This window comes from Lepus europaeus, chromosome 23 (assembly GCF_033115175.1).
Source record: "Lepus europaeus isolate LE1 chromosome 23, mLepTim1.pri, whole genome shotgun sequence".
NCBI lineage: Eukaryota > Metazoa > Chordata > Mammalia > Lagomorpha > Leporidae > Lepus > Lepus europaeus.
This window is the reverse complement of record NC_084849.1, coordinates 28,038,618-28,108,740: the sequence shown is the minus strand read 5'-3', so window position 1 is coordinate 28,108,740 and position 70,123 is coordinate 28,038,618. Positions and strand designations below refer to the sequence as shown.

Here is a 70,123-nt window from a genome sequence, read left to right as displayed (position 1 = left end):
TTGCTACGGGGTTGTCTCCTCGTTGGTGCCCGGGGCAATGAATTATACTCAACATTTTGGGCAGGAACAGGGCCTGTAGAAGATCTAGGATTTCCTGCTTATTTTTAATGTCCTTGCCTGCTGAGGTTAAGAGGCCCCTTAGCCAGTATATCTCCCCATGTACATGGGCAGTGGCGAAAGCATACCGACTGTCTGTGTAAATGTTGACCTTTTTGTCTTGTGCCAGTTTTAAAGCTTGAGTTAAGGCTATGAGCTCGGCTTTTTGAGCAGAAGTTCCAGGCTTTAAGGCACTTGACCAGATAACAGTTTTTCCATCCACCACCGCTGCCCCAGCCCTCCGCTCACCGTTCTGTAGAAAGCTGCTCCCATCCGTGAACCAGGTCATTTCGGCATCCGGCAGAGGCTGGTCGGTTAGGTCTTTTCGGGTGCCGTGGGCCTCAGCCAGGATTTGGTGACAGTTATGGATTACCTGGGCCTGGGGCCCCAGTTCCGGGAGCAGGGTGGCCGGGTTTAAAGAGGTGGCAGTCCCAAACCGGACCCGCTCTGAGTTTAATAACATAGTCTGGTAATGAGTTATCCGAGCATTTGAGAGCCACCGATCTGGTGGCTGGCGGATAACTGTCTCCACAGCATGAGGTGCCACTATGGTGAGAGGTTGGCCTAGAGTCAATTTGTTCGAGTCTTTTACCAGAACTGCCACGGCCGCTATCATGCGGAGGCACGGAGGCCAGCCGGCCGCTACATTGTCTAGCTTTTTTGAAAAGTATGCCACCGGCTTTTTCCAGGGTCCAAGCATTTGTGTTAGCACTCCCTTCGCCACTCCCTTGTTCTCATCCACGTATAATGTGAAGGGCTTGGTCATATCAGGGAGGCTCAGGGCTGGGGCTGACAATAGGGCCTTTTTTATGTTGTCAAACGCCCGCTGTTGCTCTTCTCTCCATTGAAAGGGAGCATTGGACTTCGTGAGGGGGTACAATGGGGCTGCCAGCTCCGCAAACCCAGGAATCCAAAGGCGGCAGAATCCCGCACTCCCGAGGAATTCCCGCATCTTTCTGGCATCGGTGGGGGGTGGAATTAGAGCAACCACCCTTTTTCGGCTCTCTGTCAGCCACCGTTGCCCTCCTTCTAAGAGGTAGCCTAGGTAGGCCACCTGTTTCTGACATATTTGGGCCTTTTTTGCGGAGGCTCGATAGCCCAATTCCCCCAGTCTCTGTAGCAGGGCCCCGGTACCTTTTAGGCAGTCCTGCTCAGTTTCAGCAGCAAGGAGGAGGTCGTCCACATATTGCAGGAGGACCAGGTCCGGATGGTTGACTCGGAAGTCGGCCAAATCTAGGTGCAGAGCTTCGTCAAACAAGGTAGGCGAGTTTTTAAATCCTTGGGGCAACCTTGTCCAGGTGAGTTGTCCTGAAAACCCGGTCTCTGGGTCTTTCCACTCAAAAGCAAAGATGGATTGGCTCTGAGGGCTCAGTCTTAAACAAAAGAATGCATCTTTTAGATCTAACACAGTGTACCATACGTGGGTCGGAGGCAAGGTACTTAGCAGATTGTAGGGGTTGGGCACTGTGGGATGCATATCCTCCGTTCTCCTGTTAACCTCCCGCAAGTCCTGTACCGGGCGGTAGTCACCCATACCAGGCTTCTTTACTGGTAGTAGGGGGGTGTTCCAAGGTGAACGACAAGGTTTTAAAATGCCTAGGTGTAACAGTCTCTGGATATGTGGCCGGATACCTTCCTTAGCTTCCTTGCCCATCGGATATTGACGAACTGACACGGGAATGGCCGTGGGCTTCAGATCTATGATCAAGGGAGGCCGGTTGACGGCCAGCCCTATTCCCGCAGTCTCTGCCCAGGCCTGAGGAAAATCTGTGAGCCACTTGGGGTCCAGGGGAGCCATGGTGGACGAGGGCCTCTCGAATAATCGGTGTTCGTCCTCCAAGCGTAGTGTTAATACCTGGAGGGGCCGCCCTCCTGAGTCTGTGATGGTAGCTCCTTATTTGGGCTCCTACCTTCGAGAGTAGGTCCCTGCCCAGGAGGGGGTAGGGGCAGTCTGGCACTAGTAAGAACGAGTGTGTCACAAGTCCTGTACTTAACTGGACCTCTCGATTGGTTGTCCAGCGATATAACTTCCCTCCAGTTGCCCCCTGAACCCAGGAAGTCTTGGAGCTTAAAGGCCCTTTTTCTGAAGTCAGTACCGAGTGCTGGGCTCCCGTGTCAATCAGGAAGGTTACCGGTCTGCCCCCCACTTCAAGGGTTATCCTGGGCTCAGGGGGGGGCTCCTGGCCCTGACTCACCTAGTCGTCTTCTTCCAGGGACAGGATTGGAACTGGTCTCCTCTTTGGTCCCTGTGTTTTCTTCGGGCAGTCTTTGACCCAGTGTCCTCTTTCTTTACAATAGGCACATTGATCTCTTTCCACCCGAGGCTTTCGTTTGTCTCCCAAGTCCCTATTCTGTCCTGGTCTACTCCTTTCTGTATCCTGCACTACGGTGGCCAAAATTCTACTAAGCTCTCGATTACGTCTTTTGTCTCTTTTGTCTTCCCTTTCCTCCTGCTCCTCTCGGGTCTCCCTTTTGTTGTAAATCTTTTCTGCCTCCTTCATTAAATCTTGTATAGTATACCCCTGAAGCCCCTCTAGCCGCTGCAATTTATTGCGGATGTCCGGCGCTGACTGTCCTATAAAGGACATGATTACATCTCCCTGCCGGTTCTCTGCCAGGGGGTCAAACGGGGTGTACATACGGTAGGCTTCCATTAATCTTTCTAGGAAGCCTGCCGGCGTTTCCTCAGCCCCCTGTACTACTGCACGTACCTTGGCCAAATTGGTGGGGCGCTTTCCAGCCCCTCTGAGACCCGCAAGGAGAATCTGGCGGTAAAGACGAAGTCGCTCCCTACCAGCAACGGTGGTGTAGTCCCTATCAGGACGGGTTGAGGGAAACGCCTCCTCGATTTCGTTTGGCAGTAGGGTCGGTCGGCCATCTGCTCCAGGGACGTTTTTCCGTGCCTCAAGGTAAACACGCTGCTTTTCCTCAGTAGTGAGGAGGGTCTGCAGAAGCTGCTGACAATCATCCCAGGTGGGCTGATGAGTCAATAAAATTGAATCGACCAGCCCAGTCAGAGCCTGGGGGTCCTGAGAGAAAGAGGGGTTATGGGTTTTCCAATTGTAAAGATTGGAAGCAGAAAATGGCCAGTACTGCATCTGGCCAGCCACCGAGCGAAGAGGAAAAGCCTGCGAATTCCAGACGCTTCCCGAGCCCCCTGCCTGCCCCCGACGGAGGCGCAGGCGGCTGGAGGGCGGGGGAGGCGCTGAGACTTCTTCCCCTGCCCTCGTGGAATCGGGGGATGGTGCAGAAGGTTGCACATCCCACTCTGGTTGTTGTGGGGGTTCCTGCGGGGGAGCAGGCTGGCTGGGAAGATAGGGTGGGGGAGAGTCAAAGAGCAGAAAGTCCTGATCAGCCGGAAGAACCGGTGGCTTGTCAGGTTTTGGATCTCGAATCTCCTTCAGAGGGTATAGGGAGGAGGTTGGCACAACCGGGATAGGAGGAGGGGGTATCGGGGTCCGTATGGGCTCCGTCGGGAAGGAGAAGGGTTCTATCCAGGGAGGGGGGTTACGTGAAAGATCCTCCCACGTGGTAATGTAGGGCACCTGATCAGGGTGTCCATCGGATCCTGGCTGAAAGACTCGCGCCTTAATCTGTCAAATAATATCGAGGTTAAAAGTGCCGTTCCTTGGCCAGCCGACCTCGAAGGCCGGCCATTCTGAGGAACAGAATTTTGCCCATTGTTTCCTTTTAACCTCCACTGAGAGGTGGTGCGCGCGTTCTCGAACGTCCTTCCAGTGATCTAGAGTGAGACTTAAAGGGGTGGTTATTTGTTGACCCATGCGTGCAAGGATTTCAGCCCAAACAAAAAGAACAGCCAATGCACAGACATATACAATAAGCAAGACAAACCACATGGCTAAGACAAATCGAACGCTATTGCGCTATTTTTGGGAGCGGCTGCCTGACCAGCCCTCCCCGGGAAGGAGGGAGACTTGGTCTCCGACCCACCTCCAGACCACCCCGGGAGCGTGACCCGGGGGAACGGACCGAGGGTTTCCCCTCATAACCCGGAGCGTCCTCCGGGGAACGGACCAGGGGTTGCTGGGCACGCCTGCCTCCCCCACTGGTCCCACAGAGTCAGGTCAGGTACTGGCCAGTCAGAATACTTCAGTCAGAATCCAGTCAGAATACTCAAGACAAAAAACAACAGACAGAAAACACTTAATTATACCTCCAACTGGTCCTGCAGAGAATGGGTCTGAGGGCGACCTCAAGCCCCACGTTGGGCGCCAAAATGTTGGACCTCTCAGTTGTAGAGATGCCCACTTGCTTGAGAGGACGCCCAAAAATCCAGACTCCAGACCAGTTGATGCAAAAAGCATGAGGTATTTATTGTACGTTTGCGCAAACGGGCCCCCACCTAAGGCGGTGAGGAGCCCTGAGCGGCAGTTTCACACAGGTTATATAGGCAACGAATTAGCATATTCCTAATGCGCATGCATAGGATTGGTCAGTTCAGAGGGACCATTAGCATATGGGATGCAGTGGCAACACGGGATTGGCTGGTTCGGAGGGACAATTAGCATATGGGATGCAGTGGCAACACGGGATTGGCTGGTTCGGAGGGACAATTAGCATACCGGAGAGTGCTGAGGGAGAGTGCTGAGGGAACGTGCTGAGGAGAGTGCTGAGGAGAGTGCTGAGGAGAGTGCTGAGGAGAATGCTGAGGAGAGTGCTGAGGAGAGTGCTGAGGGAGAGTGCTGAGGAGAGTGCTGAGGCTCTCTGAAGGGGAGTGGCAGCTCTGCTCTGGGCATGCCTAGAGGTTCTCTGAAGGGGATTGACTTTTCCTTCCCAGAGAACGTCCTGCCCGCTGGACTCTGGGGAACATCTAACCTCTTAAGAAGCCCCTGATATCTGCCCAGGCCTAGTTTCTTGTCCCTCTCCCCCATAAGGGTCCTTCACCCTCACCAGTGAAATCATCTACAAAGTACACTGTTGTATATCTACACATAAATTCATTCAAAAATGAAATAAACTGGCGAACCACCAAAGTCAGGTCACCTTCCCTTGGTATTAGAGGTACCTCTTCCTCCAGAGGACCGTGAGGGAGACTGGAAGGACACAGGGTAACTGCCAGTATACTGACAGCTGTTGCTTAGGAAACACCTGAGGTTTCCTCAATGTGTACACAGGGCCAAGTGGTGGAGATGCCTGCTTCACCAGCCTGGACTGAGTTGTGGGCAGGCTGCTCTCCAGGGTGGAAGGAACCTGGGGAGAGGAAGAGCAGAAGAGAAATGAGAAATGGCTCTGCTTTGGAGCTCGAGACAACCAAAATCAGTACACAGTGTTCAGTGTACAGGAGGCACCGAGCTAATGCTGGGATGGCAGTAGAGTCCCTTCTGTCTTCCTGCTCACATTGAACTCTGACTTCACCACCACTGCCTTTCGGACAAGCCCTGAGACCGTTGGAGTCTCTGAACTCACACGTGCTGCTGGTGCGTGTCTCTTCTGTTGTGTGAGGTTTCACAGTTGGTTAAAAGCAGCCTCACATGGAGGGCTGTCTGGATAATTCCAGGTGAAGGATGTTTATTCACTTAAACTTTGTCATAAAATAACCAGTGGGAGCAGTTTGAAAATATTGATGTCATTTCTTCCTGATAGAGTTGACACTTTCTCTCGGCCTGTCTGTAATCCCAGATCTTGTAAACTGTGGAAGCCACAGTTGAATTTTGCTAGATTCGTTTCTTCATTGATGTGGGGAGTGTGAGGAATAAGTATCATTCTCATGTGAAATCTTTGCTTCCAGTCTTGTGTTTCTACACTGTGTATGGTTCATTGCTCAGTGGCTGTCCATGCGCATGCAGGCTGGGCAAGAGCAGCGTAGTCCATTACAGAGGGGCGGGGGATGGTTTCAGAGCTGATGCTCTAACCCTGCTGTGCAAGAGAGTTGCAAAGGCACCAGGCCGGTAACCAACTTACCGGTCTGTGTTCCGCGAAGACAGAGGTGGGGACAGTGAACACATGTTTTGCAGTGGAGGACATTGACTTTTAGAGAGATGAAGTGACAAGCCAGAGCCACAGCACTCATTAACGATGGATCTGGCACAGCAGTGCAGGGACTTCTCTTGGGATAGAAGTCCCTGCATGCCCGAGATCTCTAGATTATGTGCTGGGCCACCAAACCAAGAGCTCCTCTCACTCTCAAAACGTCTTGACCAGAGGTTTCTGGGGCGGGGGTGGGGGGACAGTGGATGTCACAGCAGAGGTGGTTAGAAGGCTCCAGGTCTTCTTGCAGCCTTTCGTGTCTGCATTTCGGTCTCTGGTGCAAAGCCTGACGCAGTTTACCTCAATGAAGCCCTTAGGAAGGACGAGGGTAAGTCCTAGCTGTTAGACATCTCCCCCCAGCTTCTTCACACTATCAGTGGACTCTCGGTGACCATTCCCGATGATCAGTTGACCAGGGTGAGTGCCCAGTGTCTGTCTGGGTCTCCAACTGTTTCAGATTGCAGAACATTCCAAACCAACTGTCACATGACGGCTCTGCAGAGAATTAGCCTCCCTCCAACTGACCGACCCTGGGTGGACAGTTAATTCCGTTAAACTGATTCATGACCAGAGGGTCTGGTGTTTGGCAGCTTACTGAGTTAGGTCTGTAAACCCCGTCGTATCACTTAATGCTGACCTGAAGGCTGTCATGCAGTCTGGATGAAGATCTGCAAGTGGACACTGGCTGTAGCAGCATTGAGTGTGTCTCTCCCCTACCCATTGCTTCACTGGCACAGTTTTGTTCCTGCAAACAGCTCGTCCCTCCCTAGACTGCAGTGGCAAGATACCAAGTCCAGCTTTTCAGAGAGGGATCCCTGTGGAGCCACAGCCTATGGACTCCACCTAGGTCACCAAATGTCCATTCCACTGACCCCATAGGACTGTCTGTCCTCACCACTCTCATGGGGATCACTCAAAACAGCAAGGGCCCTGCCCTCGTCAACCCTATGGAAATCCCACTATGAAATCTGTCTCTTGGAAGTCTGAGCCAAGACTGACAGTATTGGATTTTGGCCACAACAGTCAGAAGATTTTGGCTGTTAGTTCCCCTTTGTTGTACTATCTTTTGCTGAGTTTGGTGCTGTGATTCTCTTGATCTTGTGTGGATGTGTTTGCTCTGATTCTAGGCTCTGAAATTGCACATACAAAATAGGCATTATTTCTACTTAGAATATTGCGTAGATCCTCAGGAATACAATAGGTATTATTCATTAGTACATGATGGAAAATATATGTATTCTTATTTGCTGGTGCCTTACCTGTTGCTTAGCACACATAGATTAATGTACAGCTTTACTTAATAGAAATGTGTGCATGCCTGTGTACACATAAGTAGGGGTAGATGAGTGGAGTGGGTTGTTATCCAGTGGTTGGATATTTAATGCTATAGGCCAAAGCATTCTTGGAATTTTTATAATAAGTGATGATGGCTCTTGTGTAATTTAATAAAAAAGTATTTAAATTTTATGACTGTAAAAAGATGTGCATAAAGGAAGATAATTCAGAATGGCATACATATATACACACACACCTGTATATAAACATACATAGAGATCATTCAGAATGATAAAGCAGAATAATAGATACACAGAAATATTACACGAATGTTAAATATAATGTTCAGCAAAATATTGTATATAATACATAAAGTTGTCAGATGATGTTAATGCCCAAAACTAAATTGTGTAACTATTGCATAACTCTGGATATATTGGAAATGATAATGTGGGTGAATCTTATGTGGTATGTGAATTATTTCTCCTTTGCATGATTAAAAAATGGCTTGGTAGTCTAGAAGAGAATGGCTTTATTAAAAAAAATTTCCATTAGATTGATTTTAAAAATTACCACAGGGATTTCCAGATCATACCCACCCACTCCCAAGTAGGATTTTTTTTCTGTTTTCCAAAGCCTTGAAATCGGTGAGGTGAAGGTACGAGAAAGCAGGATGACTGTTCTGTGGATGAAGAGGCTGCCGGGGGGCAGAGTTGGGAGAGCTGTTCCTTCCAAATGGGAATCTGCAAGCTGCAGAAAACAAGAGCTGGGTGGGGGCCTGCTCTCTGTGGCGCTGTCGGGAAAGGCCGTCGGAGCCCATGCTCCTCATTTACAGACACAGGAGGGGTCACCTTCTGGCTTCTCACACATCACCGAGCCCCTCCTTTCCTTACGGTCACAAAGCAATGATAGAAAGGAAATTTTCTCCTTTATAACCATCTCAGTAGATAAAATTACCCACAAACATCTTCGGAAACAAAAAAGTTAAAACTCAGTAAAGCTGTTCTTTGCTTAATACTCTCAGTGTCTCAGTTCAGAGTTCAGCCCAAGCAGCTGGAGCGTGAACCCCTCAGTGGGAGGAGGCGGGCAGTGATACCCCCGTGGGCCCACTAGGGCTTCCCAGGCGTGGCCCTCAGCCTCCTGCTCAGGGCTGCTTCCCCTTCTTTGTTCAGCTTGTGCAATAAGCAGAATAACTCACAAACCTTCCTGAGATACTCATGTGATTCCTTGGGGTTATTTGAAAGAAAGAAATGTAAAAGTGTAACCAAATAGGGGACAAAACTCCTTCTGCAGGCCGTGGCTCACTCTTGTCAGTGTGGCACAGATCACTATAGCACATGATCACAGCCACTCCCAAGAGTTAGAAGAACCTTTGAGAGCATGGAGGTAATTATATGAAAATGGACATAGAATTAAACAAAATAGCAAAGAATTAATGCCAGAAAAAATTTTGTATTTAAATGTTTTTCAAATACTCAGTATGTAACAAAAGTTTCTGAATACAGGGAGGAAAAGACTACCAACAATCTTAGGTAGTCACGCTGGAAACATTGAGTAAACTGGGGCTCACATTGTGGAGTAGTGGGAAAAACCGCTGCCTGTGATGCCGGCATCCTGTATGGGTGCTGGTTTGTGTCCTGACTGCTCCACTTCCGATCGAGTTCCCTGCCAATGGCCTGAGAACAGCAGTGGAGGATGGCCCAAGGGGATGGGCGCCTGCCGTCCACGTTAGAGACGTGGAAGAAGCTCCTAGCTTCAGCCTGGCCCAGCCTGGGCCACTGAAGTCATCTGGGGAGTGAACCAGCAGATAGAAGAGCCCCACCCTGCCATCTCTCCCTCTCTCTCTCTAACTCTTTCAAAATAAATAAATAAATCTTTAAAAAAACAAAACCCTGTACCAAGATGGCACTTCTCACCTGCCAGAAGCAAAATTTCAAAGTAACCTAGTATATATTTTATGAAGAAATGAAAGAAAGGAGCTTCAAGCCTCCAATCATAAAGCAAAGACAAAAGAAAGGAAATATTGGTTACCCTGAGTGTATCAGTACATGTGTATTGAAATGTCACACTGCAGCCCATAAATATATACAATTATTTTTAATAAAAATCTCAGATTTCCCATCTAGCCCATATTAGTGTGCTATTGTGTACAAATTGTTGCTAGGGAATCTTGTCAACACACGCACAAGGGATTTGATAATATCTGTTAAAATTGATAGGCATTAATGATCGGGCCTAACAGTCCTGCCCCCAAAAACATCTCCAACAGACAGACTGGCAAATGTGAGAAGACTCATGCACAAAGCTATTTGTTGCAGCATAGAAAACTTAGGACATTTCTCAACTCAAATGTTTACAGAAATCATGTTGGAAATTACAGTAGTAGTGGTAAATAATAAATATTGTTGAAACTATAAATTGAGACATGGTAGCACTCATTTTGAGAGAAATGGATAGCCTTATTGACATTGTTTGAAAACATCACATCAGATGCCATAAATATATACAATTCGTTTGAGTCAATTAAAATTCAAGAAAAATAGCAAACCTGATAATTAGTGAATGCTCAACTTACATTGTTAGAATAAGATGAATGTAAGATAAATGGAGTAAAACAAGTGAGATAACAAATTAACAAAATGCACAATGAGAATAATAGGGAAATGTACTTGTCCACAGTTGGTTTTTTGAGGAAAGCATAACAGGCAAGTTTTTAATGAGCTTTATCAAGAGCAAAGAGGAGTCTCAGTTGTGTACTCTAAGTTGCTAGAAATAGCTACAAGAGTAGCAGAGACAAAAAGTAGATACTGTAAACACATTGATGCAATATGTTGGAAGATGTGTGGAAATGGACAGCAACCTAGAAAATCAGAACTTTCTAAAAGTGATTCAGGAGAAAATGGAAATGTTAAGTTTTCAGTAGCTAATACACAAATGTAATCAGTAGCTCAGAAGTGGCTTTGTCTCCCCCGTAGACACACCTGTGCGTGTGCATGTACATCCCTAATTGTGCCACTAGCCAAATACTAAAATGTCAGTGAGCTGCACATTATTTAAAATATTTCAATAAATAGATCAAGAGGGGTGTTGTGGTTCGGGTAGTAGTTTGTTCACCAAAGGCTGATCCCCAGAGTCTATGTTAGTAGTTAATTAAGGGTGGCATTGGTCTGGTTATGGCTTCCAGGAGGTGGTATTTAAGGCAGTGGGAACTTGCTGTGGGAAGGTGGTTCCCACCAGAGGTTGGTTACATGAGCTGCAGTGGAGCTAGTCCTGTCCCTGTTTCCTGCTAACCAAGTGATCCTCCACACATTTTCCACCACCCTCATCAGATGCCTGAACCAGCAGGACTGCCTGACCCTGAACTGTGACCCACCAAAACTGCAGGCTTCATTAGCTCTTTTCATTTATAAGTTAGCTCATCTCAGGTATTACAGGTTAAACAATGAACAAGTGACGAATACAAGGATAAGGATTAAAACCGAGAGACAATTTAGGTATCAGCAGTGCTGGTATAATCAATCCCAAGGAGTAAAAGACATTGACCCTTTCTCCCGTTGGAAGAAGAGAAACTAAAACAGAGGAGTTAGTCTGCAGCTCAAAACTAACATCCTCAGATGCTAAACCTTGTCAGTGGTTGGGAAACCATTATGTAAACACAGAGCAATGGAAGTGGCTGATAGGGAAACTTTGAGCCACAGACAAGACAATAACAGCAGAGAGAGACAGAGGAGGAGAGTTCCTGCTTGTCAACCTCATCCCCCTCTTGCACACGGAATCAGCTTCTTCCTGTCATTCCTCTTTTGCATCTGAGTTAATTTGCTCCTCTGAGCTTTGCTGAAGGGCCCAGCCCAGGTGATCAGCTGACCGGAGACCACACTGTGCACTGGTGGTGGAGAAGTAGTACCAGTAATGTTAGGTACCTGTTGTATGGTTTTAGAAATGAAACGGCATAAGAGAGTATAGATCATAAAGAACAAATGCATTATACCCACTCTATGGAATATGCTACACATATTTAATGATTTCTGTTTTTAGTTGTTCTGAGTTACTCAAAAATTCAAATATGAGCAAACCCTCTGCCTCTGAATTTAGAATGCTGTGGAAGTGGAGGTGTTTGCTCACTTCCTCTACCCTGGGCTCCCTCATGGCAGACATTATAACTCTGTGATTATTGTATTCAGTTCATCCAGCAGCTACTTTTGTGATTCTGTAGACGCCTAAGCTCTCTTTTGGGATCTCTTCTGTTACGGTAAAATGCGTGAACTACTCATGCACTCCACCAACACATGGTACTCCACGTGTCCCTTCTAGGCTCTCTTCCACCCTCTGTCAGCTCCTATCATTGTCTTAAATTGTATTTGTATGTTTCTGCAAATATAACTAACGTTTCCATCCTTTGTGCGTTTATTCAAGAAACAAGTAAATAATAGCGTTTAGGCTTTTATGATGATGTATAACTTTATTTTCCCATGGATCCAAGACATGCGATTGGACACAGCCAGTGTTATTCTAAGTAAATTGTATAAATGGGCTTTAAAATTGATAAGACGTCGGTATGTTCAAAGCCAGACCTTATTGTAATTGATCTCCTATTTGACCTATGATTTTTTTGTACAGATTTGTTTTACTAGATCTTGTTGTTGGATTACATGTTGACATGCAAAGCTGTTAAACTTCTCAGTTAACAGCATTTCATGTACTAAATGCATGGACTTTGTGAGATTGCGCCTTGTGGTGCTCCTTTAATTGTTGTTGTAACTCAGACCAGGTGCTTTGGATTCCTGCCTGAAGTCTTTCATCCTCAGGTCTCTCTTTTCCTGTAGGGTCAGGTCTGTTGTATTCTTCGCGACTTTCTCTGAAGTTATTAAACAAGACAGATTTATGTGTGGTTTTCAATCCTATTAAAAACCAAAGAATTCGGCACCAGTGTTCTGGCATAATGGGTAAGGCTGCCACCTGCAACGCTGCCATCCCATAAGGGTGTCAGTTTGTGTCCTGGCTGCTCCACTTCTGATTCAACTCCCTGCTGATGGCCTGGGAGAGCAGTAGAAGATAACCCAAGTGCTTAGGCCCCTGCCACCTGAGCCAGATGAAGCTCCTGGGTTTGGCCTGGCCCAGTGCTGGCCATTGCAGCCATCTAGGGTGGGAACCAGTGGAAGGAAGATATCTCCTTCTCTGTCTTTCCCCTTCTCTAACTCTGACTTTCGAATTAAAAAAATGTTTTGAAAGAAGCAGCCTTCCCAGAACTCTAGCACCAGCTTAAGCACCTTTGTCCTCTGCTGCTGCCACTGCTGTCTTGCTCCCTCCTTTCCTGTCTGTCTCCTCACACGTGTACTTACTCGTCTTCCCTCATTCTGCCATGAGATCCCCCCGTCCAGCCCCATCTTAGTGGCGATCACGGGGATAAGGAGAATCACTACCATTTACTGAGCACCAAACACTGGGCACTGTCCTAAGCACTTGCTACATTAATCCTCATAGCAGCTCCAAGAAGTAACGTGAGTGAAATTAAAAAGTCTACCGAAAGTCAAGAAGATGGTGAATGATAGCGCTGGAATTAGAACTCAGTTTATGACTCCTGAACCTGTGCTCAAGACATAAAGCATCTACGCATGTGTTGAATGAATGAATGCATGAATGGTAAAGACCATTAGGAACATGTTTGTTGGCTTGACAGTTAAGACATTGGTATTAATGGTGGAGTATGGTGGAGTCTTTTAAGCCTGATTAGTGAGAGTTTGAGAAGGAAGCAGGAAAACTCCGAGACATGCTGCAGGGTGTCTCTGTCCTTATATCAATAGGATGCTCAAGACCTTGGACTTGAATGTCTTTGCAGGTTATTGTGCCGGGACATGGGCATTTGTGTGAACTTGAGAAAAGCAGCACCATTGATAATCAAGCACTCACCTTGGTCCTCTCTAGTGGCCCACCTTACACCAGGCACCCATTGACCTCTGAGTATCTGGCCCATGCCACGTGTCGTACTGGATACCAGGGAGCAAAGCTGAATAAGGGCCTCCAGACCTGAAGTCACATGGATGGTGACTTCTTGCAGCTATCTGTGCTATAGGCCTTCTGCTGGCTCCAGGTAGCAGCATCCCAGGCCATCTCCAGGTACCTCTGCATGCCCCGCCCTCCCCCGGGTGTCTACAGGCACCAGTGTGTCTGTAGCACAGTCCTACCTGTGTTCATCTCATCTGCAGGTCCTAATCACATGCCCAGCTTGTGACTGCGGGCATCAGTGGGAAAGCACCCAGCATCCTGTGGGCCGCAGAGGTCAGGGATTGATGACGGGGTCTCACTGGCCAGCCGTCTCCTGCGAGTATGATGGATGTGTCAGAAGCCCCTCCCACTTCAAAACAGATGCCTAGGATCAGTTCCTTGTTGAGGCTCACACACACACATGTATCTGTTTCCATCTCAACTACTTGAGAACAAGAAGTATATCAGACTTGGTACCAGTCCCTGGCATGCCAGGAACACATATGTGCTTGGTCATGCTTGGCTTTTGACCAGGTGTCCCTACACTGAGAGGGCTCTCCAGCCAGTCAGCCTCTCTGTGAGGTCTCTCTGGTCTGTACGTCAGTGGGCTTCTGAAACCCGGGAATGCCACCTGCAGTCTCCTCCACAGTGCTCCTAGCCCATGGAACTTTCTGACGTTTTGGGAAACATTAGCACAAAACTGCCTCCCACCATAGGCCGGGTGGGCACTTAGCACTTAGAGAATCTCTGGCACATGCCACATGTTGTCCTGGTCACTGGGAAACAAAGTTGCACCTCAGTAGAGACTGATAGTGTCCAGTACAGTGGGAAGAATGAGGGCGAGACAGAAAAGGAGGGGAAGGAGGAAGAAAGAAAGGGAACCTTGAGTGTTGTTCTGAAGCTCCCCTTTCTTGGATTCCTTTAACCCAGCGTGACTTACCCTGCCAGAAACACAGGAGATGCCTTCCCTCCTCGTTCTCGTCTCCCCGGTTGGCTCCGCACTGTGCAGGTACACACCGGTTCCAGACGTGGAGGTTCCTACAGGCAGGCTGCTCAGCAGGGGAAGAGGACATCGTGCGAGGCTCCTCCGTCCTCAGAAGAGGATTCCCAAGACGGGATGAGCAGAACACAGGCATAAAAGAACCAGGGTCTGTTTGGGAGAGGTGTCCTGGATGAAGCAGTGGCACTTCAGGCCAAGTTTGCCTTCGTCTTGGCTCCTGGAAACCCACCAGGCAGAGTCCTTTCACCTCACAGCTGTCCCTGAGCTGTGCCAGGAGGAGGCAGGCATCTGTGCAGTCCTGAGGTGTGGGTGCAGATGGCTGACTTGTTGGTAGGAACGGAGGCTATCATGGGGTAACAGTTAGAATAACGTTGACTCTGACCATATGCAGTTCCAAGTACTTGCCTTGTTAATTCATGAAAATGATGCTTAAGAAATAGACTCATGAAAATTCAAAAACTGGCCAGAAGTCACAAAGCCAAAGAGTGGCTGAATTAAGATTTGAACTCAGTTTATGACTTGAGAACCTGTGGTCATAATAGCAAACATCTCAGTGTTTGATGAGTGAATGAAGTCCATGGGGAGGCCATTGGAACCGGTTTAATGGATTCAGAGTTAGTGACTTGGCACTATGGTTGTGTGTGCCAATCTCCTGTGATCCTGTTCAGTGTGAGCACAGTTTTCCTATGAACACAAAGGACCATGACACTTCGGTAATACCACACTGCCCTGAGTGAACTTCCTGCCCCTCTAAGCTCTGTGTCAGTGCAATACTCAAGCCCCTGTCTCAGCATCTACACCTTGCTTCCAGGTGTTTCTGGCACATGTGTGAGCTTGAGAAAAACTGTATCACAGTTGACATTCAAAAGCTATCTGTAAGCTCTTGACCCTCTTAGGTCAAGTACTCGTTTAGCTGTTACTGAGTATCTATTCCATGCCAGGTGTTGTGCTGGACTCCAGGGAAGGAAGTTGAGTGAGGGCTTCCAGGAACTGCCAGTCCAGAGAGGCACTGTCCAGTACATTGCCTGCAGGAACTGTTGGAAAATGCTTTGATATGGGCTGTACCAAACAGAATTGGACTTCATGTCCTGAAGACAGTACTTGGGAGTTCGTGGCTGGTTGTCAGAGGAGCGGAGGTACATCCACCTCTGCGTGCAGCCGGGCTGCAGTGGACTCGAGCTGGAGGGGCGCCGAAGCTGGAAAAGCTCAGAAAGCTGCAGCCACGTGTGCAGGGAGGCAGGCCGTGTTGTGTGGAGGAAACCCATTTATTTAGAAATAGCTGCAGGGAAAGCAGCGCCTGGCACGGAGTATGTACAGAAATGTCTCCTCAAGGCGGCACACACTGGGGAAAGGGAACATGCGATAGAGCTGGGTGTGAACCTGAGCCAGACCTAGAGGGCCTTGTCCTGCTCAGATGGAACTTCAGCTCAGAGCTGAGAGGCCGCTGCAGTGTTGGACGTGATCCAGACGGCCCTCGAGCAGAGCTGTGACTAGAAGCAGTGCACGAGAAGGGGTGGCGGGACCTGTGTTTAGGGGAGCGGGGTGCTGGAAGCCTGTCAGATCCATCAAGGCTGGATTGAGAGGCTGGTCCAGGCGCCGTTCAGAGGGTGGAATTCAGTGAGTAGACATGCTGGTCCCTCAGGGGTGGTGGGGTCTTCATGGTGGTAGAAGAAGGGTGACTCCTTGAGTGTGGGCACTGAGCGAGAGAGGACTTTGGGATGACACCGGGCCTGCTCCCTTGAGAGAGTGAATGACTGTGGTCCCTGATGCAGAACCTGGATGTTCTGGAGTGGCAGCGGGTGGGGAAGAGAGTGAGGACTGAGCCTAGCTTTCCAGCTGCCAAGTCTGGGGCTCCTAGGAGTCATCCAGTGGTTACTGGCCTGTGCCTCGGGGGCTCCATGGGGTTCCCAGTTGCATTTAGGGACTTGTAAGGATCTTGGGTTGTGCAGTGGGTAGTCGAGGGTACAGTGAGGCTGAGCGCCACAGGCATGGAGTCGCCAAACCCTTCCAAGGTCTCAGAATGTAGTAAAGGCCTGAAAGTGACCTTTTTACTTAAGAAGAAACAAAAACCTAACTAAAGCAAACATGAAATTCCCTCCAGAATAAATTAATTTAAAATCAGAATTACAAGTGAGGCCAAAATCACAGTTGACCGATATTTATTGCAAATGAATAGGGTGTGGGGCACGGGGGTCCTGGATTTGTGTGCAAAAATCAGTCTTTGTTGGTCTCTGCTGTGTCCCTCTTCTTGCATCTGGCCCTTTTCCCAGATCTTCTGCTGGCCCCAAGCAGCGGCATCCCAGGCCATCTCCATCCAGTGGTGCCCATGATTTGGCTGTTATCTCCATGCCACGGTGTCTACAGATACCAGTATCTCTGTGGCAGGCTTAATTGTGCAGCTGCTCATACACAGTGTCTCTCCAGAGGTACCAGTATCCTGTGAGGGACAGAAGCGGTAATGGGCTGGAATCTGGGGCTCCGAGGGGCCCTCAGGTGGAAGTCAGCCAGTGGTTGCATCTAGGGGCTTATCAGGACATTGGCATGTTCAGCTGGGTAATAGGGGACTGTGTAGCCACGGGTGAGCACCACGGGCATGGTATTGCCAAGCTTCCAGGTCTCAGAGAGTAGTAAAGGCCTGGAATGACTTTTTCCCTTAAACTAAAACCTAACAAAAGCAAACATAAAATTTCCTACAGAATATAATTACTTCTCAAACAAAATTACAAGTGAGGCTGAAGTTCCTGTTAAGCAGTATTTATAGTAAATGAATATGATAGGGTATGTGGAGGGGGTCCCAGATTTGGGGGCAAATGTCAGTTCATTGGTCTCACCATGTCCTTCCTGCATCTGCCAAGTCCCAGATCTGGCTCCAAGCAGCAGCATCCCAAGCCATCTGCATCCAATGATGCATATACCTTCTGCAGTACCTCCTTGCCATGGTGTATTTAGCTCCCTTAAATCGGCAGTTTTTCATGCTGTTTCTCTCCAGTTACCAATGTCCTGTGGAAGACAGAGGAGGTAACAGACTAATAACAGAATCTCATCTGGCCAGCCATCTCCTAAAACATGGACATGGCTGGGTTCAACCTTTGACACACTCGTTAAAACCAGAACGGACAAACAGGACTTACCTGCTTGGTACAGAGGTGATGTTTGTCCTTCATTCTTCTTTATGTGCTCCAGTGCTGCAATTTTTGGTACACACCAACGTAAAACAAAACCACAGATGCGGCATCTCATGCAGGCGAGCCAGCCGATGACCTGTGGGGAAAGTGACATTGTGGTAAGTCCCTGTTAGCACAGAGGAGCAATCCCAAGGTGGGGCTGGAGCAAAACAGGGGAGTAAGATCAGTAGGATCTGATCGTGGGAGAGGCCTCCTGGAGCTGAGTAGAGTGATCCTGGAGGCTGAAAGGTAGCCGTCCTCCTGCCTTCTCGATCCCTCCATACTCACTAGGCCTGGCTACCGGGAACTCAAGAGAATGTTCACAACGGTCCCTGAGCTGTGTCGCTGGGAGGCTGCCATCTCTCCAGGGGGAGACCTGGAGAATCCTCAGGTGTGGGTGAGGATGGCAGGCTTGTTGGCAGGCAGCGGGGGAGGGGGCTTAGAAGGGGGTGGAGCCCCTGGCGGTGGGCAGATAGGGATGAAGAGGGTAGAAAGCGCAGCGAGGAGTGGTTGGTCTGGGTGCTCGGCAAGGATCGGCTTTGCAGGGTTTGTAGGCACGGTTGGCAGGGATGCGAGAAGAGCCCTCTCTGTTTATGGGAGGGAGATGGCTGGGCCGGAGAAAGGTGCAAGGCGGCTGTGCCCCAAGAGTTGTTGCGAGGCCGTCAATGGAAGGAGCAAGCGGAGGCAGGCGGGCCGGACAAGGTTGATGGCGGAGAGGCATGGGCGGTGGGTGAGGCTTCAGGGCGAGCTTTAAAGGAGGCTGAGGCTGGGGAAAAGGCACAGGAGGTGGTTGAGGCTGGCGTTGGCCTAGGCCAATGGGCGGAAGCTTTCTGGTCATTTTCGATTGTTACTGCTCTAAAGTAGAAGCAGTAGATGAGCTAGCCCCCCCCCCCCCCCCCCCCCCCGCCAAGCTCTGGCTTTTATAGCCCACAGCAGGATCCCTCATTAAGGCATCATTCAGTGTCTAACAGATCTCTCCTTCAGTGAGTGGGGTGGGGACACGACCCTGAGGCCATGGTGTCTCAATGGAAAAGTAATCCAACCAAACAGCAAAGAGAAGAATGGTCTGTAATGTGATTGGATGGCTTTGGAAACCACATGACAATGGAGCCTGCCTAGCAACAGACTGTGATTGCATGGTTTTGGAAACTTCCTGGCAACAGACTGTGATTGGTTAGGGCATAAACTGCCCCTTGACCAGATTGGCTGCCTCGGCTATATAAGCTGCTGACCCACTGAAATAAACGAGTCTGGCCTGTTTTCACCCAACTCCCCTGATCTGTGTGGTAACTCCGCGCCTCTTGCCCTCACCATGCTCCTCCTCTCACGTGTTGCTATTTTCTGATTTTGAAAGTAACTGAAATTAGCAGAAGTGGCCTGACCCCATGTACCTAATGAAAATTTCAGTAGGAAGAATGAAATAGCTGAGAAGAAAAGAGTGTGCATTCCTGAGTTGAAATACCATCCCTACACATTTGTTGCATTTCTAAGACTACAGTTATATCCAGATGAAACCCTTCTATATTGGATCCATTAAATTTTTAAAAGAATTACTAAAATTCAACTTTTAAATCCACATGAATGTTAATTCTGTTAGTCTGATTTCTGGATTGTATTATAATGTCTTTTTAAAAGATTTTTTAAATTTATTTGACATTCAGATTTACAGACAGAGAAGTAGAGTTAGACAGAGAGAGACAGAGAGAAATGTCTTCCTGCTGTTGGTTCACTCCCCAGTTGGACACAATGGCTGGAGCTGCGCCAATCTGAAGCCGGTAGCCAGGTGCTTCCTCCTGGTCTCCCATGCAGGTGCAGGGGCCCAAGCACTTGGACCATCCTCCAATGCTTTCCCAGGCCACAGCAAGCTGGACTGGAAGAGGAGCAACCGGGACTAGAACTGGCACCCACATGGGATGCCGGTGCCACAGGTGGAGGATGAACCTAGTGTGCCACGGTGCCAGCCCCTATAATGCTTTTTTAAAAGACCGTTTATTTGAAAGAGTTACATCCTGGGGACAGAGAAAGTAAGGTCTGTCGTCCTCTAGTTCACACCCCAAATGGCCACAATAGCTGAAGCTGAGCTGTTCTGAGGCTGGGACCGAGGAGCTGCTTCTGGCTCTCCCTTGTGGGTGCTGGGACCAAAGCACGTGGGCCATCATCCACTGCTTTCCCAGGCCATTAGCAGGAAGCTGGATTGCAAGTGGAGCAGCCAGGAATCAAACCAGCACCTGGTATATGGGATGCCAGTGCCACAGTGGAGCCTTGACCTCATATGCCTCAAAGCCAGCCCATACATTATATTGCTGTAACAAAATATCTGAGGTTATGAAATGTATACAACAGCTTGGGAGTGCTTTTGGATTCACAGTTTTATGCTGGTTAAGATACCTGTGTCCAGTATTATAATACCGGAGGTTGCTACCCAGTTCCCATCCTGACTGCCGCTCCCTGCCAGTGCAGACCCTGGGAGACAGCAGGGATGACCCAAGGGATTGGGGTCCTGCCACCCATACAGGACACCTGTGCTGAAGTCTGGACTCCAGCCCAGCCCAGCCCAGCCGAGGCCATTGAGGGCTTCTGAGAAGTAAAACTAGCAGCTGCAAGAGTCCTTCCCTTCCCGCCTTCTTCCTTCTCTCGCCCTCCCTCTCCATCCCTCTGACTCTTAAATAAATGCACTTCAAAATTAAAAGAATGGGGGCCGGTGCTGTGGCGCAGCAGGTTAACACCCTGGCCTGAAGCGCCGGCATCCCATATGGGCACCAGTTCCAGTTCTGGCTGCTCCTCTTCCAGTCCAGCTCTCTGCTATGGCCTGGGGAACCAGTGGAAGGTGGCCCAAGTGCTTGGGCCCCTGCACCTGCAAGGGAGACCCAGGAGAAGCTCCTGGCTCTAGATCAGCACAGCTCCAGCTGTTGACGCCATTTAGGGAGTGGACCAGCGGAAGGAAGACCTTTCTCTCAGTCTCTGCCTCTCACTGTCTGTAACACTACGTCTCAAATAGACAAATCTTTTTACAAAAATACTGCTGAATTTAAAAAGAAAGAATGGTAGTGAATCAGACTCCAACATGTTCACCCTGTCAGACTGGCAACTGGGGTTGCCCCTCTCTGTAATTAGAGGTGAGGACAAAGCACTGTCTCCTTAACGCACATGCTGGTCCGCCTAGAGGTCACACGCTGCACTGCTGCCTTCCCGTGAGTCACGGGACGGAGACTCTGGGTGTCTGCCCATGTCCTGAGGATACCCAGCGCTCCCTCACAACTGCTTGGGTGCTCCTGACAGCCGCTTTCCATCCTGACCCGACCCCAACCTCCAGTCACAGCAGAAAGAACCTGGATGGATGCCTGGCCCAACACAGGCCAGTGTCGCCTCTTGGAAACTGGTAACTAAGCCAGAGTTGCTCTTCCTCCCTGCCTTCTGCTGCCTCCTGGCGCATCCCTGGCAGAGACTTGGGAGGTGGGCGTGGCCATCTCCCACTCATCCTGTTGGCCACAGAGAAAGAGGAGAGAGCAGAGACATGGCCAACCTGGAGCCCTCACTCTCCTTGGCTCCCAGGCCCTGGGGAGTCCCCACAGCCTTGCCTTCCACAGGAAAGCCTGTCTGTGCAGGCTGGCTGGGGCCGGTTTCTGCAGGCTGCAGGAGGAACGCCGATACACGGTCTTGACAGAGGAAGGGGCTGCTGGCTGAAATCACCAGAGTCTGGTGGAGAGCAGAGTTAGCGTGGACTCAGCAAGCCAGAGTGAGGGATCAAGCCTGGAGGAAATGTGGAATTCCCTTCTGCAAGGCTGGTTTGGGATCCACAGTGGGCACCTGCATTGCATCGGGTGAAAAGCAAGGCAGTTTTATGTGTTGCCCTGAATTCCATTCACAAGGAAACAACACCTAGTAAGAGTGACCAGACTGGATTATTGATGACAGGGGTGTACTGTGTTCCCAGCCTCTGATGCTATCTGTCTTCAGGGTCTGCAGACCAGCCATTGATCATTCAGGCAATGATGTCATTGATCACCCTTCCTATCCTGGTCTTCAGATGCCAAGTTTGACCTTTAGGTATGGAAAATGTCAGCTTGGTTGGGCAGGGAGTCAGCTGAAGCTGATGTCCCTGCCTCTACTCATACAGAAACCAGGTTTGGAGTCCGAAGAGAAGTGAAGACAACGCAATTCGATTACAGAGGAGCAGACAGACTCCTCACATGGAGGGGCCCCCAGAGCTGGGAGTTAGTGCTGTGGCTGGCGAGGATCATCCTAAGTTTCCACCTCGGCCATTCTCTTTAGACGCCCCAGAGTGTTTCTTCCATACGCATGGCAGTGTCTGCGCTGTGATTTGTTCGCCCGTCTTACCAGGTCGGAGCCCCGCCATGCGTGTGCGTGAGGACAGAAAAGGGGTTGGACTGGCTGATTCCCCATAGCTCAGGCTTCCATTCCAAGCCTTCCTCCTCGTGCCTCCCAGCCCCTTGCCCAAGTTCCTCATTTTCCCCTCCCTGAGGGCCAAGGTTGCTTCCGTCTTTTATCCCTGCCTGGGAGTCTGGCCCTACACGTGGACACAGAGTGAAGCTGTAGGACTGCCCGTGTTAAGATTCCCACCAGACCAGGAGTCGATGTCATCACCATCGTCCTGCTCTTGCACGTGGCTGGAACGTGAAGAGCAGCTTTAGGTGTCCCTACAGATTATCTTGAGATACGTCTTGGGTCACCTGTGGTTTTCTCCAGTCCCACTAGCGGCAGCCCTCACTGTTGAACGTGGTCTCTCATGTGGCAGTGGTGGGACTCCCCCTGGAGCCCTCCCCCGTCTCCCCCAGGTCCCTCTCTCCAAGCCGCACCCCATTTGAGGAGAGGCTGCTGCAGATGAGTGGCTGATTCTGTCCCTCCCTCCCTGGATAAATCATCTTGCATCTGGCCCGCGTCCCAAGCCGTCGGTCTGCTCTGAGCAGCAGCATCCCCAGAGGGGAGGGGCAGACTGGACCGGGCTTTTCAGCTGGTGAGTCTAGGACTCCTAGGAGCCACGCCGTGGTGACTGACGAGTGGTTCCGGGGCTCCATGTGAGGCCCAGGTGCATTTAGGGACTTGCGGTGACCTTGGGATGTGAAGTTGGGTGGGGGAGAAAGCAGAAAGGGCTGACACCCCAGGCACGGAGTCACCAAACTTTCAGGACTCCGACAGGAGCCCAGGCCTGAAAAGGACCTTTTCACTTCAGAGGAAGACACCTTGACTGAAGCAAACATGAAATTCCCTGCAGAATACAAGTATTTCAAAAACAAAGTTACAACCAAGGCTAAAGTTCCTGTTCAGCAGTATTTATTACAAATGAGTATCTGACAGCGTGTGGGGTAGCGGGCCCCAGATGTGTGGGCAGAGGTCGGTTCATTGGTCTCTCCTGTGTCCTTCTGGCATCTGCCCGAGTCCCAGGTCTTCTGTTGGCTCCAAGCAGCAGCATCCCAGGCCGTCTGCACCATGGCTCCCATGCCTTCTGCAGGTACACCCTTGCATGGTGTCTGTAGGTCCCTTAAATCTGCAGCCATTCAGGGCGTGTCTTCACCGCTACTATCCTGTGGGAGACAGAAGGTCCTGATGACCACCTCACCTGACCGGACATCTCGTAAAAATACGGATGTCTGGGTTCAATCATTCATGCTCCCTAAACCCAGGACAGACAGCAGGGCTTACCCTGCTCAGTACAGAGGTGGTGCTTGTCCCTCGTTCTCCCTTATCTGCTCAGTGCTGCACTTTCTCGTACACACCAGCTTAAAACAAAACCACAGATGCGGCATCTCATGCAGGCGAGCCAGCCGATGACCTGTAGGGAAAGTGACATTGTGGTAAGTCCCTGTTAGCACAGAGGAGCAATCCCAAGGTGGGGCTGGAGCAAAACAGGGGAGTAAGATCAGTAGGATCTGATCGTGGGAGAGGCCTCCTGGAGCTGAGTAGAGTGATCCTGGAGGCTGAAAGGTAGCCGTCCTCCTGCCTTCTCGATCCCTCCATACTCACTAGGCCTGGCTACCGGGAACTCAAGAGAATGTTCACAACGGTCCCCGAGCTGTGTCGCTGCGAGGCTGCCATCTCTCCAGGGGGAGACCTGGAGAATCCTCAGGTGTGGGTGAGGATGGCAGGCTTGTTGGCAGGCAGCGGGGGAGGGGGCTTAGAAGGGGGTGGAGCCCCTGGCGGTGGGCGGATAGGGATGAAGAGGGTAGAAAGCGCAGCGAGGAGTGGTTGGTCTGGGTGCCCGGCAAGGATCGGCTTTGCAGGGTTTGTAGGCACGGTTGGCAGGGATGCGAGAAGAGCCCTCTCTGTTTATGGGAGGGAGGTGGCTGGGCCGGAGAAAGGTGCAAGGCGGCTGTGCCCCAAGAGTTGTTGCGAGGCCGTCAATGGAAGGAGCAAGCGGAGGCAGGCGGGCCGGACAAGGTTGATGGCGGAGAGGCGTGGGCGGTGGGTGAGGCTTCAGGGCGAGCTTTAAAGGAGGCTGAGGCTGGGGAAAAGGCACAGGAGGTGGTTGAGGCCAGCGTTGGCCTAGGCCAATGGGCGGAAGCTTTCTGGTCATTTTTCGATCGTTACTGCTCTAAAGCAGAAGCAGTAGCTGAGCTAGGCCCCCCCAGCTCTGGCTTTTATAGCCCACAGCAGGGCCCCTCATTAATGTGTCATCCTTTGTCTGTTATGACATGTTTGTGCCCCTCCCCTTCAGTGCAAGGGGGCGGGGACACATACACCAGGCCATGGTGTCTCCGGGAAAAGTAATCCAGCCAAACAGCAAAGAGAAGAATGGCCTGTGATGCTGGAACCATACTGAATCCATCTTTCTTTCCTTTTCGTAGCTGCTTAGCAAAAGCTACTTCTGGGCTTGTGACCAATTAGAGCGTCTGTTCAGTTCAACAGATAAGTAGTACTTGCCCGGGAATTCCTGAGACTGGGCTTGGGAAAGTCACCTGAAGTTGCCAAGTTGTCCCTCCCTCCCTGGTCAGCAAGCACAGAGGATTGCATTGAGTGTACCAGAATGCAAAGGGGCCGTGTACCAAAGGGCACAATAAGCATAGGTCCTGTGTCTCCCCCAAGTGAGCCGCCTCCTGGTGATGAACACTGGCATCTCTCAGCACGGTCCTTGCCTCCTCTCCGTTGCCGGGCAGTAAGGTTTTAGAGCTGCTTGGTTGTCCAGAATATCCTGTTTTGCCCTCCCCATGATAAGTCCAGCCACCAGCAAGCTGTTCACGCTGCACTGATGCCCGAGATAGAGAAGCCGCCCTTCACCAGCATGGTGCTGTCTCCTCCGGGTTTGCCGTCAGTCACATCCTCCATGGCCTAGTCTCTTCTCTCCCTTGCACCCCTAAAAGCCCCAGACCCCTCTCACAGGGACATGGGCAGTTTCTGAGAAGTGAGTCTGCTTCCTCCTCATCCTCCAGTGGATTAGTAAACTTGCTTTTCCTCCTGTCCTCAGCCCTGTTGTCCTCATTCTGATCTGGCACCATTGACCTGGACCGGGCTTCCCATAACTCTGTCAGTCTGAGCTCGAGGTGGCACAATTTCCCCTCACTAGGCTGACCCTGACCTTAGGTCAGGATACAGTCTAGGATGTGGGTCCTCAGAGAGCAGTTCACGATAGCTAAGACATGGAATCAACCCAGATATCTGTTGAATGAAGATTGGATATAGAACTTATGGGATACGTACATCATGGATTATTACACAGTGGTAATTACAAACAACAACAAACAAACAAAGAAGAAATCTTGTCCTTTACAGCTAAATGGATGAATCTAGAAAACCTCTTACTTCGTGAAATAAGCCAGTCCCAAAGAGACAAATACCATATGTTCTCGCTGTCTTGTGAAAACTAATAGAGCTCCTAAAAGGCAATCGGTAGAAGTGAAGCTGACACTTTGAGAAGCCATGATTTTGACAGCCTTTTCATACTATTTGTTGAACTTTTTATTTAACACAGTTAATCGTATGTGTATAAAGTTAATTAAAAATAGATCTTAGTAAAAAAAATTAGAGTGGAAATAAGAGAGGGATGAGGAAGGGGGTAGTAATGTGGGTGGGAATAATCACCATGTTCCTTAAGTTGTAATCATGAAATATATGAGGCTTGTAAGTGTAAAGCTGTATAGCTCTGCATACATTCCTGTGGACTTATCTTCTAAGGATACAGCTTAAAAACATTGGGGGTCGTCGCTGTGTTGCAGTGGGTAAGCCCCTGACTGCAGTGCCAGCTTCATATATGGGTGCCAGTTCGAGTCCCAGCTGCTCCACTTTGGATCCAGCCCTCTGCTGTGGCCTGGAAAAGCAGTGGAAGATGGCCTAAGTCCTTGGGCTCCGGCATCTGCATGGGAGACCTGGGAGAAGCTCCTGGCTCCTGGCCATCGTTGTGGCCAACTGGGGAGTGAACCACTGGATGGAAGACCTTTCTCTTTCTCTGCCTCTCCTTCTGTCTCTGTATAACTGTGACTTTCAGGTAAATAAATCTTTAAAAAAGTTGTTTTTAAAAACTTGCCATGGGGTGCCAAATCTCCATAAGTGGGGTGGTAAAAAAGCATTGTAAGTGTTAAAGCGATCATATAGATAGGATTCAGTGTTAAAGCAATCATACACATAGGATTTAGTGTTTGATAATAATGATAGGATTAAAAAGGAGTGTACCTCCAACATGGTAAGCAGTCCTACTGCAAGATTTCTAGAATGACAATTGCTTAAAGTAGCACACTGACCTCAAAATCTGCCTTTAAGGCATTCTGGTCTTACTGAAAAGCCCACAAGAGCATTCCAGGCATGGAAAGCCAAGACTCTGTGGCAAATATGCTCTACATGAAGGACTTCAGTGGGTGAGACCCCAGTGAAAAGAAATGGTCATCAAAGAACAATGTACTTTTCTCTGAAGAGAGGAGAAAACTTCTACTTTGCATATGGACTTGTCTAAATATTGAAGGACTTTGTGGATTCAGAAGGCTTCCATAGCCTAGGCAGCTCATGTCAAGAGCCTTGGGAGATCACGGACATCATACGTAAGAGAGTTAATTACGACAGGAGTCACTGTGCACTAACTTCTCATTCAGGAACTCTGTCCTCAAAGTTTTGTATCATGGGAGAGAACAGTAAAACTTGTTCTTGAAGATGTGCTTCATCTTAGTATACTAATGGTGTATTAGCATATTAAGTATGAGGCATATATTCCTAAGTCTTAGAAGTTTTAGAGAAAACTAACTGTCCAGCTCCATTGCCTGTTTCCTTAGGTGCTTCTTCGATTAATGATAAAACTTGTTCTCAAAGAGAAAAAAATCACATCATCACAAAAATTAAAAGAAAGGAAGCAAGAGGAATGGTGGGAGGGAGAAAGGATGGGGTGGGAATTGTCATTATGTACTGTATAGATACATGAAATTTGTTCCATTTATATAAATATATAATTTTAAATAAAAAAAAAAGGAATTGGGAAAATGGAAACAAGTGCCCCAGTCTGTTTTACTTTCTCCATTTTCACACAGACCATTCACATCATCGGTGTCACGGCACAAATATATGGATTCAGATGGAAGACGTTAGGTCCACCTTAACAAAGAGCCTGACACTGAGACCAGAGAGGAGACTGCCTTGGTGAGGCACTGGGTGACAAAGCAGTGGGACTCAAACTTGGGTCAAAAGGGTGGGATGAACAGGCAGTGAGCAGCGCACAGCCCAGAGCAGCGACAGCCCCAGCCCCTCCTCCACAGCAAGGCAGGAACTTGCAGGGCTCCTCAGAGCAGAGCTTCCCTTTGAGGATCTCACAGGGGTTCCTTGGAGTCCTTTGGTTTGTTTTGTGACTCAGCTGGAACCAGGAACATGGAGCCCATGCTGGCAGGACAGCCGCTACTCCTGCAACCAGACTGGTGCTCGTGAGGTCTCGTACACAAAGTGTTATTCTTGCATGAGGGAGAAGTGGGGTTCTACACCATGTTCTTGCAAAACGTGTTTGTTTTCCTGCTGTGAATTCTGATGAGAATTTTTCCATTGTCCCTTTGATGCCCCCCTGTGTGTGGTGGTTAAAAACTGGAAGCAGGCCAATGTATTTCCCTTGTAGTTGTGTTTTCCTGGACCCACCATAGTAGATTAGATGTCATTGTCGTTACATTCTTTCTACATCTTACCCTGTCAGCCCCCGTGTTTTTCCCACGTCTGCCTCATATTATGTAAATTTGACAGGCTCGGGCCATGGAGAAAAGGATCTGTATCCATGCTACTCCTAGAAGATGTTATTGGACTGAGTGGGTGGGACTGTGAGATGGGAGTCACGAGTGGGGTGCTGCTGTGTGCTCTGTGCTGTTCCTGTAGGCATCGGGACCAGTTAGACAATAAAGAGAATGTGGGCAATTCCCCGAGTCTCCAGTGGAACTGAACCTCAGCCGACGCTCTGCCCGCTGCTCTCTCGAGCCCAGGTGAGCACCTGTGCCTCCCTGCCATCCTGTCTTAGTAGTTTGGCCTCCTGGAGCCTAGAAAGTCCAGGGTCAGTGCCAGGATTAGGGTTCAGGTGCAAGCCCTAATCTGGGTCATCACTCATGGGTTGTGTCTCCTCCTCCTCTGTGAGAGCATTATCCCATCATGAGGGCCCCACCCTCAGGACCTGAGCTAAGTCTGATGACCCCTAAAGACCCTCCTCACACTACCATCCCATTGACGGTTAGGTTTGGACGCAGGAACTTGTCTGGGTAGACAAATATGCTGTCCGTGACTTGAGTGTTTTCCTGCATTCAGTCTGAACGTCTCAACAGGAAGAGGGAATGTGGCCTCTCACAACAGTCCTGAATGTCTGAACAGCCCTGCCTGCCAGAAGCGTGCCTGAGTCAGGCCGAAGTTGTCATCTTGGTAAGGCTGAGATCTCATTCTGCATTTGGGGGCTGACACAGGCAGGCTCCTCACATTCTTTAGCAAAGTCCTCCCCTCCCCTTATCTCCCTGTCCTTCTCTTAAAAGTAAGTACTGCTGTGCGTAAATATTGATCGAGTCCCTACTGTGTGCTCGACAAGGTGATTGGCACTGGAGGTGAAGCAGTGGGTGAAATGCATCCCCGCTCTGACAACAGACCTCAGTCGCCCTGATAGTGTGAAGTAGTGGACGTTGGGGGGGATGGAAACAAGCTAGGGAATGCAGATGCTGTGATTCAGAAGGGAAGCTGAGGCAACACCCCAGATGGAAGGACAGCTGGGCAGAGGTCCAAGCAAGTGAAAGAGCTGACCTTTAAGTCCATGGGTGACAAAAGTCTAGGGTAGTGGAGTTCATGGCACAGCAACTTGGGTACAAGCTTAGGTGGCAGTTGATGGACAGGAAGGACTCCAGGGTGGCTTTGTGGAGGGAGAAAGGGCATCACAATAGATGGTGTTGTGAGAATCAGAGGTGAGATTTGCACAGGACCCGTCGCGCTGCCCATTCTCCAAGGAGGGATTTCAGGTGGGCAGTTGTGTGCGTGGACTCCAGGGCAGGGGCAGGGCAGGAAGAGAGAAATACAGAGATGTGTTTATGCCTCGGGCTGACTTCTTGGGCTAGATGGTTTCGTATCCTGATTCTGCTGTTGACTGAGTTACTTGGCCTCACATTGGGCTTAGCAGATCTTAGAAATGAAGAGCTCAGAGCTGACCAAGAGTTTACACAGATGTTCTGAGACATCCGAAGTTCTGCCCTGTGCTGACATTCCTAACTCTGTCCACACCAGGTGTTCCCTCCTTCCCTTCTGCCACAGTTAAGGGCCCCTCCTCGTATTTGTAGTCTGCTTCCCACCCTTCCCTGCCATCAGGGAAGCCTTGCCCCTTGGTTTCATCTGCCACCTTCTGTACTTTGATGCCTCTCTGTGAGTATGAATCGGTGAGTTCCCTCCAACAGCAGCAAGCCTTAGCCTCTGATCTCCACATTGCCTCCACGTGCAGCTCCTGGACTGGAGACCTCCTTTCCACCTCGTGCCCGTGTTGCCACCACTCTCCCAAAGCCTGTGGCTATGCAGGGGCATTGCAGATCTGGTCTTCCGTGGCGCACTTGGGCTCACAGGCCACCCTCTCTTGGAGACCGGGTCTCTGCCGGGGTTCCTGTGCCGCCTGCCGCCTTCACGGCCCCTCCGTCTTTGGATTCTGCACGAGTTGCGCTGAGGCTGCTTCAGCTCCCTGCAGCTTGGTCCTCTCCTGCATCCTGTGGCTGCACATCCAGCAGATGTTTCTGATGGCACTCGGATTCATCTCCAGGGTCTTCCCCTCACCTTAAGTACATCAACTGACAGACATGGGGAAGGTCCCAGCGGCCTCAGCCAGAGACTAGAGCCTTCAGGAGCTGTCCTCTCCTCTTTGTCCAGACCTCCCACTCCTGTGCTGCCCGTGTCTGTGAGGGGCGCTACCGCCAGGCTGTAACTCAGACTTGGGACTCACCCTTGACCCTCTCTGTCTCAGCCGGCCCCAGTCACTAAGCTGTACCCATAGGTCCCACCCCCAAGAGCTGCCATCTGACACCTGCCTCTCCTGCCAGTAAGCACTGCCTGGTGCCAGCTCCCCCTGTTCTTCAGTTGCAGCAGACAGCAGCTTCCTCTTCCAGTCCAGTCTCCGCCTGCACCCAGGGTGACTGTTTCCAGATGAGGGTCCGACGCCTGGTTCATGTTTTCTCGTCTCATTGAGAATACCACCCCCTGCCCTGTTTTTAACTTGCTTTGCTGGACGTGTCCTTGTCTGCCTCACCTGGCCTTGTCTCCCACCTTCCTGACCTCAGGGGGCCGTTTGGCTGCAGTGGCTGCCTGCGGGGACGAGGGGCAGCTTAGCGTGTCTGCCCTTTACTGTGCAATCCCCAGCCCGTTCCTGCGGCTGTAGCCGAGCCTCTGCATGTGAGAGATGGGGGACTTTTGTGGTGAGAGGCCGTGTGCTGGTCGTTCCTGCTCAGTGACCTCAGCCCTGCGCTCTCCATTCCCGTCCGTGAGCTTTCCTGCTGATCCCTTTACTTTCTGAAGTCTTCTATAGCTTCTTAGAGTTTACTGATAATCTTTGTCATTCAGGTGATCGTTTCAGTACATTCATGTTTAATGTAGTTATTATTGTAAGTAGGTTTGAGTCTATAACCTTACTGCCATTTGTTTTCTATTTGCCCTAAATATTCCTTTTTTAAAAAGATTTATTTATTTGAAAATCAGAGTTACACAGAGAGAAGAGAGGTAGAGAGAGAGAGAGAGAAAGGTCTTCCATCCGTTGGTTCATTCCCCCAATTGGCCACAATGGCCAGAGCTGCGCTGATCCAAAACCAGGAGCCAGGAGCTTCTTCTGGGTCTCCCATGCAGGTGCGGGGGCCCAAGGACTTGGGCCATCTTCTACTGCTAACCCATACCATAGCAGAGAGCTGAATTGGAAGTGGAGCAGCCGGATCTTGAACTGGTGCCCATATGGGATGCCGGCGCTTCAGACCCAGGCATTAACCTGCTGTGCCACAGCGCCGGCCCCTGCCCTAAATATTCTTTATTACTCCATGTTTCTTGCCTCCTTTAAGGTTGCAAATTCTTTTTAAATCTTCATTTTTTATTTATTTGAAAGATTGAGAGAAAGAGAATGAGTTCTCCCATCCCCTATCTGGTTCACTCCCCAAATGACCACAGAAATCTAGGACTGGGCCAGGCCAAAGCCAGGATCAAGGAGCTCAGTTCATGTCTCCACGCGGGTTGCAGGAGCCCAACTACTTGCTATCACGTATGGCCTCTCAGGGTGCAAATTAGCAGGAAGGTAACATCAGTCATGGAGGCTGGACTGAAACCCAGGAGCTCTGAGGTGCAAGGTGTCGCAGGTAGCATCTCTTAAACAGTTTGTCTGCACCTTGCCTATTTAGCCTTGATAAGTGGTAGACTCTAAGAAACAAGGAAGAGATAAATGTTTCCTGTTTCACAAAGATTTATTAAGAGTGATAGAGAGACTGCTGTGGCCCGGGAAGGCGGTGGAGGATGGCCCAAGTGCTTGGGTCCCTGCACCCGCATGGGAGACCGGGAAGAAGCACCCGGCTCATGGCTTTGATCAGCGTAGCACTGGCCGTAGCAGCCATTGGAGGAGTGAACCAACAGAAGGAAGACCTTTCTCTCTGTCTCTCTCTCACTGTCTGTAACTCTACCTATCAAATAAAAAAAAAATAAGTAAAAAAAAAAGTGACAGAGAGAGGGAGAAACAGAAAGAGATCTTTCATCCACTGGTTCATTCCCCAGATGGCTACGACAGCTGGGGCTGGACCAGGCAAAAGCCAGGAGGCAGGAACTCCAGCCAGGTCTCCCACATGGGTAGTGAGGGGGCCGTCTTCTGCTGCCTCCCAGATGCATCGGCAGGGAGCTGGGTTGGAAGCAGGGCAGCAAGACCCTGACCTGACGATGCGGTATGGGATGTTGATATCACAGGTGATGCAACACCTTGCAGTGCTGGCCCTATGCAGACAAACTTTTAACAGAAGGCACTGGGGTTGACAGGGTTCCTAGTTTTTTTGTTTTGTTTTGTTTTTAAAGCTTTTATTTAATAAATATAAATTTCCAAAGTACAGCTTATGGATTACAATGGCTTCCCCCCCCCCCATAACTTCCTCCCACCCGGGGTTCCTAGTTTTGTAAATGGTTCCATTCAGTAGGGAAACACGTGATAAGGTGCCTCTCTTCAGTAGCTGCTGCCGCTGCTGTCTCCCTTAGATCTCTGTGTAGTGCTTTCCAACACTCTTTGTGTGCTTACAGAGACCAGTTTCCAGGCACCAAGTAAGGCAGCTTCTTGGCAATCCCTACTTTGGTGATAGCTTCCATTCCCTGGGGAAACACATGGTGAATTGAGGACATTCTCATTCATGTCTGTCCTAGATCTCAGTGTCTAGAAGGGCAGTGCACAGAAACTTGAGGCGTAGAGACAAATGTGAACAAGGCAGTAACCAGCAAGAAGGAGCTAAAATGATCAGCACCTCCCACACACACTGTGCTCACGTGGAATGGGCTTCTCTTTCCGTTTGGCCCATCCAGACAGCATCTCAAGCCCCAGGGCAGGGCCCTCCCCACCAGCAGAGGACGCCCCCTGGCGCCTGGGTCTTGCAGGACGCACTCGGGTCTTGGAGTCAGAAGAGACAAGGGAAGACACTTGGGGTCCCAGTGAGAAGGTTTCCTGAGCTGTGGAAGGCTCCAAAGGATGACTTGGAGAGGAGCAGGCATCTGTCTGGGTCTGTGTCCCCCAGCACAAGGGCTGCCCTGCCACAGAGAGAGCCAGAGTCACAAAGGCAGCGAGAGATGGGAAAGACAGAGACAAAGAGAAGTCAAGACACAGACTCAGGGCCTGGGACTCCAAAAACTGTTTTAGTCTGACGTATTTTAATATCAAAAGAAATAAATATTAAAGAACGCATAATAAAGTGGCTTGGGTTACACTTGTTTTATACCTACACAGGCATCTTCTTTCTGACGGGGCAAGTCCCACCCCCACAGGCTGACGCTCCCAGCAGAGAAACTTGAGTCCTGGGAGAACAAGGCTTGGCATGGAGTGTCCAGTCCAGCCCCAACAGAGAAGGCGAGCCCAGACTGTGGCCAGTCTTCTTAGCTGGCTCAAGGGGTATTTAATAATCAGCCTCAAGTGGGAGTTGCCCAGAGGAAAGCTTTACTTACGAGTTTTACTAACAAGAAAAGGAGATGGAAAAGGTGAGTTTCCTAAAGGAAGGGCCTGGTCTACAGATTTGTTAGAGCAAGGGCTAAGGCAGTGTCTGGGATGCAGCAAAGTGGGTGCAGGAGGGCGTCCCCCATTGCAGTTTGCAACTCTGACAAAGACTGCATTCCTACAGCTTCCCCTGGGTCACTGGCAGTCTGGCCCCTTCTGGAAAGAACGCAGCAAGATCTGCCTTCCTGACCATCTGAAGAACAAGCTCCAGGGACGATCTGCCCCACTCCTGTCTTTACTTGCCAAACCCTACACTGCAGCTTGTGGTCTCCAAGCCCTTCCCCATCCAGCGTCCTCACCCCATGTGCCAAGGTGCCAGCCCCTGGAGCACCAATAGGCAGCCCCTTAGCAGCTTGCCTGGCATCTCAATTGGACCTTCACAACAAGCAGCTAAAAGTGCCACCGAGACTGAGTCAGGAGTACAGCTCTCCCCCAAGCCTAGTGGCTCTCTTGGAAAGAGTGATTCAGTCTGAGTCCCTCTCAGCTGCCATGTTGTTTCATGGGATATACAGACATGGTCAGAGTTAGATCTGTGTCCCTCCTCCTGGCTGGCTTATGACATCACAGATATGGTAATATAATGGGACCCAGGAGTATGCCTGCCCCTCTCATGACTGACATGTAATATATTATGTGTGACACAGATGATGTGGGCCTGAGTTCTTAATTTCTTTTTGAGGTCCGCACGCCCACAGAAATAAGAATTCAAAGCATCCATATGTGTGTGTGTGTGTGTATACAAACAGCACAAGTGAGAGAAGGATTTATTTTACAATTAGAAAACATACATTCACTGCTCCAACATGGGAAGCAGTCCATACTGCAGACTCATAGAATAACAATTGCTTAAAGTAGCACTCTGACCTCAGAATCAGACCTTAAGGCATTCTGGTCTGGCTGAAAAGCCCATGAGAGCATTTTAGGCATGGAAAGCCAAGACTCTGGCAAAAAATATCCAACATGAAGGACCACGCTATGTAAGACCTCAATGGAAAGAAGTCATCAGAGAACGAGATACTTTTCTCTGAAGGGAGCAGAGAATGTCCACTTTGCTTATGGCCTTGTCTAAATACTGATGGAGTTTGTGGATTCAAAAGGCTTCCATAGCCAAGGCAGCTCATGTCAAGAGCCTCAGGTGATCACTGATATCATACATAAAAGTGTTAATTGTTAAATTAACAGGAGTCACTGTGCACTAACTTCCCATGCAGGACCTCTGTCACCAAAGAGTTGTATTATGAGAGTTAATAGTAAAACTTGTTCTCAAGGATTTTTTTCATTTTAGTGTATTAAGTGGAGGATATTCTTATGTCTCATCAGTTTTAGTTACGCTTAAGTGTCCAACTGCATTGCTTCGTTTCTTAGGTGCTTCCTTGATTAATGATAAAACTTGTTCTCAAGGACTTACCTTTTTTTAATGTATTAAGTGAAGTATATTCTCATGTCTCATAAGTTATAGTTATGTCTAAGAGCTCACAAAAGATGTGTCATTCTTGCGTGCTTCTTTAAAGTTAATTATGTTTCTAAAAGAAAGTGAAATTAACTTCCAGATGCAGTGACCTTGAACAGCCTTTGTCTCGACTGTTGAGGAACAGGTTGCTTTTTTTTTTTTCTCGTGCAAATTGTTGAACTCTTTACTTAGTACAGAATTGGTCTTCTGTGGGTAAATTTAATTGAAAATGGATCTTAGTGGAAAATGGGACTGGGAATGGGGGAGGGAGGAAGAGGGGTGGGAATGTGGATGGGAGGGCGGGTATGGTGGGAAGAATCACTATAATCCTGAAGTTGTATGAAATGCATGAAGTTTATGGCCAGCGCCATGGCTCACTTGGCTAATCCTCCGCCTGCAGCACTGGCACCCCGAGTTCTAGTCCCGGTTGGGGTTCTAGTCCCAGTTGCTGCTCTTCCAGTCCAGCTCTCTGCTGTGGCCTGGAAAGGCAGTGGAGGATGGCCCAAGTGCCTGGGTCCCTGCACCTGCATGGGAGACTGGGAGGAGGTACCCGGCTCCTGGCTTCGGATTGGCGCAGCACCAGCCGTGGCAGCCATTAGGTGAATGAACCAACAGAAGGAAGACCTTTCTCTCTGTCTCTCTCTCACTGTCTATAACTCTCTCTCTCTGTCTCTCTCACTGTCTAACTCTGCCTGTAAAAAAAAAAAAAAGGCATGAAGTTTGTATTCCTTAAATAAAAGTCTTTTGGGGAAAAGAAGAAGAAAACATACATTCACATGAGAGTGTGGGCCATCCCAAAAGAGGAAACACCATCATGAGTGGGCCGGAGGGTTGCCCATGAAAGAGAAAAAGAGCAGTACCTCCAGGTGTGGGCTGTGGTGGAAAGAGAACTTGTTCCCATTCTCAGCCTCTTTTATGAGGTAGGGGATGGTACCTTAAGCAGATAAGCAAATTTGAGGGAGTGGTCCTAGCATCCACCTTGGTCCTGGATGAGACAGGCCCATCCTGGAAAGGTGGGCATATCAAACCAACAGTTAGAGAAACGTTCCATTGCAGGGCTGCGAGAATTCCAGCTCACCTAAGCCCAGCTACTCCACAGCACAGAAACACAGGATGACCTCAGGCGTGCACCTCCTCCCTCAGCTGTGTGGTCTGGAAGGCTACACAGTGACAGGCCAGTAAGGACTACTGCCAGCATCCCCTCGCTCAGCTGTCATATGATATCTTGTGTGACCCAAAGACCCATGGGAGTCCAGTCTGCCTATACTCTCAATCATGGTTGTCACAATGCTTGGGACTAGAAGTAACTCAGATTTCAGAGGGTTTTTGGATTTGTGAATATTTGCATATACATAATGAGACATCTTGGGGATAGGACCTGTTAGGACTTGCTAGGCCCTGGGACACAAATAGTTAACTTCAAATCTGATAGAACTAGGCATAAATAAAATAACCCTGAAAGTGACATGGTGGAGTTTTATGCCCGAGAATCTGCTGGCTTGGCACCAGCTTGTATAGCCCTTTGCCCAGGACTGCTAAGCTGGTAAGACCATGCATTGTAAATTGTCATCTTCGATAAACAACTGTCAAAGGGGGTCATCTTCCGAACCTTCAGACCCACCTTACTGCAGCAGATACGGGTCTCCACACTGAACCAGACTCCTCCCCCAACAAGCTACACAAAATAGGCAGTGCCTGGTGCAACGACACCTGGGGTTAAGCCACACCTGCTATCCAGGTGGGCTGAGCCCCAACTCCTCTTATCTACGATTCTGTCCCTCCTGGAATAAAGTCTTTCCTGGCTTGCCTGATTATCTGAGTTCCTTCTTTGAACCCTGAAATCCTGAAGCCTAATAGGACCCAAGTGTAAACACAAAATTTACTTGCATTTCCTCTACAGTCTGCCTGCCATAAGCCTTACACGTTATTTCTAGTGCACCTGAGCTCTGACCGTGACCCATCACGTGAGGTCAGGTGTGGAATATCCCATTTGTGCACTGTGTCGATGTTCAGAGTGCTTTCAGATTGGGGATTCTCAACCTGGGGTGATGGGATGTGACCTCGGGGGTGTGTCCCGCACTCACTGTCCTATCATGAGTGGCTGTTGCCCCAGCTGGGAACCATCCCCTGTAGTGATTCTCCTCAGTAGTGGACTCTCCCCCAGTAACAACATCAGCCCCAGGCTAGCTCATCCCAACCACAGCCCTGAGTTCACTCATCCCCAGTGGTGACTTTATCGTGACAGAAGATCAGGATCTTGTCTGAAAACAAGCAGCTACAAAATGTTTCTTAGCTGGCATCTGAGAGAGGCCAAAATATTGTACGAAGAGATTCCAGTGGTTTTACTTGTTTGTTTGTTTTTAATTTGTTTTAAAGGCCAAGTTACAGAAACAACAGAAAGGGACACCCTGCCTTCATTACCTGAGTGCATCTCTGTGTGGGCTGAGCCCCAAGTCCTCTCATCCCCACCTGCCTCCCGACCAACCGTCCTCCTATGTTCCCCAGTCACAGCTCCCAGCGAGATGGCGCCGTGGGGACTGCTGGAGTGGCCGAGGCGCAAGCCCAAGGTGGTGAGTCACTGCTGTGTCTGGCACCAGGGCTGACACTGAGAGGGTGTTTGGTGGGAGAAAGCCAAGAGCACTCAGCCCTAGGGGGAGCATCTTACCAAGGGCGAGAAGGTTCTGGTAGTTCTCCAGCATCACGTCCCGGTACAGGGCTCGCTGAGGGGAATCCAGCTGACTCCACTCCTCCTGGGTGAAGTCCACGGCCACGTCCTTGAAGGTCACCGATTCCTGAAATGACAGAGCTGCTCACTTGCTCAGGTCAGGAGTGGCCACAGTTCCAAGAGAGTTCACTTCAGCAGCACTTCTCCCAGGGGAGGAAGGTTGTATGGCAGACACTGAGCAGGATGGGACTGCGGGCCCAGGAGGCGTGGGGTGCAGAGAAGTGGCACGTCCCCACTCCCTGGTCCAGCTTTGTGCGCTGGCAGAGTTAGGCTGAATGGATGCTGAGGTACCCTGGCACCTGTCCAGCCTGCCTATGGCTGCTGTGACAGGTCCTGGGCGGGATCAAGAATTGCAAACTTAGAAAACATGAAAGAATAGTACAAAGAACCCAGCAGCTCTACTGTGAGCTGACTGTGGCCACAGGATTCAAACCCAGACTCAAAACCATTATGTTATCGGCAAGTTCTGGGTCTCAGGGGGCCCGCAGTGAGAAGCCACTAGGTGTTCTCACCTGACCAGCCTCTACTCCTTCCTCACACCTCCCACTCGCCCTGCTCCAACATAATGAAATGTGTGGGATGTGGCTAACGCAGTACTTAGACATGTACAGCACGGAATGCTACGTGAAAGAAGAAAAACAGTGTCAATATCTGAGTTTCAACCTGAAGAAACCAAAGTATATAAAGGAAGACAATAACAAGGACCAGACATCAATGAAACAGAAGGCCAAGAAGTAACGAAAAAAAAAAAATCAAATAAGCCAAAAGATGATTCTTTGAAAAGATCAATAAAATTGACAAATATTAACTGTTATGACTCAGTCATTGTACTCCTAGGTGTTTTCTGATGAGAACTGAAAACACAGGTTGAGTGCGCTCAAACATTTCTTTTTTTTTTTTTTTTTTTTGACAGGCAGAGTGGACAGTGAGAGAGAGAGAGACAGAGAGAAAGGTCTTCCTTTTGCCGTTGGTTCACCCTCCAATGGCCGCCGCGGTAGCGCGCTGCGGCCGACGCAGTGCGCTGATCCGATGGCAGGAGCCAGGTGCTTCTCCTGGTCTCCCATGGGGTGCAGGGCCCAAGCACTTGGGCCATCCTCCACTGCACTCCCTGGCCACAGCAGAGAGCTGGCCTGGAAGAGGGGCAACCGGGACAGGATCGGTGCCCCGACCGGGACTAGAACCCGGTGTGCCGGCGCCGCAAGGCGGAAACATTTCTAGCAGGACTCCTGAGCACATGGAAGTTTAAACCCCCATGTTGTAAGTCAATGGCACTAGGAGGGTGAGAACTTGCTCCAGTTCTGGAGTTGAGAGCTGGGCCCTTTGGGAGGTGACTGGATTGGATCAGTCGTTAGGGCAGTCTCATGAGACACAGGCACAGACAGCTGCGCACTCTCTGACTCTTCGATGATCTGCATCACCTTGGGACTCCAAGGCCATCAGCTGAACCAGTGGGGGCCGCCTGATCTTGGACTATGAACCTCCAGAACCATGAGGCCTAACAAATCTTTATAAAGGTACTTACGTGTAGTAGTGAAAAACTGACCAATATAATCAACCTACATGTCAACCGGCTGGTGCAAGGATAAGCAAACTGTAGAGTAGTTTCATGATGGTGTTATGGACTGAATTGTGTAGTGCCCCCAATGTACATGTGCAAGTCCTGAGCCCTGAGTACTGGACTGTTTTGGACACAGGCTCTTTAAGCAGGTAATTGAATTAGAATAAACGCATTAGGGTGGGCCCTGTGCCAATATCACTGGTGTCCTCATGAGGAGATTCGGGCACAGAGCCATGTGAAAAAAAGACCATGTGAAGACACAGTGCAAAGACAGCCATTTAAAAGCCAAGAAGGGCGGTCTTCAAGAAACCTACTCTGCTGACACCTTCGTCCCAGACTTGTACCTCCGGGACCATGGGAAAATGCATTTCCATTGTCTATGGGACTTTGTTACGGCAGCCTCTGTGAACAGATCCAAATAAACCTGAGCGTTACAAAGGTGGAGTAACCTACTGAGCCATGCAGCAACACGGATGAACTCGAAGCATGGTGCGAACTCAAACAAGTCAGAAACGAAATGCGTGCTGAACATTGCAGGCAGAACTGTAAATTTCTTGTTAGAGATGCCACCTGCCTTTACCTGGCCAGCTCTCCTCCCAGGCCAGCCAAGTAATGAAAGTCAACAGAGTGCCTTCCCCTAGGAGGTTCACACCTCCCTTAGGATATACCCCATGTGAAGAGATAGATAGGTCTGGGCCTCTTAACTTACAAGGCCTAAAGCCCAACAGATTATTATCAAGCCCCTTCTATCAGGTTCTATTTGCCTCTCAATCAGAAATATTACTTGTAGCTTAGACAGCACCTTTCTTAGCTCCTCTAATAATGACTCTGTCCTTCGTTCTAGACCCTGTCTAGTGCACTTGGGCCTCATTCCTTTGTAATCATAACCTCTACTCTACCACCAATGGCTCTACTCCCAACCTGTGTGTACTGATGGTCCTCTTCCCCACTTAATGCTGTATAATTGTTCAGACCTGGTTAAGGCCACTCTTAGGATCATTGGTTACTATCCTCAACCTGTCTTTTATGACCTTGTCTAAATATGATCAGAGTCGGGGAACTTGGAAGGCTTCCATAGCCTTGGCAACTCATGACGACAGCCTAGGGTGGTTACTGGCGCCATAAACTAGAGTGTCAATTTGTTGGGTCAACAACAGGAGCCACTGTGCGCTTGCTCCTGATGTGGGATCTCTGTCCTTAATGTACTGTACATTTTGATTTAATGCTATAACTAGTACTCAAACAGTATGTTTCACTTTGTGTTTCCATGTGGGTGCAAACTGTTGAAGTATTTATACTAAATTGATCTTCTGTATATAAATAGAATTGAAAATGAATCTTGATGTGAATGGAAGGGGAGAGGGGGCGGGAGAGGGGAGGGTTGCGGGTGGGAGGGAAATTATGGGAAGGGGAAGCCATTGTAATCCATAAGCTGTATACTGGAAATTTATATTCATTAAATAAAAGTTAAAAAAAAAAATTTAAAAGATAAAAAAAAAAAAAAAAAAAAAAAAAAAAAAAAAAGAAATGCGTGCTGAAATCCGCATGAAAGTCTTAACAAGGCAAAACTGTAGCGGCTACCAAGGGGCAGGGGGAGAAGGCTGAGGGGCTTCTGAGGGAACTTTCCAGGGAAGGGCAATGTTCTATCCATCATGGTTATGGCGCTGCGTACACAACTGTGTGTGTTTGTCAAAACTCACCAAATCGTGTAAAGACTGGAGAATCTATGTTGTATATAAACTGTAGTTCGATAAGCCAGACCCCCCCCCCAACAAAAAGAGAAAACAAAACAAAAAAACAAGAAACCAGTGTTTGTCAGCGACATGAGAAGGTGGAGATGGGACCACCTGCTGAGAGCACGTGCGTAAGTGAGGCAGACAGGATGACGGTGGCGCCGTTGGCCGATGGAAAGAGCAGTCAGCTGGAATCTAAAGCTCCTGACCCATTGGAATATGATGCTGGTTGGAGGGTGTGAGAGGTTACATAGCTTCAGTGTGTGTGTGTGTGTGTGTGTGAGAGAGAGAGAGAGAGAGAGAGAGAGAGAGAAAGAGAGAGAGCGAGCGAGCAAGAGGAGTACAGGGTCTGTGACCAAAGCAGGCCCTCCTTGGGGTATCTCCAACCCACTAGGAGAAGCTCATGTCCACTGTGTCTTCATTCTCCAGGAAGAGGAGCACAGCGCTCAAGGGGTGTGGGAATCCCATGTGGTGTGGGCACGGAACCGGAAGAGAAGCCAGAACAGACCTTGGCAATGTCCCGGGAGACCAGACCACCTGAACTAGGCAGGAGTAAATGAGACTGCCGGGAGAGAAGGCCAAAGGCGAAGGGTGCTCAGGAGACGGGGGACGAGATATTGAGAGATCTGACATGCTGATGCTTTCGGTGTAGCACACATGCCCAAGTAGGTCCTGGCAGCTGACCAGAGCCTGTGCTGACTCGGGCCGGAAGTGATTCACAAGGGCTCATCTCCAGCGCGCACTGGGTGGGAGTGGCCTCCGAACTTTTCCACTGGAGCTGTTCCTGGTGCTCTCCGCTTCCTGAAGAGCCCACAGCTGCTTCCCAGGTGAGGGTCTGGGGCTGACTGAAGACCCAGGGCTGGGGAAGGACTGTGTCGTAAAGAAGGAAGACATGACAGCCACTCACCTCAGACCTGGCTTCCAGGAGACCCCAACCCAATTCATCCTCTGGATTCTCTTTGAGGGGAAGGGCAGGGTTCTGAGAGCACAGAGCTGGGGAAGGAATAAAAAGGAGTCAAGCGTGGGCTGTTGTGCTGATGGGCACCCCCTTCTGGTAGTCAGGAATCAGGGAGGAGACGGGAACCAGCCAGCGCTCCCGTGTACGACAGTCTGACCAACACCAGCGTTTATGTCTCTGGTCTCTGTGTCACTGCCGTGCCCTCCCGCCCACGCGCATGCTTGGGAAAGTGGAACAGGTGACTGCACACGATGAAAAAGCAGGGGCCTTCTCTGGGAAGCCGTCCGGCTCTCAAATGCAACCTTCAGACCCACGGGCTGACAGAGAGGCTGTACCTGTCTCCTCAGGCTCCAGGGCCGAGGTCTCCATGGCGCCCCTGGGCGGCGGCCCCGAGGGGGTGGGCAGCCCTAGAGGAGCGAGTCCCGCTTCTGCGGCCGGCTCGGGGTCGGCGGCCTCGCAGGGTCGCCGCGCGCTCGCGGCTGCACCCTCGCACGCCCGGAGCCTCCCGCCGGCGCCCACTCTCCCACCGCCCCGGCCTCGCTCCCCGGCCCCTCGCACACACGCCCCTTCTTCCCCGTCACATTCCGCGGGGCGAGCCGCGCTGCAGCGCAAGGGCCAGGCCTCGGGTTCCTCCGCCCAGGGACAGCGAGCGCGGAAACTCGGCCACACACAGGAAGCGGGACGGACTGACGGCCGGGAGAGCTGACCAGCCTTTCACAAAAGGACAGAAACCTCCACAAAGAGCAGCTCGCTGGCCGCGCGGGGCAACGCGCCTGCGCAAGCCAGACGTGAACTACACCTCCCGGGAGCCTTTGCGCCGCGCAGGCGTCGGGCTGTAGTTGACTGCGCCGGGACCTCAGCGCGGCCGTGGAGGCCTGGCCCGGCGGGTGAGTGGCACAGCCTTCTGGGAAATGTAGTTCCGGGCCACCCGCCGCCTTCCTTGTGGTGAGGGAGGCCAGGTAGCTCCACAGGGGCGGGCGGAGAGCATTGCGTGGTGGTTTAAGGGCGTGGGGGAAGCGGGTCCGGGAAGGACCATGTTATAGAATTGTCCTGCCCTTCCTCCACATCTCCAGATGAAGTCGGGTGGTCTCCAGCTACATCTCTGCAGGAAAGGCCTAGGCCCCTCGCCCTCGGGGTCCCTCACCCTAGCGAGCCTGGACTGCAGAGGCACCCAAGCCCCTTGGGAAGGAGCCTGTGGTCAGGTCTGCTCCCTGACGGGGCAGGCGACCCTGACTTTAGCGCACCCTCGGACTCTGGGAGAGTGGTGGCGGCCCAGCCTTAACACCGGGCTGAGATTACTGCGCCCGGTTACCCTGCGCCAACCACTTGCCAGTGGCGCTACCAGGCCCCGGCATGTATTGTCAGGCAGAAGGCTCACCACACCAGCTCCTGGTTTGGTGATTGTTGGGGGAAAAAGGACCCCCCCCCACCCCTCTTTTCTGCTCAAAATAATTTTTTTTTTTTCCAGAGGCCTCTTGTACAGGAACTCTTCACCCCTGGTTATCTGGGGAGACTTCTAGGACGACATCCTGCTTTGTCTGCACCCCAACCCAGGGAACGTCTGTCCTGGCTGGTGAATAATTTCCCCCTGGCTGGTGCATATAACCGCAAAAGCAAAACGCTGTTGCTAGGTTGCTTGTGGGGAAATGTGGAAGCAGGAAAAAGTCAAAGGATTTGTACTATCTTATCAAGGAACTTACTGTCCCGTTGGCATCATTAAGACAAACAGATCAAGGGAGCAGTATACAGTCTGGAAAAAGAACCACACAACATATAGTTAATATCCCATCGAGGTGCCAGTGGGTTTCTATGGTAACAGGAAAGTTTTCTCAACAAGAAGTTTTATTCCTGTATTTCATAATATACACAGAAATTAATTTGAGATGGATCATGGGTCTTAAACACTAGAAGCATAAACAATTTATTAAGTACACAAAAGGCAGTATTCATTAAAAACCTGGTGAGTTGGACCTCATCAGAAACCAAAAGGATGTGCTCATTAAAACATTATGTTAAACATTTAAAAAATTATTTTTTGACAGGCAGAGTGGACAGTGAGAGACAGAGAGAAAGGTCTTCCTTTGCCATTGGTTCACCCTCCAATGGCCGTTGCGGCCGGCGCATCGCGCTGATCCCAAGGCAGGAGCCAGGTGCTTCTCCTGGTCTCCCATGGGGTGCAGGGCCCAAGCACTTGGGCCATCCTCCACTGCACTCCCTGGCCACAGCAGAGAGCTGGCTTGGAAGAGGGGCAACTGGGACAGAATCCAGTGCCCTGACTGGGACTAGAACCTGGTGTGCCAGCACCACAGGCGGAGGATTAGCCCATTGAGCCGCAGCGCTGGCCTAGAACATATTAAACATTAAAACAGGTGGGTGTTTGGCCTTGTGGCTAAGATGCCTGCATCCCAAATTGGGGTACCTGAGTTTGGGTTCTGGCTCCAGCTCCCCACTCCAGCTTCCTTCTTTTTTTTTTTTAAGATTTATTTATTTATTTGCAAGTCAGAGTTACACAGAGGAGAGGCAGAGTGAGAGAGAGAAAGAGGTCTTCCATCTGATGGTTTACTCCACAGTTGGCTGCAATGGCTGGAGCTGCACTGATCTGAAGCCAGGAGCCAGGAGCTTCTTCCGGGTCTCCCACATGGGTGCAGGGGCCAAAGGACTTGGGCCATCTTCTTCTGCTTTCCCAGGCCATAGCAGAGAGCTGGATCGGAAGTGGCGCAGCCGGGTCTCAAACCACAGCCATATGGGATGCCGGTGCTTCAGGCCAGGGTGTTAACCCACTGCGCCACAGCGCTGGTCCCTCCAGCTTCCTTCTGATGCAGACCCTGGGAGGCAGCAGGTGATGGCTGAAGCACCTGGGTCCCTGGCACCCATGTGGGAGACCCAGATTGAGTTCCAGGCTCTCAGCTCTGGCCTGACCCAGGCCTGGCCATTGAAGGCATTTGGGGGAGTGAACAAACAGTGGAGAGGAGCTGTCTGTGTGCTACTCAAAAAACAAATAAACAAAAAACGTAAAAAAAAAATTTAAATCATTGTGAACCAGGATCAGAGCTAATTCTCTCTCTCTCCTGGATATTTTCGGCATGACCAAGGCAGATCCCTCACTGCTGGCGATTCACTGCTCGTGGTTACAGAACACCTCTACTTGGCTTTGGTTCTTGAATGATGAGGATTGGGAGACTGTGTGCTTGTCAGCTCCCATGAAGCTTCTTCTTCAAGGTGTATCAGTCAGCTTTGCATCACCATAGCAATGATACCTGAGAGGGCCACTTAGGAGGAAAGGTCATTTTTGGATTGCAGGTTTGGAGGTTCACAGTCCAAGCCTGGTTTTTCCCCATGAGCCTGGTGTCTGCTGAGGGCAGTGGTTGGTGGAACACACGTGGAGGGAGGATCCCGTGGTGGGCCAGGAAGCAGGGAGGGAACAGCTGGGCTGAGCTCGGCTTTTATAGCCAGGTCTCTCGGGAGTACTGCCTTCCAAGGAAACACCCCCAGGGACCCAAAGACCTCCTCCTGGGCTCCCTTCCTAGGTGTCATAATTAGATCCATCCTAGATCCACTAACCATTAACATAAGCCTTTGGGGAGCAACCCCAGCACCTGGGCCTTTGCGGGGACACCCACCTTGCTAGCAGTCACAGATGCATTTTGCACTGGGTTAAGACTCAGTGGAAATATCACCCACCCCCTCAGCCTCCTGATGTGTGGGCGGGCCTGGGAAGTGCTGTGGAGCTGAGGCTCAGTTAGGAGCCTAGCGGCTAATTGGGAGGCCCACAGGAAAAGAGGAGAGGAAAGGAGCTCTGTTCACAGGGATCAGGAACCACAGGAACCTGGGTGGGAGGGACGGCCATGCCAGTTCCCAGGCAACAGCCCCTCAGCCAATGCGTAGCTCTCCACTGTTTGACTCCAGATCAAAGCCAATGTGCACGGGGCTAGCTCTTGGTGCCGTGGTTAAGTCACTACTTGGGGCGGCCACATAAGCCTGGCCTGAGCCCCGGCTACTCTGCAATCTATCCAGCTTCCTGCTAACGCACACCCTGGGAAGCAGTAGACGATGGCCGAAGTCCTTGCTACCCACGAGGGAGAACTGGATGGAGTTCTGGGCTCCTGGCTTTAGGCCTGGCTCTGCCTTGTTTGTTCGAATATTTGGAGAGTGAATCAGTTGGATGGAAGATCTCGCTCCATCTGTGTGTCTACCGTTCAAATGAAATGAAAATGATTTTTTAAAAGTTTTCTTAAAATTGTATTTTAAAACAGCCATCTTGCACACTCTAGTTTAAATAGCATTTACCTGGGGCCAGCGCTGTGGCATAGTGTGTAAAGCTGCCGCCTACAGTGCCAGCATCCCATTTGGGCACCGGTTCAAGTCCCAGCCGCTCCACTTCCAATCCAGCTCTTGGCTATGGCCTGGAAAAGTAGTACAACATGGCCTGAGACCTCGGGCCCTTGCACCGGCGTGGGAGTCCCAGAAAAAACTCCTGGCTCCTGATCAGCCTAGCTCCCGCCATTGCAGCCAATTGGGGAGTGAACCAGTGGATGGAAGACCTCTCTCTGTCTCTCTGCCTCTCTTTCTCTCTCTGTGTAACTCTGACTTTCAAATAAATAAATAAATCTTTTAAAAAATAAATAGCATTTACCTAAAATATTTTCTTCATATCAATTCTTTTTCCGTTATGTCTATGTACAAAACTCAGTAAAATGGTCCTGATTTGAGCAAACTTTAAAAGATTTATTTTATTTGAAAGGCAGAATTACTGAGAGGCCGAGGCAAAAAGAGATGAGAGAGAGAGAGAGAGAGAGAGAGGTCTTCCATCCATTGGTTCACTCCCCAGATGGAGGCAACGGCCAGAGCTGGGCCGATCCGAAGCCAGGAGCCAGGAGCTTCTGCCAGGTCTCCCCTGTGAGTGCAGGGGTCCAAGGACTTGGGCCATCCTCCACTGCTTTCCCAGGCCATAGCAGAGAGCCGGATCAGAAATGGAGCAGCCGGGACTTGAACTGGCGCCCATATGGGATGCTGGCATTGCAGGCAGCAGCTTTACCTGCTATGCCACAGCGCTGGCCCCTGAGCAAACTTCTTAAAAAATTGTTAGTTCTCGAGTTTTATGTGGAAAAACTGGTATAATGAGGCTTCGGTACCTGTAAGGCAAGTTTGCTCTGAGCAATACCTAGCTGTAGGCTGCACTTCATTAATGCTAACCTGATCAGCACCCTTACTTAGTACTCTTATGCCATAAGCAACACAGACCCAAAACTTGTGATATCTGTATCTTCTCACCAGCAAGCAATTAACCAGTTCAGCTGTGGACACCAGATGGTTGTCCCCTAATCCAGTTCTGGAGGGGGCATCAGATCCCACAAGGTGAGGGCTCACTCTTCAATACTGTCCCCTCCCCATGCCAGCTTGTCCCATGTTGTTTTACCCATGGCCTCTGAGGGCCGGTGGGCAACAACTCAGGGTTTCCACAGCGCCTCCTCAGGTTTGATTGATTGGGTTGAGTGGCTAGCAAAACCCAGGGAAACAGTCCCACTGACTGGTTTACCATAAAGAATTTACAGAATACCCAGGTATTTACAGAATACCCAGGAAGAGATGCGTAGGGCGAGGGTTGGACGACCTCCATGTGTCCAGCCATCTGGAAGCTCTCTGAACCCTGGACTTTTGGGTTTGAATGGCGACCTCATTGCATAGCACAGACTGAAGCACAGACGACCATGGAGAAAGGTGATTGGACAAAAGGGTCTGATCTGATACCAGTAGATCGAGTGGGTAACTCAGCAAAGCCCATCTATTAAAGAGTCTTCCCGGCCTCTTGGTGCGGTGGTCACTCCTCCTGGGTATGGGGAAGGAACCCCCTCTGAAATGAAGCGGTTCTCAGGCAGGAGACAGCAGAAGCCGAGAAAAGCAAATTCCGAAACTCTTATCGTGGCCTCATCCATTTCTCTTTGTCTCCATCTTTGCTTCCCTTATCCTCAACCTTGAAGTGGCAGACAAGTAAGGACTAATTGGAGAAACTGAGAGAAGTTCCCATCTGAACAGATAAGATAGCAGCCAAACAGACCTGACTGCTCAGACTGGTTGATTGACAGATCACTTGTTAAGAAGTTGGAAGTTTGAGAAAACTTCCGCTTAGAAGCTTTATGTATAGCTATGGTAGTATCATTTAGAAGCTGTATATATAGATATGGTAATGGCTAGATGGCCTACATGTCAGGTGATCTCAGAATGACACTAAGGGCCCTTCACCCAATACCTAATCACCTCCATAAAGGTGTAGTCACCAACGCTTTAGGGGCTTCAGGTCTTTGCCTCGCTGGCCTATTCGTATTCTCTCAACGAATGCATTTTCTTTCCTATTGTAAACTTCTGCTGCTATCACTTGCTGTCTGTCTGAGCCTCGTCCAAGTCCTTGTCTGAGGTTCAATATTACCTGCTACACTACACGCCTTTCTACCCTTGACCCCAACATTATGACCTCTCAGGGCAGGTCACAGAATTTCTCTATGGCCAGCTCCAAGACAGAAAGGGGAGGTGGTGGCAAGATGAGAATTTCTATGACTCAACTTGGGGAAGAGAACTTCTAGTTTCTATGGCCTGCCTTGGATAAGGAGTAAGGATCCAGGAATTGTAGGTGAAAGCCACAATACCAAACTTCCAGATCTGGTTCCCAACACCTGTGTTCATTTGAAGAACTAACACTTCATGTGCTGCCTTGAAGCCTTTGAGCCTCACAGGGCCCCGGAAGCCTAACGAGGGTGCCCCGGTGCTGACCCAGGCAAGGTTCTCTTCATGCTTTTCCTATCAGCTGGAACCAGCTGCGCCTCCAACCTAAAGGGAAGTGCACTGCTCAGCACAGGAGTTACTCAACCAAAGCCACTCATTCTCCCATGGGAACCAGAGAGAGCCACATCTAATTGCTACTAAAATGCTTGAGTCCAGTGGCCCCTATTGGTTCAGTCTGTTCCCCCATGCAACCCACATGTGATGTTGGAGAGTGTGTGGTGCCCTCCTGTCTGTCATCCAGCCAGTGGTGGCTTTTGAGTTACAGTGGGAGGCTCAGGATGCCTGTTCTTCCAATCCAGCTTCCTGCAAATGTGTCTGGTAGGCAGCAGATCACCCATGTGGGAGACCTGGATCGAGTTTGGGGTTCCTGACTCTGACCTGGCCCAGACCCAGCTATTGCAGGCATTTGGGGGTGAGTGACAGGTGATTAGAACACTGCGTTTGCTACACACATCATTCACTAGAGCACTGTCTTCAAAGAGCACTTCTGGGGGCCAGCACTGTGGCGCAGCAGGTTAACACCCTGGCCTGAAGTGCCAGCATCCTATATGGGCGGCAGTTCAAGACCCGGTTGTTCCACTTCCAATCCAGCTCTCTACTATGGCCTGGGAAATCAGTAGAAGATGGCCCAAGTCCTTGGGTCGCTGCACCTGTGCGGGAAACCCAGAAGCTCCTGACTCCTGGCTTCGGATCAGCGCAGCTCCGGCTGTTGCGGCCATCAGGGAAGTGAACCAGAGGATGGAAGACTCTCTCTCTCTCTCTCTCTCTGTGTGTGTGTAACTTTTTCAAATAAATAAGATAAATCTTTTTAAAAATAATTGTTACTTTCACAGCTTTATTAATGATGTGTGTATTATTGAATACATAACATGAAATATTTTCCACAATTGGATTTATAGATTCTTTTATTTATTGATGTTAAAGAATGCCAGCGATCACTTTGAAAGATTTCCCATATTAAGTAATTTTTGAATTCTCTCTAGTCTGAATTTTTTCACTGGTGCATTCTTAAAGTTTCTTTCTCATATGAATCCTCTGAGGTTGAGCAAGGTGTGCATTTACAGTGAAGGCCTTTGCATATTCCAAGTGTTTTTCTCCACTGTGCATCTTACAGTATTGAGTCAGATAAGCACTTTGGGCACAGATTTTGCCACACTCATTACACTTGTGGGGTTTCTCTTCAGTATGAGTTCTCTGATGGTATGTACTTCTGTGGCAAGACGTGGCATTTTTTGCATTTGTATGGATACGGTTTTTCCAGGATGAATTTGCTGGTACTGGGGTATGTGTTGTGTTCCATCACAAAGCTTTTCCACATTGGTTACATTCTGCAGTATAGGTCCTTCCTCTTCTGTGAAGAAAGGATTGTCTATGGGTGTCGGTTTCCCTACATTCCACAGCTGCATAGGGCTTCCCTCCAGTGCGTGGTCTCAGATGGTAAGGAAGACGAATGCTGGGGTACAGACTTCTGCACATTCTTCACGCTCAGATGGTTTTTCTCCAGTGTGAGTCCTCTTACGCTGCATTCAGGATGAACCGTGAATACAGTTTTATGACGTCTGCTACGTTTGTAAGGTTTGTCTCCAGGATTAGTTTTCAGACGTAGAGTCAGTGGAATGCTCTGAATAAAGCCTTTACCATGTTGGTGACATTCACAGGCTTTCTCCCTCGTGTGAGTTTTCTGATGCAGAGAAAGATGTGAACTTTCGCTGTGCCAAATGCCTCCCCCCATGGATGACACTGATCAGATCGGATGTGGTGTGAGGCCTGTGCTTTGGCTGAAGGATTTCTCACATTCACCACACTCTTAATGGATTTCTCCAGTGAGTTCTCTGGTGTGGAATAAGGGACGAGTCCCAGCTGAATGATTTTCCACAGGTGACATTCACATGGTCTCTCTCCTGGGTGACATCTCTCACGTTGCATAAGGTGTGTTTCCCTGCTGGAAGATTTCCCACAACTTTTGCATTCGAAGGGCTTTTCCATAGTTCCAAACCTCTGACACTGCCTGAAGTCTGGACTAGCTCCACCATCACTATTTTGGTGTTGAGTGAAAACTAAACCGCAGCTAAGCTATTGTCCACACTTCTCATAACTGGCATGGGGTTTCGATCATATAAATTCTCTGATAATTCTCTAGGCTACATGAGAAGCTCTTGTCATCATTGTCTTCTTTATGTACTATTCTCTCTAAAGGAAATTTGTTTTGAGTCACGAAATTTGACTGCAACCCTTATGTTCACAAATATTCTCTCAAGTCAAACTTTTCTTCCAGGCAACTGCCCACTGTGCTAAAATAGCTTTCTACACGGCTAAGAGGTTTGGGACTTTTTTCGTGGAGTGGAAGATTCTGCTCCTTTTACCTCTGTTTGTTATTCTTTGAGAACACTCCTTAGACATTACTCATGTCAAATTTGACAAGATTCTGACTTGCAGATCTGGTCTCCCGGTCTGAACAAAATAAAAAATGGAGGTTATCTGGTCAGTTAGAGAGAGGAGATGTGTGAGGCAGCCCAAGTCACATGCAATATGCTACTATTGCTAAATTTTTTTGTTTATTAAAACTCTTTCTGAAAGAATTAGAGAGATCTGCCATCTGCTGGTTCACTCCCTAAATGGCCATGGGGACTGTGCCAAGCTGAAGCCAGGAGCCAGGAGCTTCTTCCAGGACTTCCATGTGGGTGCAGGGCATCAGGCACTTGGGTCATCCTCCACTGCTTTCCTAGGCACATTGGCAGGGAGCTCCATTGGAAGTGGAATAGCTGGGACTCGAATCGGCACCCATTTGGGATGCCTGTGTCACAGGAAGAGGCCTAACCTGCTATGCCACAATGCCAGCCCCACTTCTATTGCTTTTACAGTGGCAGCATTTCCACAGATTTTTAAAAATTGAACTTCTGGCCGGTGCCACAGTTCACTAGGCTAATCCTCTGCCTGGCATCCTGGGTTCTAGTCCTGGTTGGGGTGCCAGTTCTGTTCCAGTTGCTCCTCTTCCAGTCCAGCTCTCTGCTGTGGTCCGGGAGTGCAGTGGAGGATGGCCCAAGTGCTTGGGCCCTACACCTGCATGGGAGACCGGGAGGAGGTACCTGGCTCCTGGCTTCAGATTGGCGCAGCACACCAGCCGTAGTGGCCACTTGGAGGGTGGACCAATGGAAAAAAGGAAGACCTTTCTCTCTCTCTCTCTCTCTCTCTCTCTCTCTCGTCTAACTCTGCCTGTCAAAAACAAAATTGAACTTTTGAGGTAATTGTAGGCTTCCATGCAGTTCTAAGAAATACAACCCATGTTCCCCTTTTCTACTTTATTCCAGTTGTAACATCTTACAAAATGAAAGAACAATGTCAAAACCAGGATATTATCATGGAGAGATATGGAATTTTCCATCTCCAGAAGATTCTTCAAATTTAGGTTTTAGAGGGACACCCATCTCCCTTCTACCTCCACTTCCTACGTAAATGTTGGAAACCCTCAGCCTGTTCTCCATCTCCACTCTTTGCCACTTAAGGACTGATATCTCAGCGGACATTACAGAGCACATAATCTGAGATCGGCTTTCTTCACTCTGTAGTTTAACCCCCCCCCCACTTATCATCAATCCATCCCTTTTATTCCTGAGTAGTATAAGGGTGCTTTGAAAAGTTCCTGGAAAATGGAATTAAAAGGTAAGTTTATTTTGGTGCGAAATTTTTTGAAATCCATGCATCCTGGTACTCCATACTATAAATGTACCACACAGTTTGTTTAACTGTTCAACTACTGAAACATATCTAGACTGCTCAGGGTTTTCACTATAAAAAAGCAGCTACATATATCAATGTGCAGGATTAGAATAAATTAACAGGGGCTGGCACTGTGGCATAGTGGGTAGAGCTGCCGACTGTGATGATGGCATCCCATATGGACCGATTAGGGTCCTGACTACTCCACTTCCAATCCAACTCCCTGCTGGTGTGCCTGGGAAAGCAGTGGAGAATGGCTCAAGTCCTTGGAAACCCTGTGCCCACATGGGAGACTTGAAGGGGGCTCCTGGCTTCAGCCTGGCCCAGCCCTGACTGTTGTAGCTATTTTGGGAGTGAACAAGCAGAAGGAAGGTCTCTCCCTCCTTCTGTCTTTCTCTGTAACTCTTTCAAATAAATAAATCTTAAAAACAAAACAGGTTTGTTGAGATACAACTCCCACCCCTCACAATTTATCCATTTAAAGTGCACAACTCTTTTTAGTATATTCATGGAGTTGTAAAAAAAAAAATCACCACAATCAATTTAGAACATTTTTTGGGATTCATTTTGTATTTTATCACTAAGTTATAAGAGGAACAGGTAATTTTGTAGAAATCAGAAAACACTGGTATCCTTGTGATCCCATCTCAGATGTTTCTGTGGTCAGCTGGACTCACTCTACACCAGGAAGGGTGCATTTTTAACTCCATCCCAAGTAGCTGAAAGTAGAACGTGTGACTGCATTTCTAATAATAAAGGCACAGTCTAAAGCCAACTCCTTGAAAATAACCACAGAGTAGGCCAGCTCCGTGGCTCACTAGGCTAATCCTCCGCCTGCGGCGCTGGCACCCCGGGTTCTAGTCCTGGTCGGGGTGCCGGATTCTACCCCGGTTGCCCCTCTTCCAGGCCAGCTCTCTGCTGTGGCCCGGAGAGCAGTGGAGGATGGCCCAGGTCCTTGGGCCCTGCACCCCATGGGAGACCAGGAGGAAGCACCTGGCTCCTGGCTTCGGATCGGCACAGTGCAATGGCTGTAGCAGCCATTTGGGGGGTGAACCAATGGAAAAAGGAAGACCTTTCTCTCTGTCTCTCTCTTACTGTCTAACTGCCTGTCAAAAAATACCCATGAATGGAGTTCTAAATGGTTTCTCACCAAAACAAACTCATACTATCTTCTCAGGCCATGCCTGAACAGCATCTGGTTGGAGGCACTAAGAAGGGTAAGACATTGGTCTGAACAGAGCCCCTATCAGAGTCACATAAATTCTGTTAAAATTGAAGAACAAACATCCAATTTCTGGCAAAGTTTGGGGGGAGGGAAGAAAGGTGACATCACTGATGCTCTACAAAAAGAAGGTTGGGGCACTGCTCCAAAGCTGCCCACAGTTTGGAAATGGACAACTTGTGATAAGAGGGGAAGAAACGATGCTCCAGGTGGAACACACAGTAAGCAGACCATCCACACCTGGGGCACACAGCAAGGAGACCATCCACACGGCCTTGTGGGGCAAACTGCTCCCAATAAGCTGATGAAGAATGGCAGGAACAACAACCAACACCATGGACCCTCAATCCCCTCAACTTACTCAATTCTGACTGAACAATTAGAGTAAGCAAACTCCTTGATCAGTGAGTACCAAACCTGTGGCACCTGGACTGGCTGTGGACAAGAACTGAGCTTTCGATGGAAATTTTCTACAAGGAGGACCAGGACCCTGAAGCGTTCCTTCAGACAACTGTAACAGGAGCTGGAACACGGCTTCGCCAGTACCATCCTCAAGTCAGAGCACAATCAAGACAATGGCTACCAAGAGGTCAAAGCGATGGTCAAAGCAGATGTGTGGCAGCCAAGAGGAAGCATCGGGGTGACAGCTGTTTGGATGCTCAAGGTGCTTGTTGATTTTCTGGAGAGCCAAAGAAGGATAGCACCTGCTTATTTGGAGGGTTTTTAAACAAAAGGTTACTTTGTGTTTTTTTTTTAAAGATTTATTTGTTTGAAAGAGTTGCATACACAGAGAAGGAGAGGCAGAGAGAGAGGTCTTCCATCTGTTGGTTCACTCCTCAGTTGGCTGCAACAGCTGGTGCTGTGCTGATTCAAAGCCAAGAGCTTGGAGTGTCTTCCAGGTCTCCCACATGGGTACAGGGGCCCAAGGACTTGGGCCATCTTCTGCTTTCACAGGCCATAGCGGAGAGCTGGATTGGAAGGGGAGAAGCCAGGACTCAAACTGGCACCCATATGGGATGCCAGCACTGCAGTTGGCGGCTTTACCCGCTATGCCACAGCTCCCGGCCCCATAAAAGTTTAATTTGTTTATTTGAAAGGTAGAGTGACACAGACAGAGAGGGAGGGGACAGGGGGAAGAATGAAGGAAGGAGGAGAGGGAAGGGGAGGGAGCAAGCGAGCATGAATCTCTTCCATTCACTAGTTCACTTGCCAAATGGCTGCCATGGTAGCAGGAAGCCAGGAGCCTGGAATTCATCTGGGTCTTCCACATGGGTTACAGGGCCCAAGGACTTTGTCGTACTCGCTGCTCTCCCAGATGCATTAGCAGGGAGCGAGACCCGAAACAGAGCAGCCAGGACTGCAACTGGCACTCTGATATGGAATGTTGGCAGTGACTTAACCCACTGTGCTTTAGAAAGTTAGACAAAGCTGTATCAGAGGAACGTCCAGGAAAGCTGCACCCAAAGGAGGACTCCCTGGTCTGCTTCCCTTTTGTTCAGGAAAAAGGATGTGAGAGACTACTTGCAGGCAAAACAAGCAAAGTAAGATTTCCATTATATAAGAGAAAAAAAAGTTTGAACAGGTCTCCAGTTTGTGAGCCCACATGTGGGAAATGTGATGGTTAGCACTGCCAGCCTCACAGGAGAAACGCTGAACAATCTGCAAATCAGCAACTCGTCGTGGATGGATCAGAGAAGTGAGGTCATGGGCCGCACACTCGTCCAACAACCGGCCTGCCTGGAGATGAAGGGAATCACAGCTGAACTGCTGCAGCTCCACGGTGGGCAGGAAAACACTAACGGGAGTGGAGGCTCCACGTGGGGGCTCCATGAGGGGTGGACACTCCAGAGCGGGGGCAATCTTTCCTTAATGAGAGCTAATGCACTTTCTACAATTTAATTTTCATTTCATTTGGAAGACAGAGGGACACAGAAGGATACAGAGACAGGGAGACAGACAGCTCTTCCTTCCTCTGGCCCACTCCCCACATGCCCACAACCCCTCTTCCTGTTGCCTGGAATGCTGTCTTCCTCCATCGCACTTTGCTCTTTGTCATTTTGATTTTCAGAAAACAAGATGTAGAATCCTTACAGACATCTACATACTTTTACCATCTATTCCTTATTTGGTAGTTCCTCCCACCTGTCCCCTCAATACTACTTGAACCGAAACCTGCATTCGCATTACAAGTCATGTACAGGAGCTGGTGTTGTGGCACAGTGGGTTAAGCCACAGCCTGCAGTGCCGGCATCCCATATGGGCTCTTGTTTGAGTCCTGGCTGCTCCACTTCAGATCGAGCTCCCTGCTAATGGCCTGGAAAAGGCAGTTGAACACGGCCCAAGTGTTTGGGCCCCACCATCCACATGGGAGACCTGGAAGAAGCTGCTGGTTCCTGGCTCCTGGCTTTGGCCTGGCTCAGCCCTGGCTGTTGTGGCCATCTGGGGAGTGAACCAGTGGATTGAAGATCTCTGTGTCTCCTCCTCTCTCTGTAACTTTCAATTAAATAAATCAGTCTTTTAAAAAAGTGCACTTTATAAAAAGACAAAACAAAAATCATGTACATAGTTAGGAATTTAAGAAGAGAACAGTAAGCTACCTCATATGTCCAGATATTTAATGTATTTTTGTTCTTCCTCAATTCCAATGTCCCGCACTTTCTGCTTGTGAAAACTTCACCCTGAAGAAGTTGCTTTCACACCATTTTGCTGTGGAGATGAGTTCTCCTAGTTTCTCCTAGTTCTTCAACCTTGGATTTTTCCCCCTTCAATCTTAAGTATATCTTTGCCATATTTCATATCCTGGTTTAAAAGTTCCTTTCTTTCATTAAAGTTGTCCCAGTCTCTTCTGACCTTGTGGTACATGCACTCGTGCCTGCACAGACACACGTGTGTACACGGCTCACACGGGTACTTCAAACTTCATGTACAAGGGAACTAAAAGAGATCAGTTTATTTTGGTGCAAGAGGTATTTCAGATTCATGCCTGTGATGAGTTTTCATAATGTTTACAATACATATGTATCACAAGAAAAATCTGCATGAATTTCAACAGTGTTTTGCTCCAAAATGAATTTGCTTTTTGTTCTCACTTTCCCCCAAATCTTCTCAAGCATGATTACCTTCATGTGGGTGGATGCATGGGGCATCTCCTTGGACACGGCATCAGTCACCTGCTTTCTTCCCTTTAATATATTGTTGTTACGTCCATCAATATCCCCTGGGTCCTAGTTTAAGGCCTAAGTACAGCATGGTTTGTACTGCACACTGTGCAGTGCTTCCCTGGTCTCCTGTATCTCTGCAAACTGTCCAGGCCCTAGAGTTCTAGCTCTGGTCCTGCTCTGCAGTTCGTCTGTCCATGTCAGCCCTCCACTGATGGCTGTGTCCCAGACTGCCCACACAGCCTCTCTGGACCATGCCTTTCCACTCCATGTGCTGTTCCTTCTTCGGGGAGTCCTCTCCAGCCCCTTCAGACCACAGTGCCTACAGGGGCCTTCAAGCAGCCCTCTCCCCTCAAATTTTTTTAAAGATTCATTTATTTGAAAATCAGATACAGAGACAGAAGGAGAGAGGGATGGGGGAGGGAGGGCGGGAGAGAGAGACAGAGAGAGCATCTTCCATCTGCTGGTTCACTGCCTACTTGGCTGCCACAGCCAGCAATGGGCCACTCTGAAGCCAGGAGCTTCATCAGGGTCTCCCACCTGGTGGCAGGGGCCCAAACACTTGAGCCATCTTGTGCTGCTTTCCAGGCCATCAGCAGGGAGCTGGATCAGAAGTGGAGCAGCCAGGACTCAAACTGGCACCCATATGGAATTCTGGCATTGCCAGTGGCAGCTTCACCTACTCTGCCACAATGCTGGTCCCCAAGGAGCCCCCTTCTTGTCCCTGCTTCCCCTGTAGGCAGGGATTTCTGGCTGCCTGCACCACTGTCTTCCCAGTGCCCATTGCAAGTCCTGGCACCCAGGTGTTCACTGAGCAGATGCTGAATGTAAACGTGGGCCCCGGGTGCTGAGCCCTGCGCTTGATTTTCGGGAATGAATCCCCGGAATTCACAGCCCCACACTGCCATATGTCAGTGGTTGATTGTGGACCTTTGGGGATCCTCTTGGAGAGGAGCCCGAGGTATCTGAGTAAAAACCAGCCTGTGGTCATTACTGCTCATTCCACCTCGCTCAGCAATGCCTGAGGCTGTCCGTTCCTCACGCTGCACTGCAGACGAGGCGAGGGGAGAGAACAGGCAATTCTGCTGCCTGAGAGAAGCTGTCAGGCACCTTACTTCACCTTTTGGCAGCAACATTGAAACAACTGCCATTTTCTAAAGGGGAGGGAGAGATGTCACCGAGGAAACACAGGCTCTGCACGGCCCAGACTGCTGGGGATTGCAACCTCATGTCCCAGCTAAGTTACTGACTCTGGGTAAGTCATGCAATTTCATTGGCCCTTAGTTTATTAAAAAAAAAATGGGGAGCTGGTGCTGTGGCATAGCAGGTAAAGCCACCACATGCAGTGCCGGCATCCCATATGGGCGCTGGTTCAAGTCCAAGTTGCACCACTTCCGATTCATCTCCCTGATAATGTGCCTGGGAAAGCAGTAGAAGATGACCCAAGTGCTTCAGCCCCTGCATCCACGTGGGAGAACGGAAAGATGCTCCAGGCTCCTGGCTTCGGATCGGAGCAGCTCTGGCTGTTGCAGCCAATTGGGGAGTGAACCAGCAGATGGAAGACTCTCTCTCTCTCCCTCTCCCTCTCCCTCTCCCTCTCCTTCTCTCTCTGTGTAACTTTGATTTTCAAATAACTCAATAAATCTTTTTATTTTTTGGACAGGCAGAGTGGATAGTGAGAGAGAGACAGAGAGAAAGGTCTTCCTTTTTGCCGCTGGTTCACCCTCCAATGGCTGCTGCGGCCGGCACATTGTGCTGATCCGAAGCCAGGAGCCAGGTGCTTCTCCTGGTCTCCCATGCGGGTCCAGGGCCTAAGGACTTGGGCCATCCTCCACAGCCTTCCTGGGCCATAGCAGAGAGCTGGCCTGGAAAAGGGGCAACCGGGACAGAATCTTGCACCCCAACCAGGACTAGAACCCAGTGTGCCAGCGCCGCAAGGCGGAGGATTAGCCTGTTGAGCCACAGCGCCGGCCATCAATAAATCTTTTAAAAATCTGTTTGTTTATTTCAGAGACATAGCTATAGACAGAGAGTGGGAGAGACAGAGAGAGTTTTCCAGTGTTGGTTCACTCCCCAGATGGCCCCAGTGACTGGGCTGGGCCAGGCTGAAGCCAGGAGCCAGGAGCCCCCTCCAGGTCTCCCACGCAGGTGCAGGGGCCCAAGGACTTGGGCTGTCTTCTGCTGCTTTCCCAGGTGCATTAGCAGAGAGCTGGATAGGAAGAGGAGCTGCCAGGACTGAAACCAGCTGTCTCATGGGATACTGGTGCCAAAGGCTGTGGCCTTAACCCACTGCAACACAGCGCAGTGTTTCTTTTTATTTATTTGAAGGGTAGAGTTACAGAGAGAAAGGAAGACAGAGTGGGAGGAATGAGAGAGAGAGAGAGAGAGAGAGCTCCCATACAGTGGTTCACTCTGCAACAACTGGGGCTGGGACTGGGCCAGGCCCAAACCAGGAAGCTGCCATTCCATACAGGTCTCCCATATGGGTGGCAGGGGCTTGAGCCATCTTGCACGGCTTTCCCAGGTACATTAGCAGGGAGCTGGATTGGAAGTGGAGCAGCTGGGACACAAATCAGAGTTCGGATGGGATGTTGGCGTTGTAGGCAGTGGCTTAACCTGCTGTGCCACAGGGCCAGCCCCATTGGTAGGATTTAAATAGGAAAATGGAGAAAAACATGCCAGTGCGGTGAAGGGGGCTCTTTGGGAGGGGAATGTGTAGGACTGGCTTTGGGTTTGGAGCAGGGAAGCCTGCTGTCAAAGACAAAATACACTGGACAGCTAAGTTGCAGTTTCATAAATAGAAACTTATCTTTTAATTCTATTTCCCCACCCACTTAAAAAGAAAACTATTTATGTTATTGGAGAGGCAGAGAGCCAGGAGGAGCTCCCAGCCACTGGTCCAGCCCGCAAAGCTCCTGGGAGCAGTGAACCCAGTCCAGGTCTCCCACGCCGGTGGCAGGGACCTGATCACTTGAGCCATTGCCTACTGCCTGTCAGGGTGCACATTAGCAGGAAGCTGGCTTCAGAGGAACCCACATACTCTGATGTGGGGTGTACGTGTCCTAAGTGGTGTGTCTAATGCTGCACCAAACACCCACGCCAACGAGATCTTATGCAGGCTGTTGCAACAGAGAGAATGCTCCAGATCCAAGGTTAGAGAGTCTCTGGAGAGTGGTTGACCTTGGACTTCCAAGGGGCGGGGCACACAGTGGCAGATGGTTTGTTTTGCAAGCAAGGCAAGTCTCAGTTATCCAAGCAGCAGCCGAGAGCCTCTGCGGTTAGTCTCCGGGGATAAACTCTCATGATCTCAGTTAACCAAAGAGCGGCAGTTGGAGCATCTGTGTCTAACTGTGTTGCAAAGCTGGGTCTTGGACCTTGCCACAGAGAAACAAAGGAGGCGTCCCCAACTGTCATGGGAGTTAGAAGAGTGTGCAGAGAGTCTTACGGAGGGGTGCACAGAGCACAGATGAAGTTCAGGGCTCCTGTTGAAGGAGCCAATCCCAGCAACTGCTGGAGTTTCTTTGTCAGGGGACAAACAGTGCCCCCAAAACTATGAAGTCTGAGAGCTCAGAGCCAGGTGTATTCAGGTGTAAAACCAGGGAAGCAGCCCAGGGCACGGGAAAAAGGCTGCTTTCCTATCCTTGCGTCTCCAAACCACAGATCTGGGCACGTACGTTTGAGTGTCCTTCTATTTGCTTCTGTTAAGAGGCAAACACGGAAGAGGACCAGACTTGAGTGTTTCGTGGGGAGGGGGAGACAGTGGTTTTTCTCATGCTCTGTACCCCCTCACTGGCTGGGGCCAGCAGGGATTGGGATGTGTGGTCTTCATCCCTTTGCCCTATCCTGGAAACTTCCCTATGAGGGAAATGATCACAGCCATTGCAAACAAAAAATGACAGATAGGATAAAAAATTCCCACAGCGTACACAATTTGAATGAGCATATTGAGATAATGGGTGATACAGCACAAGGAAACTAAATAGGAACATTAGACATCCAAAAACAGCTGAATCAATTAAAAACACTAGGGTGGGGGCTGGCGCTGTGATGCAGTGGATTAACATCCTGGCCTGAAGTGCTGGCATCCCATATGGGCGCCAGTTCAAGTCCTGGCTGTTCCACTTTCAATCCAGCTCTCTGCTGTGGTCTGGGAAAGCAGTAGGAGATGGCCCAAGTCCTTGGGCCCTTGCACCCATGTGGGAGATCAGAAAGAAGCTCCTGGCTCCTGGCTTCAGATCAGCACAGCTTCAGCTGCTGTGGCCAATTGGGGAGTGAACCAGCAGATAAAAGACCTCTCTCTCTCTCTCTGCCTCTGGCTCTCTGTAACTCTGCCTTTCAAATACATAAATAAATCTTAAAAAAAAAAACCTGATACATACAAATGGTCAACATGGAAAATGGAATGATGTGGGCAGGCATTGTTAAGCCATTGCCTATGATACCGCATCCCCATATCACAACACTGATTTGAGTCCTGGCTGCTCAGCTTCCGATCCAGCTCCCTGCTAATATGCCTGGAAAAGCACATTGGAAAATGGCCCACGTGCTTCACATGGGAGACTCAGATAGGGTTCCTGGCTCCTGCCTGGCCCAGCCCAGCTTCAGCCCTTGTGGCCACTTGGGGAGTGAATCAATAGATGCAAGAAACCTCTCCCTCTCTCTCTCTCGATCTCAATCTCAATCTTGATCTCCCTTTCAAATAAATAAATCTTAAAAATAACAGATGTAAAGATGTTCTACACCACTAATCATTAGGGAAATGCAAATAAAAGTCACAACACAATATCATCTCTCATCTACTGGGATTGCCATTACAGAAAGCCCCCGAAGAAAGCAAGTGTTGGCAGGGATGTGGAGAAGGGGAATGTTTGGGCACTGTTGTTAGGAACATCTGTTACCAGGAGCCAAGAACTTCCTCCAGGTCTCCCACATGGGTACAAGGGCCCCAGGACTTGGGCCATCTCCCACTGCTTTCCCAGGCCACGGCAGAGAGCTGGATCGGAAGTGGAGCAGCCGGGACTTGAACCGGCGCCCATATAGCATGCTGGCACTGCAGGCAGTGGCTTTACCCACTATGGCACAGTGCTGGCCCGGAATAAAATTCTTAAGAATAAGCTTAACCACAGAGATGAAGACTTGCACACGGATAACAATTCAGAAACAAAAGAAAGAAGATCTAAGCAGACAGAAAATAACCCCAAGATCAGGGATTGAAAGGCTATTAAGGAGACACTGTTACCTGTCTCCTAATTGCCAGCACTTGTGAAGGTGGCATCATTTGGAAATAGTCTTTGTGCGTATAAGGAAGACCAGGTCAGAGTTGATTGTGATGGCCCATAATATGATAGGACTGGTGTCCTTTAATAAATTGATTTATTTAAGGAATTTATTTGAAGGAGAGAGAGAGAGAGAGAAATAGAATGGAGGGAGAGAGAGATAGGAAGGGAGAGGGGGAGGGCGAGGTAGAGGGAGTTCTCCCCACCATGGTTCACCCCTCAAATGCCCACAGTGCTGAGGCTGGGCCAGGCTGAAGTCAGGAACCAGGAGCTCAATCCAGGTCTTCCACAGGGGCAGCAGGGACGGAAGCACTCGAGCCATCGCCTGCTCCCTTCCTAGACGTGCGTATGCAGAAAGCTGGGTTGGAGGCAGAGGGGAAACTCGAACCCGTGCACACTGAGGGGATGTGGGTGACCTGAGGTGGGGACTCAGCCCCTGCACCCCACGCCCACCCATCCAAGCGCGAGTTCGGAACACACGCGTCCCCTGGGCTTTGGGGAGCACCCCTGCATTTCCAGGGTTGGCCCCGTGTCTCGGATTCAGCCTCTGGCTTTGAACTTGGACCTCTTCCTTGGAGTTTTTCCTCAAGCCCTGAGCCAGGGACTTTACACCTGGGAGGGCAGGCGACACCTGCACAGCAGGTGCTTGGAGGGCAACGCTCATTTTCCACCACGATGCCTGAAAAAGCCCCTCTGCTGTTTCCGGTGAGCGCGAGAGCCCGCACTGCTGAGGGTTTCCTCTGTCTGCTTCCCTCTCAGAGAAGCCGCATGAGTCTTCTGCCCATGGCTGCTTTGGAGCCAAGAGTCCTTCACATCCTGGCCATCACCACTGCCTGCAGGGGCTTCCTGCCTCTCACTCCCACCATGGATTTCCAAGGCCACACTCCTCATTGGAAAACATGGAGAAGGAGTTTTAGTAACCATGTATTTATTTATTTGAAAGGCAGAGACAGAAATAGAGAGACAGAGACAGAGAGACAGAGACAGAGACAGAGAGAGAGGTCTTCCATCTGCTGGTTCACTCCCCAAATGGCCACACTGCCAGGACTGGGCTGGCCCAAAGCCAGGAGCCAGGAGCTTCTTCCAGGTCTCCCACATGGGTGCAGGGTCCCCAGGACTTGAACCATCCTCTGCTGCTTTCCCAGGCACATTAGTAGGGAGCTGGATCAGAAGAGGAGCAGCTGGTTTCAGACCAGCCCCCGTAGGGGATGCTGGCCCTGCAGGCAGAGGCTTAACCTACTACACCACAGTGCTGGCCCTGGAAAAGTGTCTTGTAACCACCTTCTGGTGTTTTGATAACTGGGCACTCAGGCAAATTGGCCATCACCAGGGCTCAGGGCTCAGGTCCTCATGTATCTGCCTCCCTATTTCCTTATTATCATGTTACAATGTTTTATTTGACAGACAAAGGGGTAGAACTGGAGAGACATATCTTCCATCTGCTGGTTCACTCCCCCAAATGGCAGCAACAGCCAGGGCTGGACCAGGCCAAAGCCAGGAGGCAGGAACTCCATCCAGATCTCCCACGAGGCTGGCAGGGACCCAAGTACCTGTGCCATCATCTGCTGCCTCCCAGTAAAGCTGGATTGGAATCACAGAGCGGCCAGGACTTGAACCAGGCACTCAGACATGGAATGTAGACATCCCAGGTGACAGCTTAGCCTGCTGTGCCAGTTTTGGGGTAACACAGTTCAGTCATAAGAGGACCAAGGGGAGCCTGCTCTGTGGGCTGGAGAGTGGGCAGGGCTAGGAGTCTGGGTTCCCCTGGGGTCTCCTTCTCAAGACTCCAGTCACTCTACTTCAATCTTAGGAGGGACAGGAGCTGGGCTGAAGGCACGCCTAGGGTGAGGAAGGGATCAGAACACCCTATTCTCTCCAGGGCCTGTGAGGTTAAATGCACAGAACCGCTGGTCCAAGTGAGAGAGAAAAAAATGCATTTACTTTTCTGCACGGGAGAGTGGCAGGACCTGCAAATACTTTCTGGAAAGGGCTGTTTCTGGCTTTGTGGCCCAGATGGTCTCTGTCACTACTCAACTGTACCTTGGAGCAAGAAAAGAAGCCACAGAGGCTTGTGTTGGGGTGTGGCAGGTGAAGCTGCCACCTGTGGGCCTGCATCCCAACGGGCACAGGTTTGTAGTGTCCCAGCTGCTCCTCTTCTGATCCAGCTCCCTGCTGTGGCCTGGGAAAGCAGCAGAAGATGGCCCAAGTGCTTGGACCCCTGCACCCACGTGGGAGACCGGGGTGGAGTTCCTGGCTCCTGGCTTCAAGGGCTGTTGTGGTCTTCTAGGAGAGTGAACCAATAGATGGCAGACCTCCCCCTCCCTCTCCCTCTCTGCCTTTCAAAATAAATAAATACATAAAATCTTAAAAGGTCACAGACAACACGTGTGTACTGAGCAGGTGCTGTCAGCAGCCTGAGGCTGTGTCTTCTCTTTCCAGTTCGCTGGGCATTTAAAGTGGGACAGAAAAAGTTATTTCTGAGGGCCCCAGCTCCCTCCGAGGGGGAAGCTGGGGTCACTCCCAGGAGGGACCCGAGCCCACGGGCTGCCATCCTGGGCCCCGGCCTGGGAGTCTCCAGCAGGTGCTTCCTCCCCCAGAGGCTGCCACGGAGCAAGACCAGAGCCACAAAGGCCGTTCCTGTAACTGACGCTGCAAACCCGCGAAAGCCTGGGATGGTAGTGACCAGAGACCAGGGCGTGAAGGGTCCCACCCCTCGGAGCAGGGCGGGAGCTGTCAGCTCAGTGTGAAGACCCACCCCAGGAGCAGAGGTCGTGCGAGATTGTGCTGTGTGGCTAGGAACCATGTCCTGGATTCCAGTTTGGCTCCTGCTACTTGCCCAGTGCGCAGGTGAGGGAACTGGGAACCCCCAGAGCCCAAGCCCCCTGCCCCTGTGCGCCTCTTGCCCTGTCCCCTGTGCTGAATTTGGCCCCCAGGCGGTGGCCTTCAGCCGGCCTTGCACCAGCCGCCATCCGTGTCTTCGGCCCTGGGGACCACGGTCCGTCTCGCCTGCACCCTGAGCCGGGACCACAGCGTGGGACTACACAGCATCTACTGGTATCAGCAGAGGCTGGGCCACCCGCCCAGGTTCCTGCTGCGGTACTTCTCCCACTCCAACCAGGGCCATGGCCCCGGGATCCCTCCTCGCTTCTCCGGATCCAAGGACGTGGCCCGGAACAGCGGCTACCTGATCATCTCGGAGCTGCGGCCGGAGGATGAGGCTGTGTATTATTGCGCCATGGGCAGCCTGGAGGAGGAGATGGAGAGGAAGAGGGGGGAGGAAGAGGAGCCTGCGGCCTCAGGGTCCCAGGTGCCCAAGGACAGCGCACCTTGAGGCGGAGACACCAGGATCGGCACCCCCTTAACTTGGAGAGAGGCCGGCGTGGGGGGAAGGAGGTGCCCCCTGCCAGTCCCAGGAGTCCCTGAGCCACCCCGGAGTGTGTCCTGGCCCAGGCGGTGTTGCTGGAAGCCCCCCGGGTTGGAGGCTGGGGTAAGGGATTAAAGTTGCTGTGTCTTGAGAAGTCTCGGTGCTGTGTTTTGCTGGGCACTGGAGCGATCAGGATGGGCGGGGCACAGTTGCGAGCCAGGATCCCAGAGAGCCTGGCCATTACGGCTGGCTTGGCTGGGCAGTGTGGCCAGGGGCTCACCCCAGATCACGGCACTGGGGTGGGGGAAGGGCAGACAAAGCACCCTGCATTCTCGGTGGGGGTGGGAAAGGGACATCTTTGCCAAGGGCATGCTTTCTGTAGGCCTCAGTTGACTCATCAGCTGAGTTTCCAGGGCTAATGAGCATAGGGACACCTTCCCTGGGTCTCTGGGGGAGGTGACCCCGGGGTGCAGGGAGCTCTGCCTTGGTTCTATTGAGATTCTGGGCTAAACAGTTCTCAGCTGTGGGGCTGTCCTGTGCATTGCAGGATTGGCCTCTGCCCACCAGCTGTGTCACTCCTCGGATTGTGCCAATCCCACGGGTCTCTAGACGTCACCAAGTGTCCCCAGGTGTGGCAGAGTCTCCCCAGCTGAGAAGCACCCATGTAAGGGAGAGCAGTGCCTTCACTCTCGTGCACAGAGCCAGGATTTGTTTGTTTTTTCCTGGAAAGGGCCAGGGAGTAAGTATTTTTGACCCTGTGGGCCGTTGTAGATGCTCAATGCTCAGTCGCAGCCACAGAGATCATGAGAGCCAGTGCGGGTGCCTGTGCTCCTCAAACATTTACAGAGCCAGGTGGGGCTGCCGGAGGTGTGGCCACTGGGGCCATAGTGGGCCACCCCTGCTCTGGAGGACCCCCCCACCCCCACATCCCGCCTCCAAAGGCTTCAACCAAGCCTTTGCTTCCTGGGATCATCAGGGTCCCCTTCAACTCCTCCTGTGACCCCAACTTGGGTGAGAACGTCCACTAGTATGGTAAAAAAGATCCCGAGAGCCCCTCCTCCTCTCCAGCAAGAGACGGACACATGTCAATACTGGCTGGTCCCCACGTGCTGGTGGCTTGCCTGTGGTCAAACTGCTGTCAGCTCACGGCAGGCCCCGGGGACCTGTGTTCTTTCACTTCCTCGAATGCACAGAAGTTTCAGGCTCCCCCTGCCCCTAGCCCCACCCCCAAAGTCAGCCACGTGGCCTCCAGAAAAACGCCATCTTCCGCCTGTCAACCCCCCCCCCCGCCTTCATACTCTGTGACTCCGGGATTCTGTGCTAGCACAACAAATCCAGGAAGAGTGTCCTGGGCTCCATTATCCTCCACAAGGGTTTGACCTTGGACTTGGGCTTTTGTTCAGCCATGGGGAGGGGCTTAGCTCTGTTGGCCTTGGAGGTTTCACCAGGTAGCATGTAGATACGTAGACTAGCGTGGATTCATTTTACGTAAAGCATTTAGCCCTGGGGTTGACTGTCACAGGCACTCCACAAAACGCCACTGTCACCCTTTCCTCGCCAGTCACCAGCCTGTCTTTTCCTTCCATCTGAGTCAGGTCCAGCCTCAGCCGTTACCAGGCCTCAGGCCACCCCACTCCTCACCGTGTTTCTGCCTACTTAAACTGGTGGCAATCACAAACACCTGATTCCCTTGGCGGCCTCCCAACCTCCGCCCAACTGCTTACGTGGAGGAAGGACTTGCCGGCCCTTGGCAGCCACCAACCCAGGGTTCCACCATCCCCTCAAACCTCACCTCTTGGGCAAGAGCCCCAGAGGGAGCAATGATTGGCTCCCTCTGGTGCGCCAACAGCATGCTTTCCTACCTCGATCCAGCCCCTCCCTCACACCTCTATGTCTATCTAGGGAGACTCCCCATGCCTCCACGGGCCTGCAAATTGTCAGCGGTTCCACACCTGACGGGCGTTAGGAGAGCCGAGCGAATCATGAGTGAGCAGAGGAAGGCACGATTCAGCGAATGACCACACACACACACACACACACAGCCCCTGTCATATTAGTGAATGGCCACACACACACACACACAGCCCCTGTCATATTAGTGAATGGCCACACACACACACACACAGCCCCTATCATATTAGTGAATGACCACACACACACATACACAGCCCCTGTCATATTAGTGAATGGCCACACACACACACACACAGCCCCTATCATATTAGTGAATGGCCACACACACACACACACAGCCCCTATCATATTAGTGAATGACCACACACACACACAGCCCCTGTCATATTAGTGAATGACCACACACACACATACACAGCCCCTGTCATATTAGTGAATGGCCACACACACACAGCCCCTGTTATATTAGTGAATGGCCACACACACACACAGCCCCTATCATATTAGTGAATGACCACACACACACAGACACATACAGCCCGTCATATTAGTGAATGACCACACATACACACACACACACACACACACTTCTGATTTGCCCTGCCTATGAAATCAGGGATAGGCAAGTTTGAAACAGGCCAATGAGAGAACTTTCTGAGCCTGTAATGGGAGGAGAAGGTGTCAGGAGAGGGGATCCCAGACTTCCAGGGTCCACCCCCCAGCAAAGACCCCTCCAGGTGCCCACAGGGCCTGAACAGGCCGAAGAAGGGCATAGGGTTACTGAGAGTTCCCGCTGTTGCCTGGAGGGGGTAGGCAGAGGGTTCCTGGATCCCGGGCCCAGGTTAGGAAGATGGAGATGTGGACCACCTGGAAGCCCCTCCTGGTGCCCCCTGTCTGCGCACTTGCCCCTAGGATTGTGCGCACCTGCTGCTGCCCTGCCTGCCATGGCCCCGACACCCTACCTCCCTCTTCCCCCATGGACACTGGGGCTTTTGTTGTGTGTTGACTGTGTCTGGACCCTGGGAAAAACCCATCTGGAGAAAATCAGATCAAAGGTTCTAGATTTTTCTATCTGATGAAAACAGCTTTGGTTACTTTGGTTAAAGGTGGCGATTTTTATAAATGATTGAGACTATATTAGATATAATTACAGACAATAGCTTTAAAAATTCAATACATCTTTTGCATTTTGGCCATGTCTTTTTTTTTAAAAAAAGATTTATTTATTTACTTGAAAGGCAGAGGTCCAGAGAAGCAGAGGCAGAGAGAAGTCTTCCATCCTCTGGTTCACTCCCCAAATGGCCACTACGGCCACAGCTGAGCCCATCTGGAGCCAGGAGCCTAGAGCTTCTTCTGGGTCTCCCACGTGGGTGCAGGGGCCCAAGCACTTGGCCCCTTTCCTTCTTTCCTTCTTTCCTCCCTCCTTCCCTCCTTCCTTCCTTCCCTTGGATTTTAATGACTTACAAAGGCTTTAGGTAGAATTTTGAATATAGTAACTTTTAAAAATTACCTGGACTCAAAGCTGAAAATTCCCAAAGTTTAACATAACCTAGTGTGCAATCCAAATTAAAATAAGCTGATCCCACTTTGCAAACATACGTGCTTCTCTGCAAACCGGCAGAGGGGTCAGGATATCCAGAGAAATGCACCGCCCATCATGTGTTAGTGTTAGCATAAACAGTAACACCAAACAGGTCAATTTTGTATAAGCACCGCACAGTGCATTTACTCAGCAGCTGGCTGACAACCTTAATTAGCTGGCAGATAGCTGGGAGCAAGGCAGTAAGGACAGAAAGACAGAGGTAACAGAGACACAGGAGAGAGCAGCGAGCGAGCCAAAACCCGGAGTGACAAACAGAACGTTAACTAAGAGGCTGCGAGGCCCCCACTCAGAGCTTATTTTATAAAATCCAAATAAAGCCACATTTTATCTACTTCTAAAGGAAAGAGTTGAGAAATATTTCCTTCAAAGATGGTTAGAATTTATTTTTTAAATATAGGTGGCTTTGGAATGAAATCTTCAGTTATCTAAGAAAACATCTAAAGTGATTTCACCTGTGGTGAAATGTTGGGCCATTTTCCACTGCTTTCCCAGGCCATAGCAGAGAGCTGGATCAGAAGTGGAGCAGCCAGGACAGGACTCGAACCAGTGCTCATATGGGATGCTGGCACTGCAGGCAGCGGCTTTACCTGCTACACCACAGTGCTGGCCCCCGCCTGATTGTATTTAACAATGAAAGTCAGGTGTTGTGTTGTGTTGTGTGTATCTAGTCATGTCTTTGGGCTGTCTAAATGACTATAGGGAGGGACAAAGTAAGACTGACTTGAAGTTTTTTTGAGGAACGGTCTGTGTTGTGGTGCAGTGGGTTAAGCCACCGCTTGCAACACCAGCCTCCTATGTCGGAGTGCTGGCTGGAGTCCCAGCTGCTCCACTGCCAATCCAGCTCCCTGCTAACGCACCTGGGAAAGCCAGGGGTAGATGGCTCAGGTACTTGGGTGCTGTCACCCATGTGGGAGGCCTGGATGGAGTTCCTGGCTCCTGGCTTCTCTAAATCTGTTTTAATAAACCTTAAAGAAATTCTGCAGAGAGGAGACTTGGAGGAGTTGGTGTTCTACGGCCAGAGGGCATTGGCAGCAGCCAGAGCAGGGGATGAGGGAAACAATGCCTCTCTCTGAAATGTAAATTAAGGAAGATAAGGGTCTCCGTGTGTTGTTGGGTGGATTTCTGGGGCAAACGTTCCAGAAAAAACACAAAAAGCAAGCACACAAGACAGAACCATAAAAAGGCGCAGTCGTTGGAGGGATTCTGGGAGCCGAGTCTGGGTGGGAAAACAGACTGACTGCTTTGTTGGCCAAGGTGACATCGACAAGCTGGAGAAGACACCGTGGATTGAGCCCTGATATGCGACGTGGGAGACAATTACCAAAAAAAAAAGTAGTGCAGGGAGCTACTGGGGGCATTACGTCAGCCCCACACCAGCTCAGAGCTGATTGGCCTGGGGAGGGCACCTCGTCAGTGTGACCAATGAGAGGCCTCCGCGGCTCCTTCATAACCACAGGGAGGCGGTGGTGGTGATGGGTGCGGTAGTAGCTTTCCCGTCACCCTCTGCTTGGTGCCGGTGTGGCTCAGGACTCGAG

At 50.2% G+C, this 70,123-nt stretch overlaps 2 protein-coding genes across 4 annotated transcripts; one reads left to right on the top strand and one right to left on the bottom strand.

Moving 5' to 3' along the window:
* Window positions 1-22,785: 22,785 nt before the first annotated feature.
* LOC133752227 (zinc finger protein 74-like) lies at window positions 22,786-42,294 on the bottom strand. Of its 3 annotated transcripts, XM_062182632.1 has the most exons (5): window positions 41,893-42,011; window positions 41,507-41,592; window positions 37,249-37,375; window positions 23,167-23,296; window positions 22,786-23,048 (listed from the first exon to the last, which is right to left on the bottom strand). In XM_062182632.1, the coding sequence occupies exons 1-4, from the start codon at window positions 41,924-41,926 to the stop codon at window positions 23,172-23,174; spliced, it is 372 nt and encodes a 123-aa protein (XP_062038616.1). In that variant the 5' UTR covers window positions 41,927-42,011; the 3' UTR covers window positions 22,786-23,048; window positions 23,167-23,171. The 3 variants fall into 3 exon arrangements, with proteins under 3 accessions (XP_062038616.1, XP_062038615.1, XP_062038614.1); XM_062182631.1 differs by lacking the exons at window positions 22,786-23,048; window positions 23,167-23,296 and adding an exon at window positions 32,020-32,244 and having other exon boundaries at window positions 41,893-42,294; XM_062182630.1 differs by lacking the exons at window positions 22,786-23,048; window positions 23,167-23,296 and adding an exon at window positions 32,263-32,673 and having other exon boundaries at window positions 41,893-42,294.
* Window positions 42,295-64,508: 22,214 nt separating this feature from the next.
* On the top strand, window positions 64,509-65,038 carry LOC133752228 (immunoglobulin iota chain-like). Its single transcript, XM_062182633.1, has 2 exons — window positions 64,509-64,554; window positions 64,641-65,038. The coding sequence occupies exons 1-2, from the start codon at window positions 64,509-64,511 to the stop codon at window positions 65,036-65,038; spliced, it is 444 nt and encodes a 147-aa protein (XP_062038617.1).
* The last annotated feature ends 5,085 nt before the right edge of the window (window positions 65,039-70,123 follow it).

What these genes read in the sequence shown, in the direction of transcription:
- LOC133752227 (XM_062182630.1), bottom strand. Translation starts at nt 41,926, where the DNA reads ATGGAGACCTCGGCCCTGGAGCCTGAGGAGACAG. An exon ending in TCCTGGAAGCCAGGTCTGAG is followed by an intron (nt 37,376 to 41,506) that starts GTGAGTGGCTGT and finishes CTGTCATTTCAG; the next exon opens with GAATCGGTGACCTTCAAGGA. An exon ending in CCAGAACCTTCTCGCCCTTG is followed by an intron (nt 32,674 to 37,248) that starts GTAAGATGCTCC and finishes TCTCTGTGGCAG; the next exon opens with GGCAGCCCTTGTGCTGGGGG.
- LOC133752228 (XM_062182633.1), top strand. Translation starts at nt 64,509, where the DNA reads ATGTCCTGGATTCCAGTTTGGCTCCTGCTACTTGCCCAGTGCGCAG. An exon ending in GCTACTTGCCCAGTGCGCAG is followed by an intron (nt 64,555 to 64,640) that starts GTGAGGGAACTG and finishes TTTGGCCCCCAG; the next exon opens with GCGGTGGCCTTCAGCCGGCC.